We start from the raw sequence: 70840 nt of genomic DNA on the forward strand, positions 1-70840 counted from the left end.
TTTTTATGTTGTATAAATTGCGTTTGTTTATTTAACACACCTATCAGAAACGTATGGTAACCAACATAAAGTAAGTTGACAGATGTACGATTATATTAACAAATCTTTCGCTATACTCGAACCAATTTACAAATTAGTTACAAGTTGCAACATAGTAGAACGTCGGGGAGCGTAGTTTTAGTTGAGCAAACGTCATATGTTTTCAGTCAATTTACCCTGTAAGTCAACATGTTCAATTAGGGAGAACTCATCTGAAAATTGAGAGGTTTTTTATTTATTATTTAATTATTATCTTTTTCTGGAAACGTGCACCGTGTGAACATCACAAATTCGTCAACAAAGTTTTGAATTTTTTTGCATTGTTAAATGCGTATCATTTTTTAAGAGGAACTCTTCAAATTCCATGACAAAAGACCGATATAAGGGAAAATTCTTTGTCATTTCACTTGGATGAAGTAAAGTTGGTTTTAAAGTGGCACTTAAAACATAGTTCGAGTCATCGAGGGTAAAATGATGTAGAGATGTCCAGAAGGGAAGTAAAAATTACTTCGAGTTAGTGGGAGGTTCGAGTTCTCGGGAGTCAACAGTGTCTCGATTCAAAGTGAAGATTATATTTAAAGTGGACAGACTTCAAATTATAGTAGTTGCTAAAAATATTAATATCTGCGTGTTGTAACTGTTCATCAGTAGGATGCCTAAAATGTGTGCAATTGCACAATTGGTTTCGGTTCCATTAAATCTTAATACCAATTGCAGAACATTTTAGAACATTATATGTCAGGCGCCCACATATCTGGAATTGCTTCGATAACATTTTGTCAGGTTACAGACCTTAATTTCCCTTAATTGATTGCTTGCTTATTTGGCGCAGGACTTTGCACTGGGAACAATACCATCGAAATACCAGCTGAAAAGGAAGTAAAGAGATCTTAAGAGATTGCTTTTAGAGTTACGAGAACCATCTGTTTTATAGATGGCCTACTTGGCAGGCTTGTTTAATAAAGTCGATGAATCGACGACTTCTCTGTTCGCGCTATGATGATAAATTCAACAACGCGCTTAGGAAAAAATACAAGTAAAAATTATAAGCGATCAGGAATAGGTTTGTTAGATCAGTTACGCTATAATAAGAAGAAAATGCTTAGCTGCAGGGCGGGCGTTGATTTGTACTGAAAAGGTGACCATATGCAAATTTCCTATTTCTTAATTTGCAATTAAGGTGACTCGACCCAGTTATTTTGTGGGGGTACCATTCTACTTTGAAACTCTCTGGTATCCCCTCGTTTACTTTGATCCTAAGTCTAACATGTAGCATGGATAACATATAGATCAATCTACAACATAGCATAAAATTTTTGGCGATGGGAGTAAATATCACGTGGTTACAGTGCCACGCCTCTTTGGGGCCTGAGTCGAAATTCTTCCGTTGCCGGCATTTTTTCGTAAAAGTCTCTCGGCTACATATAGTGCGCATTCGTGCCTTGAGTTCAACAGAGTTTCACCAAATTCGCAGAGACCCAATGCGAGAAATTCAGCGGTTTGCAAATTTAGGTCATAATTTATGTAAAAGTATGGATGAAGTAAAGTTGGTTTACAAGTGGCACTTAAAACATAGTTCGAGACATTGAGGGTAAAATGATGTAGAAACGCCCTGAAGGGAAGAAAAAATAACTTCGAGTTAGTGGAGGTTCGAGTTATCGGGAGTCAACTGTATTCTATTCAAAGTGAAGATTATATTTAAAGTGAACAGACTGCAAATAATAGTAGTTGCTAAAAATATTAATATCTACGTGTCGTAACTGTTTATCAGTAGGATGCCTAAAATGTGTGCAATTCCACAAATGGTTTCGGCTCCATCAAATTCTATACCAATTGCAGAACATTTTAGAACATTATATGTCACACAACGATATATCTGGAATTGCTTCGATAACATTTTGTCAGGTTACAGACCTTAATTTCCCTCAATTAATTGCTTGCTTTAATTATCTGGCGCACGTCCTTGCCCTGGGAACAATATCATCGAAATCCCAGCTGAAAAGGAAGTTTTAAAGAGATCTTAAGAAATTGCTTTTAAAATTACGAGAACCATCTGTTTGATAGATGACCTTCTTGGCAGGCTTGTTTAATAAAGTCTATGAATCGCCGACTTCTCTGTTCGCGCTATGATGATAAATTCAACAACGCGCTTAGCAATAAATACACTTAAAAATTATAAGTGATCAGGAAAAGGTTTGTTAGATCAGTTACGCTATAATAAGAAGAAAATGCTTAGCTGCAGGGCGGGCGTTGATTTGTACTGAAAAGGTGACCATATGCAAATTTCCTTTTTCCTAATTTGCAATTAAGGTGACTCGACCCAGTTATTTTGTGGGGGTACCATTCTACTTTGAAACTCTCTGGTATCCCCTCGTTTACTTTGATCCTAAGTCTAACATATAGCATGGATAACGTATAGATCAATCTATGACATAGCTTAAAATTTTTGGCGATGGGAGTAAATATCACGTGGTTATAGTGCCACGTCTCTTTGGGGTCTGAGTCGAAATTCTGCTGTTGCAGGCATTTTTTCGTGAGATTCTCTCGGCTACATATAGTGCGCATTCGTGCCTTGTGTTCAACAGAGTTTCACCAAAAAAGCAAAGACCCAACGCGAGAAATTCAGCGGTTTGCAAATTTAGGTCATAATTTATGTAAAAGTATGGATGAAGTAAAGTTGCTTTACAAGTAGCACTTAAAACATAGTTCAAGACATCGAGGGTAAAATGATGTAGAAATGTTCTGAAGGGAAGTAAGAATTACTTCGAGTTAGTGGGAGGTTCGAGTTATCGGGAGTCAACTGTATTCTATTCAAGGTGAAGATTATATTCAAAGTGGACAGACCGCATTATAGTAGTTGCTAAAAATATTAATATCTACGTGTCGTAACTGTTCATCAGTAGGATACCTAAAATGTGTACGTTTCCACAATTGCTTTTGGCTCCATTAAATCCTATACCAATTGCAGAACATTTTAGAACATTATATGTCACACGCCGACATATCTGGAATTGCTTCGATAACATTTTGTCAGGTTACAGACCTTAATTTCCCTCAATTAATTGCTTGCTTTAATTATTTGGCGCACGTCCTTGCCCTGGGCACAATACCATGGAAATACCAGCTGAAAAGGAAGTTATAAAGAGATCTTAAGAAATTGCTTTTAAAATTACGAGAACCATCTGTTTGATAGATGACCTACTTGGCAGGCTTGTTTAATAAAGTCTATGAATCGTCGACTTCTCTGTTCGCGCTATGATGATAAATTCAACAACGCGCTTAGGAAAAAATAAACGTAAAAATTATGAGTGATCACAGGAGCCCATAACCCTGGTGATCAGGAATAGGTTTGTTAGATCAGTTACGCTATAATAAGAGAAAATGCTTAGCTGCAGGGCGGGCGTTGAATTGTACTGAAAAGGTGACCATATGCAAATTTCCTATTTCCTAATTTGCAATTAATTTGACTCGACCCAGTTATTTTGTGGGGGTACCATCCTACTTTGAAACTCTCTGGTATCCCCTCGTTTACTTTGATCCTAAGTCTAACATATAGCATGGATAACGTATAGATCAATCTACAACATAGCATAAAATTTTCGGCGATTGGAGTAAATGTCACGTGGTTATAGTGCCACGTCTCTTTTGGGTCTGAGTCGAAATTCTGCTCTTGCCGGCATTTTTAGGTGAAAATCTCTCGGCTACATATAGTGGGCATTAGTGCCTTGCGTTGAACAGAGTTTCACCAAAAACTCAAAGACCCAATGCGAGAAATTCAGCGGTTTGCAAATTTAGGTCATAATTTATGTAAAAATGAGAAGCCAAAAAAAGAATCACGTAGGCATTAAATTAGATACTGTATTTTTGGGCCTGTCCGGAAGTCGAACCCAGGACCTCTCGCACCCTAAGCGAGAATCATGTCACTAGACCAATAGCCAATAAGCCACCGCTAAAGACTTATCAATATTTCCTTGTTTTATTCATATTTTCCTTTACCGATGGATATTTTTCATAAATGCCCCTTGTCTGAAAGTAAAGTATCACTTCTTTTCCTTTTTATTATTCGTGGGTTGCACGTGACGTCACCAAAAATCAAACTAAGAAACTATCCATTCTTCTGAGTTTCTACTTCCACGCGGTATTATAGTACCTAGACACCTTTACATAAACACATTTTTGGTTCGAAAGGGTACTTCGTTTTGCGAGAGAGGACGCTTGAATTTCCAGGCTTTTGCGTGACGCGGCATTTAGCCAGCGGCCGGGAAAGCTCTTATGTGGGTTAAAAACATTACCAATTTTGGGAGATTTTGCAATCTAAACATTCCTTGTATATATTACTGTACTCTTTATGAGTTCCTCAAGTAAGGAATTCACGCATTAGTAGGAAAACTCGAAAACAGATGTTTCTGTTGGTATCCTGCAAACAATGGAAGCGCAGATTAAAGGGGACCAGTGAAATAAGCGGTTTAGAACGGTGCAGGTCTACTGTGTTTGTACATGTGACTAATGGAAGAAGCCGCGAATTCCTGAGTTTCAGCAGCTTTAGGTAGACTGCAGAATTTAGGGACCCATGCTATTGAGGCAGCAAAGACTAACCATCGATCGACCCTTTTTTTATAACTTAACGGATTTTGCCACAGAGATTTTGATCTTTTACTGCACATAGACTGCGAGCATCGGCCCGTAGAGCAAAAAGCGCAAGAAACGCAAATGACCACGTGCGTGACTGAAAGCGCGAGACGGGAGATGCACTCCCCTCAATAAATCTGAAGAATTTATGACTGTTTATACTGCAAATAACAAATTTTAGTATCTTCCGGATGAAGAAGTGGTGACTTCTTACATTTTCTATATCTTTGTATATGCAACGTAGTTAAGGCTAAAAATTGGGATGTTCCGGCCACTAAAAAATCCAGTGTAGCCACTTTAAACCAAAAAACCTCCGACCCAGCCTCGTACCCATACGTCTCTCTCCCGATAAAACTTTGGGCGCAAAGGGAGGCGAGGAGTAGAAATCGTGCCTCTCGTTTTTCCCCTTCCCATAGTCCCTTACATTTCGTCACCAGTCACTTGCGTGTTACTCGCCTTTCTCGCCCGCCACTTTGCGTAAAACGAAGTGCCTGAGAAGGAGGCAGTCCCCGAACCACAAAGAAAAGTTGCAGGCCCGAAAATTAAATTCACAATTCGCTTTTTTCACATAGACCATAATGCACCCAGTTTACACTCCAAAAGTTTGCATAACTGTTGTTTCCCATTTCTCCCGGGTATTACAGTCGTCCCAAGAGAAATCAAAGACAATTGTTATGCAACATATGGGGGGGGGGGGGGGGGGGCGTGGGGGTAAACAAGGGTGCATTGTGGTCTATGTAAAAATGGTGAATAGTTTGGGGCATGTCCGGGAGTCGAACCCGGGACCTCTCGCATGCCACTACTGACTAACGGGCCAACCTTATCACATCCGGATAAATTCTAAATTTTTATTTGATTTATTTTCCTTTTTCGATCGATGTTTATCATAAAATGCCACCTATCTTATAGTCAAGTACCACTTTCTGGAAAAAATTCTTTCCTAAGTTTGGGGCAGGTTATAAATCCATCGTCATTTTAAGTGAGAGGTAAGGGTGGCGCAGTGGTGAGAGCACTCGCCGCCTCCCGCCGATGTGGCCTGGGTTCAAATCCTGGCGTCGTCGCCACGTGATTCGCCATGTGTGGGTTGGTTGGGTTTGTTGTTTGTTCTCTCCTTTGCTCCCAGAGGTTTTCCTTCGGGTTCTTTGGTTTTCCCCTCTCCTTTAAATTCCAATTCGACAAGGAATCAGGTTAGCAAAGAACCAGTAAGTACGCGTTATCGAATTGAATACTTTCAATTACACATTGGTTTGTTTCCCTCCTTGAATTTTTTCGAGTCTATTATCCAGTCCAGATAATTTTAAGGAAAAGTGGTTGAGTTTGGTGGTCATAGCTTGAACGCGAAGGTATTCAACTTTTTAGCGAAGGGGGTGGGGGATGGGAGAGGTGCCGGTCTGAATAGGGTTAATAAAATAACATAAATTTCAGACTAACGTTGAGCAGTGGAGAAACCAAAAGTTTGGTAAACACCACCTTTGATAAAATGGGCACAATATTCTTAATAAGAGGAATATGGTGATAGTAGCTAAAACATGGTGAAAAGTTTCTTTTAATTTATTAGCTTTTATTATCCTTTTTTCTCAAATATCGATAAACCTTTAAAGAATGATTGTTTTTATTGATTTTTATCCATCTTTCAAATTATTAGCCTCAGTTGTTAGGTTTTGAGACTACTATTACCAAGAGAGAATAAGCTGCTGTTATACATTCAATATTTTTACTGATTCGTAGATAGAGTCGATGATCCTCAACTTAGGCATGTGCAAAACCTTCTGATTGTGGCTTTCACTGCTTGTCGCATTTCTTTGATCCTCCAGCAGTACAGAAACGGGTTTAAAGACGAGTTAAGGAAAACGAGAGTGGAAGTATGAAAATACGAAAGTGAATAAAGGACAGGGTGAATACCCTTCAGATGATTCACAATACGGAGAATAAGAAATGGAAAATAGCATATAACTAACGCCAGTTGCACTAAAGCTATGCTTACAACAGTCCTCTTATATCGATCTAAGTTCAATGGATTTCCTCCTGTGTTCGTTCTTCTTTGCTGGACATTGTCTCGTACGCTGGATTGATATTGGCGAAGTCTAAGGACGATCTTCGTGTAAGAGAACAGCGAGATAATGAGACAAACTGTCAAGCAAATTGTAATTATAATCCTGGCGGTTTTTGCCCTAAAATTCCAAACCAACATAGTCAATAGAAGGGCTAAACAACCACAGGCAAGAACTGTACGAATTCGCTTCAGTGTTACAACGTGTCTGTACCTCAACCCCAAAAACAGGGCGAGAAGTCTGTCCACACTCAAGGCAGTTGATGCAAAAACCGATACTCCACACAAAGTAATGGATAAAGACGACTGCAGTTGGAAACATATGTTGAAAATTTTGATGTCAGCCAGGAGCATCAGGGTGGCTGTGAGTGGCTGGGAAATGAGACCAACGCCAAGATCAGTGATCGCCAAGCATTGAAACAACAGTTTTGTCGGCGGATGAATAGAAGTCACTTTGCGAAGAGCAATCAGGATCAGAGTGTTGCCCAGAGATGCCGTGATGGAAAAAAGAATATTAGCAGCTGTTATCGCAATGATATGTACACGTATGTTTGCAGAAAGCAGTGTCTTCATCACAGTGACGTTTCCGCCTTCCGTCAAGTTCATCATTCTTCTTGCTGTGGAGACGAGATGCCTTACTTCGACTGCTTCAGAAAAAGTGTTCTTTTCCGCTATGACACACAAGGTTTTTATGTTGTATAAATTGCGTTTGTTAATTTACCACACCTATCAGAAACGTGTGGTAACAAACATAAAGTAAGTTGGCAGGTGTACAATTATATTTAACAAATGTTTTGCTAGACTCCAACCAATAAAAACTATAAATTAGTTACGAGTTGCAACATATTACCATGTCGGGGAGCGTAGTTTTAGTTGAGCAAACGTCATATGTTTTCAGTCAGTTACCCCATAAGTCAACATGTTCAATTAGGAAGAACTCATCTGAAAATAGAGAGTTTTTTTAATTTATTATTTATTTATTGTTTTTTCTGAAAACGTGCACCCTGAGAACATCACAAATTCGTGAACAAAATTTTGAATTTTTTTGCATTGTTAAATGCGTATCATTTGTTAAGAGGAACTCTTTAACTTCCATGACAAAACACCGATAAGTGAAAATTCTTTGTCGTTTCACTTGGATGAAGTAAAGTTGGTTTTAAATTGGCACTTAAAACATAGTTCGAGTCATCTAGGGTAAAATGATGTAGAGATGTCCAGAAGGGAAGTAAAAATTACTTCGAGTTAGTGGGAGGTTCGAGTTGTCGGGAGTCAACAGTGTCTCGATTCAAAGTAAATATTATATTCAAAGTGGACAGACTGCAAATTATCTAGTAGTTGCTAAAAATATTAATATCTACGTGTCGTAACTGTTCATCGATAGGATGCCTAAAATGTGTGCAATTCCACAATTGGTTTCGGTTCCATTAAATCTTTATACCAATTGCAGAACATTTTAGAACATTATATGTCAGGCACCGACATATCTGGAATTGCTTCGATAACATTAGGGCCATTTATACGAGGAAAAATAAGACGCGTCTTACATAAGACGCGTCTTAAATAAGACGCGAACTTTCCGTATAAACGGCACATTTCGTCTAAAATAAGGCGCGGCTTAACTAAGACGCGTCTTATTAGATAAGATATGCTCGTATAAATGGTACAGTTCGCGTCTTATTTAAGACACGTCTTATTTTTCCTCGTATAAATGGCCCTATTTTGTCAGATTACAGACCTTAATTTCCCTCAATTGATTGCTTGCTTATTTGGCGCAGGACTTTGCACTGGGAACAATAACATAGAAATACCAGCTGAAAAGGAAGTAACGAGATCTTAAGAAATTGCTTTTAGAATTACGAGAACCATCTGTTTTATAGGTGGCCTACATGGCAGGCTTGTTTAATAAAGTCTATGAATCCTCGACTTCTCTGTTCGCACTATGATGATAAATTCAAGAAAGCGCTTAGGAAAAAATACGCGTAAAAATTATAAATGACCAGGAATAGGTTTTTTAGATCAGTTACGCTATAATAAGAAGAAAATGCTTAGCTGCAGGGCGGGCGTTGATTTGTACTGAAAAGATGACCATATGCAAATTTCCTTTTTCCTAATTTGCAATTAAGGTGACTCGACCCAGTTATTTTGTGGGGCTACCTTCGTACTTTGAAGCTGTCTGGTATCCCCACGTTTACTTTGATCGTAAGTCTAACATATAGCATGGATAACGTATAGATCAATCTACAATAGAGCATAAAATTTTTGGCCATTGGAGTAAATGTCACATGGTTATAGTGCCACGTCTCTTTGGGGTCTGAGTCGAAATTCTGCTCTTGCCGGCATTTCAAGGTGAAAATCTCTCGGCTACATATAGCGGGCATTACGTAGTACCTTGCGTTGAACAGAGTTTCACCAAAAAATCAAAGACCCAACGCGAAAAATTCAGCGGTTTGCAAATTTAGGACATAATTTGTGTAAAAATGATAAGCCAAAAAAAAAGTCACGTAGGCATTAAATTAGATAGTGTTTTTTAGGGCCTGTCTGGAAGTCGAACCCAGGACCTCTCGCACCCTAAGCGAGAATCATGTCACTAGACCAATAGCCAATAGGCCACCGCTAAAGATTTATCAATATTTCCTTATTTTATTCATATTTTTCTTTACCGATGGATATTTACCATAAATGCCCTTTGTCTGAAAGTAAAGTACCACTTTTTTTCTTTTTATTATTGGTTTTACCCGGCGTGACAACGGACAGCTATGCTGGACAAAATATATTTATTTAGTTAGTTACATTTTAATTCGCAGTGCCTAGTTCCCAGAGGAGGAAAACGTTTCTGTTCTTGTCCAACAGCTTGGCCGCCATAACGTCAGCGGAAAAAAAGTGCCCAAATTAAATCTCACTCTGTCTTGGCCGTGGGAGATCTGGGCACCGGATTAGTATTCTCTGCTGCTTGAAGACTTTGTGTGCCGGTGCATTACTGTTTAAGAAAAATAAGTTCGCTTCCTAAGTATTTTTTCATGGACACTCGAATGACCGAATTTTAGAATACAATTATTCTTAAGGTGCATTTCATTTGACTTAGAAAGTTTGGTCCGTTAGCTTAGTCGGCAGAGCGTGGTGCTGATAACGCCAAGGTCCGTTAGCTCAGTCGGCAGACTCGACGCGCTGGCTGTCGACACAAATTTCGCCAAAAAAGCTGAGGGGTGGGTCTCTTCGTGTAGTGACGTCACGTTTTGGCTCGAACTGATGGCGCCCAAACGCCAAGGTCGTGAGTTCGACCCTCACACGGACCAACCCTCCATTTTGTTCTGCTATTTTTTCTTCTTTTTCTTTTTTTTTTTTTTTTTTTTTTTTTTTTTTTTTTTTTGTATTTTATTTATTTATTTTCTTTTTACAGGTATAGTACAAACAACATACAGATCGAAACATACAAACACTACAAAATTTACAACAACTACCTTAATTACAAAAAACAAAAAAAGAAAATAGAATAAATAAATAAAAAAAATAAATAAAAAAAATAAATAAAAAAATAAATAAAAAAAAAGCTACGCTGCACTACACTACAAGGCTTACATAACTTATTCGACTTGAACTTAAAATACAGAGTAATACAGGGAGTATTAGAAAAACGAAGTTTGGATAACAGCTACTGTTGTATTAATGGGAGTAACGGCTTCCATTTTTTATCATGGAAATGGATTTTGTTGTTTCTTTTCGCGATAAAACGTTCGGTTTGAAAAGTTTTTTTAAATTTATCGACTAGCAGACTTACACATAAACAGCCCTTATTTAACTTACAGCGGTAAATAAAATATTTGCTTTCAAGAATGATGTAATTGACTAGAATGCTTATATTATCTGTATCTAAGATCCCAAAAAGGACATTCATGATATCAAACCTAATAGTTATATTAAAAGAATCAAGTACAGACTTTAAATCATTCCAAAACATGCTTACTTTTGTACAATGGAAAAAGAGATGTTCTATGGTCTCCAACTCCTTTTCACAAAAATCGCACAAGGGAGAATCTACTTTTTTGAACTTAAACAGCATCTTGTTCGTGTATAAGATCCTGTTTAATATCTTATATTGGAATTCTCTTAATTTAGTATCCAATGTTGTTTTGAAGGGCAGTAGATATATCTTTTCCCAGTCCAACTGAAATGTGTGTGTGCTGAAAGCTTCGTTATATTTCTTTTGCGCTGTTGGTATACTGGATATCTTAGAAACAAAACTGTCATATAATGACTTTGATTTAAGATTTTGGAAATTGACTTTTTTCCCTTCAATACGTAACTTGAAATCAGTTTGGATTAGATCATGAGTTTTTGAAGAGATAGAGTTTTTATTTGTTTTTAATATTTTGCGCCATTCTTCAGGAAAAGCATTGAAGAGACTGAAAAGTAGAAAATGTTCAACTGGTGAGAGAGTTGAATATAATGGTTCCTTGTTCGACTTGAAACCTCCCCACGTGTCGTAGAGGTCTCCAATTTTTACAATTCCAAGATCAATCAGCCTACTGTTATAGACTGACTTTGATTCAATGCAAATGAACTGGTTGTTCCATATGACCTGATTTGCTATTTCAGAGGATGAGGAGGGGTTGTCTTCATTTAAAAGGGTCCACGCCACAATGCATTCTTTGTAAAATTCTGGAAGAGTTACCGGTAGTTTAGTGTAGTTAAAATTGCAATGAAACAAGAATTTTCCCCCTACTTTCTTAAGATAAAAATCCAGAAAAAACTTCCAGCCAGCGGGGTCAATGGAGAGATATCTCTTAATACAAATTATTCTTTGGGCAGAGATCATTGACTCAATGTTGGGCATTTTCAAGCCTCCTTTATCAATAGGGTTAATAAAAGCTCTGCGCTTTACTTTATCTTTTCCCTTCCAAACAAAGGAATATAGCAAAGTATTTATTTTTTTGATAAACTCTTCTTTATTTGAAATGAGAACAACCCTGTATAAAATCTTTGGTATGGCGAAAGACTTGATCACTTGAATTTTTCCAAGTAGTGTAAGACCTCTCCAGCTCCAGCCCTTCAGCAATCCCCTCAGAGATTTCTCGATTGATTCAAAGTTAAGCTTATAAAACAGTGCGTGATTAAAGGTGAAATGAACCCCTAGGATCTTTATGGCCTTACTTATTTCATTAACACCTAGTTCTGAGCTGTTTACTTCCATATTTCCTAGTAGAAGAATTTCCGTTTTGTCGTGATTGACCTTCAATCCGGAGTATGTACTAAACAGATCGATAGTATCAAAAAGGGTGCGATGCGAAAATTTGTCCCTAACAAATGATGTCATATCATCAGCGAATGTAACTAATTTGATTTCGGAACCACCCACCTCAATACCCTTAATTTGATCGTTATTACGTATGGATAATGCCAATAATTCAAGTACTATTATGAAAAGAGATGGCGAGAGTGGGTCGCCCTGGCGAACACCCCGTTTAACATTGAAAGAGGGGGTGGAAAAACCATTATTAAAAACACAACTTGATATATTATTATAAAACGTCTTGATCCACCCCAAGAAGGATTCTCCAAAGCCAAAGAACTCTAGCGATTTGTGGAGGAAGTTCCAATTTAGAGAATCGAAGGCTTTCTCAAAATCAATTGCGGTCATTATACCTTGGTAGTCTCGCATTTTAGTAAATTCCAACACATCGGTTATCGTACGAGTTGCATCAAAAATTGTTCGTCCTTTTACAAAGGCATTCTGGTCATAATGGATAATATGTGGTAGGACATTTTCTAGCCTTTTAGCGATAGCTTTTGAGCCAATTTTAACATCAACATTTACCAGAGAAATCGGTCTCCAGTTTTTTATCCATCTTCTATCTTTGTCCTTTTTCTCAATTAAAGTTATTACGGCTTGCTTTTGCGAATGTGATAATTCACCATGAAAATACGCATAATTTAATGAGTCCACTAGAAATATTCCGATTTCTGACCAGAAGAACTTGTAAAATTCTATAGTGAGCCCATCGTTTCCAGGAGTTTTATCGTTACTAAAGGTAGACAGAACCTTGAAACATTCGGAATATGTTAATTGACCCTCGCACGTTTCCCGCATTGAGTCGGTTAACTTAGGAGATGAGAGGGTATCTTCCAGAAAAGGACAAATCGAATAGTCAGTTTGTATTCCCGACTTTTCGTCATAAAGCTCAGAATAAAAACTGTGAATTTCGGTCATAATAGTGTCCGGAACAGTAGTCTCTTCTCCATTTGCTCGAATAAGTTTCCGTATGCAGCTTTTTTTCTTATTTCTGTTTTCCAGATTTAGAAAATACTTGTTGTTTCTTTCCCCTTGTTCAAACCATGTAGCGCGGGAACGAATGATTGAGCCTCTTACAATGTAATCATACTCTTGTTCGTATTCTGTTTTGACCGATTCGAGGTTGGTAAGGTTTTCTTGCGTCGGTGATTCTGCTATTTTTTCCTCACATATTTTAAGCCTGTTTTCAATTGTTTGAATTCTATTTCTCCTTTCTTTAGCTTTCAGTTTGCTATACGATATACTTTCCCCGCGAATTTTGTATTTCATCCAGTCCCATTTAATTCTCGAATCATCGCAAAAATTAATTTCGTCTATCCACTTAGGAAAGTTCTCGCGTAAACGCTCAACGAAAAAAGCGTCATCCAAGAGACTGTTATTGAACTTCCAAAAAGATGGGCCACGCTGCTGATCATTTAGACTGTCAATTTCTAAAGTTATTGCATGGTGATCCGTTCTTATAGCTGTCACTATGTCGACTTTAGCTACGTCATCTTGTAATAGGTCACTAATGAGCCAATAATCAAGGCGTCTTTGAATAATTGGGCTTTTTTGTCTCCAAGAAAATTTCTTGCTATTAGGATTACGGATTCTCCAGATGTCAACTAAATCATAATTCAGCATAATGTCCTCCACACACTTAACTGAGTCTTTTAACACAGGGTTTCCACCCGAACAATCTAGGTCTGGGTCCATAGTTACGTTCCAATCCCCTCCTAATATAATTTTGTAGTCAAAATCATTGTATCCCTCATCATAGATAAGCTCAGACAATGTTTGGAAGAACAACGATTGCTTAGTGGTGGTATTGGGAGCGTAAATATTTATCAGAAGGAATGGAACATCTTGAATAGTTGTCTCTAAAATGAGGTACCTCCCATCCTCATCCGATCGAATTGATTTCAATTTGAAGTCAAAGGATTTACGTATAAGGATTGCGACCCCACGACTATGGTTAGAGCCATGAGCAAAGTAAATGTCCCCGGACCACTGCTTTTTCCATTGATTTTCAATCTCTTCAGTGCTGTAAGTTTCCTGCAGAAAGCAGATGTCTGAATTTTGCTTGTATAGCCAGTTGAAAATGGACTTACGTTTTTCAAAAGAACGGATACCCCGAACGTTCAGCGAAAGAGTTTTAAACTTTAAGTTGTTGAAATCCATTGAAATTTGCATACGTGTAGTGAAAAAAAGACAACAACAGTAGCTGTTATTCCCAGAAGGGTCACTGTTACTCGAACAATTAACGCATTCCTGATTTTGTCAAGTGTAAACTGAATAAATATAGAATAACATACATAACAAAACAAAAGAAACGAGATGAAAAACGTAGCCAGTGTAAAGAATTAAACTGTTGAAGCTACGCCTGGACGAGATCAAGTGTTATACTTTTGTTTAAATCGAACTTCAGAAGAGAACTAAGGAATATGCTAATCGATAGCTCCCAATAGAAACGAAAAAAATAAGAAGTGAACTACTTCCTGCGAATTCTAAAAATAAATAACCTGGAACCTATTTATTTATGATTTTACCTCCACACCGTCAATAAAGAGTTTATAGGGTTCCGTTCTACTGAAGGCTGCCCGTTTTCCATCTTTTCTTGCTTGTACCATCTTCGGAATAAGCCTCTTCCTCATATCAATCACCTGCTTAGGTAGATCTGGGCCAATACCGAAATTCGACTGGCTATCGATGTTGCGTCGGCAAGAAAAGAGGTTTTCTCGATCTTTAAAGCGAAGACAGCGTGCTATGATGGCCCTGGGTTTTCTTGTGTTTCGGTCCTTTTTACCGACTGTTCAAGAGTGGTATTCAAAAAAAAATTTTCACTTATGAAAAAAAAATTCGACTATTCGTTATCTAGTACTAAGAATCTGATTTGTATGCAAACTTGTCGTTTTACTTAGTGTTGTTTATAGGACGATCCCACACCCATTTGAAAGATTGTTTTTGATTAGTTGGGAAAACAATAGGGATTGTCACATAACAATGCCCCTATGTCTGCAAACAATGGAAGCGCAGATTAAAAGGGACCAGTGAAATAAGCGGTTTAGAACGGTGCAGGTCTACTGTGTTTGTACATGTAACTAATGGAAGAAGCCGTGAATTCCTGAGTTTCAGCAGCTTTAGGTAGACTGCAGAAGTTAGGGACCCATGCTATTGAGGCAGCAAAGACTAACCATTTATCGACCTTTCTTTTATAACCTATCGGATTTTGCCACAGAGATTTTGATCTTTTACTGCATATAGACTGCGAGCATCGGCCCGTAGAGCAAAAAGCGCAATAAACGCAAATGACCACGTGCGTGACTGAAAGCGCGAGACGGGAGAGGCACTCCCCTCGATAAATCTGAAGAATTTATGATTGCTCGCAGTCTATACTGCAAATAACAAATTTTAGTATCTTCTAGATGAAGCTGTGGTGACTTATTATATTTTCTATATCTTTGTATTGGCACGTAGTTAAGGCTAAAAATTGGGAGGTTCCGGCCACTAAAAAATCCAGTGTAGCCACTTTAAACTAAAAAACCTCCGACCCAGCCTCGTACCCATACGTCTCTCTCTCGATAAAATTTTGGGCGTAAAGGAAGGCGGGGAGTAGAAATCGTGCCTCTCGTTTTTCTCCTTCCCATGGTCCCTTACATTTTGTCACCAGTCACTCGCGTGTTACTCGACTTTCTCGCTCTTAAGTTTTGGGTAGGTTATAAATCTATCGCCATTTTAAGGGAGGGTAAGGGTGGCGCAGTGGTGAAAGCACTCGTCACCTCCCTATGATGTGGCCCGGGTTCAAATCCTGGCGTCGACGCCATGTGAGGGTTGGTTGAGTTTGTTGTTGGTTCTCTCCTTTGCTCCCAGAGGTTTTTTTTCGGTTACTCCGGTTTTCCCCTCTCCTTAAAAAAAAACAAGATTTTTAAATTCCAATTCGACTAGGAATCAAAGTAGACGTTATCGAATTGAATACTTTAAAATTTATGCATTGGCTTGTTTCCCTCCTTATCTTATTAATTTCGAGTCTATTATCCAGTCCAGATAAATTTTAGGAAAAGTTGCTGGGTTTGGTGGTCATAGATTGAACGGTTTTGAAGTTATTCAACTTTTTAGGGGGGGGGGACTCAAAAGCAACCCTCCCCCCCGCTCACCCCACGCATGCTGAATCAGGGGTAAAAATGAAAAAAAATCCAGACTAACGTTAAGCAGTAAAGAAACTAAAAGTTTGGAAATTACCACTTTTGATAAAATGCGCACGTATTATTCTTAATACGAAGAATATGGTGCTGGTAGCTGAAACATGGTGAAAATTTGCTATTTATTTATTATCATTTTTTCTGAAATATCGATAAACCTTTAAAGCATGATTGTTTTTATTGGTCTCTTTCAAGTTATTAGCTTCAGTTATTGGTTTTCAGTTGACACTACTATTACCAAGAGAGAATGAGCTGCTGTTACACAATAATTTTTACTGATTCGTAGATAGAGTGGATGTTCCTTGACTTAAACAGGTGCAAAACCTTTTGATTGTGGCTTTCACTACTTGTCGTATTTCTTTGATTCTCCAGCAGTACAGAAACGGGTTTAAAGACGAGTTTAAGAAAAGGAGAGTTGTAGTAAAATAATAAAGAAAATAAATATTAGGGTGAATACCCTTTAGATGAATCAAAGTATTGAAAATATTAAATGGAAGATAGCATATTACTAATGCCAGCTGCACCAAAGCTACGCTTACAACAGTCCTCTTACATCGTTCTAAGTTCAATGGACTTCATCCTGTGTTCGCTTGTCCTTGCTGGGCATTGTCTCGTACACTGGACTGATGTTACCGAAGTCTAAGGACGATCTTCCTGTAACAAAACAGCGAGATAATCAGACAGAGTGTCAAGAAAATTGTAATCATAATCCTGGCGGATTTTGTACTAAAATTCCTAACCAACACAGTCAACAGGAGGGCTAAACAACCACAGGCAAGAACTGCACGAATTCGCTTCAGTGTTACAACATGTCTGTACCTCAACTCCAAAAACAGGGCGAGAAGTCTGTCCACACTCAAGGCAGTTGATGCAAAAACCGATACTCCACAAAAAGTAATGGATAAAGACGAGAATAGATGGGCAAACATGATATTCACAATTTTGATGTCAATATTATCAACCAGGAGCATCACGGTGGCCATGAGTGGCTGGGAAATGAGACCAACGCCAAGATCAGTGATCGCCAAGTATTGAAACAACAGTTTTGTCGGCGGATGAATAGAAGTCACTTTGCGAAGAGCAATCAGGATCAGAATGTTGCCCAGAGATGCCGTGATGGAGAAAACAATATTTACAGCTGCTATCGCAATGTATAAACCTACACGTATATTTGCAGAAAGCAGTGTGTTCATCACAGTGACGTTTTCGCCTTCCGTCAAGTTCACCATTTTTCTTGCTGTTATTGAGAGACGAGGTGCCTTACTTTGACTGCTACACAAAAGGTGTTCTTTTCCGCTATGACTCACTAGGTTTTTATGTCGAATAAATGACGTTTGACAGGTCTGCATTATTAACAAATGTTTCGCAACTCCGTGACAAGTGAAAAATAAACTTCCCTTGTTAGACTCCAACAAATTTATAAATTTGTTATTTGCAACATATTATGCACGTCGAGGAGCGTGAGTTTAGTTGCGCAAACGTCGTCATATTTTCCTACCAGTCAATTTATCCACTGTAAGTCAACATGTTCAATTAGGGAGAACGCTGCTCAAAACTAGGGTCTTTTTTTGCTGAGAACGAGCACCGTAAGAACATTACAAATTCGTGAACAAAGTTCTGAAGTTTTTACATTTTTAAATGCATATCTTAGGAACTCTTCAAATTTTATGACAAAGTCTTCTTAGAAGAATCAAACACTAAGGAGGTAAAACTCCCGGTTGTCATCTCTCTTGGATGATGAAACATGAGTTTAAAATTTCTTGAGAAACGGATGTTCGCTAATGAAACATAAAACAAAAATCAATAAACCAAACAAAAGGTTAATTTCGATTCACAACTAGCTCCAACATATATTAAAACTTAAACTAATCGTCCGAGTCTTGGATTTGTACGTTCGTGCGTCTTCGCATATTTTGATAAAATCTGCTCATATAATGGTAATTTCTCTTTAAGCAAACCTGACTGAAAAGGATTTACCGTATACAGGGATATACACCCCTCTTAACGGAAAGTAACTGGCTGAGACACTTGTTAATTCATTGTACCACCAAAAGAGTAAAACGATGAAACGAGAAACAATTTGCGAAAGTTTTGCGTTTAACTCTTAGTGATGTGATATTTGAATTTTTTTACCATATTTTTAGTTCTCCCTTATGGAAAATTTTGATCCTTAACCCGTTAACTATGATCATCCGACCACAGGAAAGATCTTCACCCAGCTTAAAATTTACCATCTTTCTTTATTTAACTAATTTGCAGTAGACAGTATGAGAACAACAGCATCAATAACTGATTTTACGGAGACCCATAAAGATGAACTTTTAGCATTTTAGAGTCTTGATTTACGTACCGTAATAATTTATCAGATTTAAGAATTTTATTTATTATTATTGTTATAATTTATTTATTTATCTATTTCTATTAGCTTAATGGAACAACTTTAATAACTCGAGTTAAAATAAAGTGTAAATGTGTATGTTCAGCCTTTATTGTTCAATAGGCAGAAATGACATTCAGATTAATTCAGGGACTAAAAATGATTTTTTTGTTTTGTTTTATTCCACTCGGTGTTGGGGCCAATAACGGATTTTAATCATTTAAAACTACAGTCGACTCCCGATAACTCGAACCGTCTAGGGAAGTCGCAAAAAGTTCGAGTTATCTAGACTACGAAACAAATAACCGGAAATAAGGAAATAAGAAAATGGATGGGGAAGGAATGCAAGTATCATGCATACTTCACTTCAAAGGCAGGAAGAAATAAAGGTTGATATTGTATTGGAGTCAACTGTATTCTATTCAAAGTGAAGATTATATGTCAGACGCCGACATATTCCTAGCCTCCCACGCAAGCGTTCTTAGGGGAGCTCGTTTTTCATCCCTTGTGGGGAGGGATGAAAAACGCGCTCCCTTAAAAACGCCTGCGTGGGAGGCTAACATATTCCTGGAATTAATATTGCTTCGATAACATATTGTCAGGTTACAGACCTTAATTTCCCTCAATTAATTGCTTGCTTATGTGGCACCGGACGACCTTAATCAACATTCTAATTTGAGAACAATGCCAGCTGAAAAGGAAGTTATTAAGAGATCTTAAGAAAAAGCTTTTAAAATTACAACAACAGTATATTTGATAGTTAGATGACCGAAGTGGCAGACTTGTTTAATAAAGTCTGTGAGACTACAACTTCTTTGTTGGCGCTATGATGATAAATTCAACTACGCGCTTAGGAAAAAATAAACGTAAAACTTATAAGTGATCGGGAATAAGTTCGTTAGATCAGGTACGCTATAACAAGAAAAATTGCTCAACTGCAGGGCGGGCGTTGATTTGCACCGAAAAGGTGACCATAGGCAAATTTCCGGCTATTTCCTAGTTTACAATTAAGGCGCACGCGTTAGCCATGTTTCCCTTTGTACCAAAGTGTATTAATTCGTGTCGTAAGTCTCGCTGTTGAGAAATTAAAAGCCTTAAAATCGATAGGCCGATTACATTTTCAGTTCTCTTTCCATCTACACTTTTTTAAAAGTTGTGTCCATAAATTTTGGCATGAGATAGGTCACGTGAACTCAGAAGCAAAAGCTCTACCAGCTTAGCTCTCTCTCTACATCTCTTTAGCCTGCGGACACAGACGTATTTCCGGTCGTCGCTTCGGGTGGAAAACCAATTAAATTTTCTTTTTTATTATTTCTCGTCAAGAGTCGTTCTTTTTAGAAAATTGCCTATTCGACTAGGAATCAAAGAAGACGTTATCGAATTGAATACTTTCAAATTTACGCATTGGCTTGTTTCCTTAATTTCGAGTCTATTATACACTCCAGATAAATTTTAGGAAAAGTCGCTAAGTTTGGTGGTCATAGATTGAACGGTTTTGAAGCTATTCAATTTTTTAGGGTGGGAATCAAAAGCACCCCCCCTCCTCACCCCACGGTCTGAATCAGGGGTAAAAATATTTTTAAAAAAAGCAGACTAACGTTAAGAACAAGTAAGGAAACCAAAGGTTTGGAAATTACCACTTTTGATAAAATGCGCACATATTATTCTTAATACGAGGAATATGGTGCTGGAACATGGTGAAAATGTACTATTGATTTATTATTATTTTTTCTCAAATGTCGATAAACCTTTAAAGCATGATTGTTTTTATTGATTTCTTTCAAGTTATTAGCTTCAGTTATTGGTTTTCAGTTGACACTACTATTACCAAGAGTGAATGAGCTGCTAAAACACAATAATTTTTACTGATTCGTTGATAGAGTCGATGTTCCTTGACTTAAACACGCGCAAAACCTTCTGATTGTGGCTTTCACTGCTTGTCGTATTTCTTTGATCCTCCAGCAGTACAGAAACGGGTTTAAAGACGAGTTTAGGAAAACCAGAGTTCCAGTAAAATTCAAAATAAAAGAAAGACGGGGGTAAATACCCTTCAGATGAACAAAAGTAAGGAAAAAATTAAATGGAAAATAGCATATAACTAATGCCAGCTGCACTAAAGCTACGCTTACAACAGTTTTTTTTATATCGTTCTAAGTTAAATGGCATTTTTTCTGTGTTCGCTTGTCCTTGCTGAACATTGTCTCGTACACTGGACTGATGTTGCCGAAGTCTGATGACGATCTTCGTGTACGAGAACAACGAGATAATTAGAGAAAGTGTAGAGAAAATTATCATCATACTCCTGGCGCTTTCTGCCCGAAAATACCAAACCAACACAGTCAAAAGAGCGGTTAAACAACAACTGGCAAGAACTGCACGAATTCGCTTCAGTGTTACAACGTGTCTGTACCTCAACATCAAAAACAGGGCGAGAAGTCTGTCCACACTCAGGGCAGTTGATGCAAAACTCGATACTCCACTAAAAATGATAGAGGAAGACCAGAGTAGAGGGTACAAGGAAATATTCCAAATTTTGAAGTCAAGATTTTTAATATAAACAGCCAAGAACTTGGCGGCCATGAGTGGCTGGGAAATGAGACCAACTCCAAGATCTGTGATGGCCAAGCATTGAAACAACAGTTTTGTCGGCGGATGAATAGAAGTCACTTTGCGAAGAGCAATCAGGATCAGAATGTTGCCCAGAGATGCCGTGATGGAGAGAACAATATTTACAGCTGTTAACGCAATGTAGAAACCTACAGGTAGGTTTGCAGAAAGCAGTGTCTTCATCACAGTGACGTTTCTGCCTTCCGTCGAGTTCACCATTTTTCTTGCTGTGGAGACGAGGTGCCTTACTTTGACTGCTTCACAAAAAGTGTTCTTTTCCGCTATGACACACAAGGTTTTTATGTTGTATAAATTGCGTTTGTTTATTTAACACACTTATCAGAAACGTGTGGTAACAAACATAAAGTAATATAAGTTGACAGGTGTACAATTATATTAACAAATGTTTCGTTAGACTCCGACCAATTTATAAATTAGTTACAAGTTGCAACATAGTACCACGTGGGGGAGCGTAGTTTTGGTTGAGCAAACGTCATATGTTTTCAGTCAATTTACTCCATAAGTCAACATGTTCAATTAGGGAGAACTCATCTGAAAATTGAGAGGTTTTTTATTTATTATTTATTTATTATCTTTTTCTGGAAACGTGCACCGTGAGAACATCACAAATTCGTCAACAAAGTTTTGAATTTTTTTGCATTGTTAAATGCGTATCATTTTTTAAGAGGAACTCTTTAAATTCCATGACAAAATACCGATAAGGGAAAATTCTTTGTCGTTTCACTTGGATGAGGTAAAGGTGGTTTTAAAGTGGCACTTAAAACATAGTTCGAGTCATCGAGGGTAAAATGATGTAGAGATGTCCAGTAAGGAAGTAAAAATCACTTCGAGTTAGTGGGAGGTTCGAGTTCTCGGGAGTCAACAGTGTCTCGATTCAAAGGGAAGATTATATTTACTTGTGGACAGACTTCAAATTATAGTAGTTGCTAAAAATATTAATATCTACATGTCGTAACTTTTCATCAGTAGGATGCCTAAAATGTGTGCAATTCCACAATTGGTTTCAGTTCCATTAAATCTTAATACCAATTGCAGAACATTTTAGAACATTATATGTCAGGCGCCGACATATCTGGAATTGCTTCGATAACATTTTGTCAGGTTACAGACCTTAATTTCCCTCAATTGATTGCTTGCTTATTTGGCGCAAGACTTTGCACTGGGAACAATACCATCGAAATACCAGCTGAAAAGGAAGTAAAGAGATCTTAAGAAATTGCTTTTAGAGTTACGAGAACCATGTGTTTTATAGATGACCTACTTGGCAGGCTTGTTTAATAAAGTCTATGAATCGACGACTTCTCTGTTCGCGCTATAATGATAAATTCAACAACGCGCTTAGGAAAAAATACACGTAAAAATTATAAGTGATCAGGAATAGGTTTGTTAGATCAGTTACGCTATAATAAGAAGAAAATGCTTAGCTGCAGGACGGGCGTTGATTTGTTCTGAAAAGGTGACCATATGCAAATTTCCTATTTCCTAATTTGAAATTAAGGTGACTCGACCCAGTTATTTTGTGGGGGTACCATCCTACTTTGAAACTCTCTGGTATCCCCTCGTTTACTTTGATCCTAAGTCTAACATGTAGCATGGATAACATACAGATCAATCTACAACATAGCATAAAATTTTTGGCGATGGGAGTAAATATCACGTGGTTACAGTGCCACTCCTCTTTGGAACCTGAGTCGAAATTCTTCTGTCGCCGGCATTTTTTCGTAAAAATCTCTCGGCTACATATAGTGCGCATTCGTGCCTTGTGTTCAACAGAGTTTCACAAAAATCGCAAAGACCCAATGCGAGAAATTCAGCGGTTTGCAAATTTAGGTCATAATTTATGTAAAAGTATGGATGAAGTAAAGTTGCTTTACAAGTGGCACTTAAAACATAGTTCGAGACATTGAGGGTAAAATGATGTAGAAATGCCCTGAAGGGAAGTAAAAATTACTTCGAGTTAGTGGGAGGTTCGAGTTATCGGGAGTCAACTGTATTCTATTCAAAGTGAAGATTATATTCAAAGTGGACAGACCGCATTATAGTAGTTGCTAAAAATATTAATATCTACGTGTCGTAACAGTTCATCAGTAGGATACCTAAAATGTGTACGTTTCCACAATTGGTTTCGGCTCCATTAAATCCTATACCAATTGCAGAACATTTTAGAACATTATATGTCACACGCCGACATATCTGGAATTGCTTCGATAACATTTTGTCAGGTTACAGACCTTAATTTCCCTCAATTAATTGCTTGCTTTAATTATTTGGCGCACGTCCTTACCCTGGGAACAATATCATCGAAATCCCAGCCGAAAAGGAAGTTATAAAGAGATCTTAAGAAATTGCTTTTAGAATTACGAGAACCATCTGTTTGATAGATGACCTACTTGGCAGGCTTGTTTAATAAAGGCTATGAATCGTCGACTTCTCTGTTCGCGCTATGATGATAAATTCAACAACGCGCTTAGGAAAAAATAAACGTAAAAATTATGAGTGATCACAGGAGCCCATAAACCTGGTGATGAGGAATAGGTTTGTTAGATCAGTTACGCTATAATAACAAGAAAATGCTTAGCTGCAGGGCGGGCGTTGATTTGTACTGAAAAGGTGACCATATGCAAATTTCCTATTTCCTAATTTGCAATTAAGGTGACTCGACCCAGTTATTTTGTGGGGTACCATCCTACTTTGAAACTCTGTGGTATCCCCTCGTTTACTTTGATCCTAAGTCTAACATGTAGCATAGATAACGTATAGATCAATCTACAACATAGCATAAAATTTTTGGCGATTGGAGTAAATGTCACGTGGTTATAGTGCCACGTCTCTTTGAGGTCTGAGTCGAAATTCTGCTCTTGCCGGTATTTTTAGGTGAAAATCTCTCGGCTACATATAGTGGGCATTAGTACCTTGCGTTGAACAGAGTTTCACCAAAAACTCAAAGACCCAATGCGAGAAATTCAGCGGTTTGCAAATTTAGGTCATAATTTATGTAAAAATGGTAAGCCAAAAAAAAAATTACGTAGGGACACGCGTGAAAAACGCAGTGCGCATGCGTGCCTTCCCTGCTTCCGGCGCGAATTTGCATGTGCCTCCCACAATCGAAATTATACGCGATACCAAAACAAACTAGATTCCGGCCGCGAAATTCAAAAAAGTAAGCTCCACACACAAAAGATAAGGTTAGAATTTCACGAACACAAAGTTTATTAATTGCTTTAGTTTCTCTCTTTTGTACCACATACTTTCCTCCTTGCACCAAAGGCGAAAATCATGTTTGAAAGTCCACGCTCGCTCTGGCAGCACTTCGCCGTAGCCATTGTTGCTGTTTTGGTCATCATGTCGCTGAGCTCGGTCAATGCGAACAACGAAAACGACCAATGCATGCTAAGAGGAAAAACAAGGACGGAAAAACCTTGTACTGGACGACTTTACCAGTTAGTTAAGTTAGTTTAAGTAATTTTTTGTTGTGCTTAATACTAGAACCGGCTGCAAACCATTAAACATATCAAACATTCCTAAGTGTTTTTCAATTTAAATGGGGAAGATTTTGCAAATTTTAATTATTGAAAATAGAGACCTTGCGCATGCGCAGACGTTTTGCACGCGTATCTTACGTTGTCTTACGTAGGCATTAAATTAGATACTGTATTTTTGGGCCTGTCCGGAAGTCGAACCCAGGACCTCTCGCACCCTAAGCGAGAATCATGTCACTAGACCAATAGCCAATAGGCCACCGCTAAAGACTTATCAATATTTCCTTATTTTATTCATATTTTCCTTTACCGATGGATATTTTTCATAAATGCCCCTTGTCTGAAAGTAAAGTATCACTTCTTTCTTTTTTGGTTTTACCCGGCGTGACAACGGACAGCTATGCTGGACAAAATATATTCATTTATTTATTTACATTTTTTTCGCAGTGCCTAGTTCCCAGAGGAGGAAAACGTTTCTGGTCTTGTCCAACAGCTTGGCCGCCATAACGTCAGCGGAAAAAAAGTGCCCAAATTAAATCTCACTCTGTCTTGGCCGTGGGAGATCTGGGCACCGGATTAGTATTCTCTGCTGGTTGAAGACTTTGTGTGCCGGTGCATTACTGTTTAAGAAAAATAAGTTCGCTTCCTAAGTATTTTTTCATGGACACTCGAAAGACCGAATTTTAGAATACAATTATTCTTAAGGTGCATTTCATTTGAATTTCAATCAGTGGATTAGAAAGTTACTGGTCAAAATTTCTAATCGGCGTGTGCTTGGTCCGTGAGCTCAGTCGACAGAGCGTGGTGCTGATAACGCCAAGGTCCGTTAGCTCAGTCGGCAGACTCGACGCGCTGGCTGTCGACACAAATTTCGCCAAAAAAGCTGAGGGGTGGGTCTCTTCGTGTGGTGACGTCACGTTTTGGCTCGAACTGATGGCGCCCAAACGCCAAGGTCGTGAGTTCGACCCTCACAAGGACCAACCCTCCATTTTGTTCTGCTATTTTTTCTTCTTTTTCTGTTCAAGAGTGGTATTCAAAAAAAAATTTTCACTTATGAAAAAAAAATTCGACTATTCGTTATCTAGTACTAAGAATCTGATTTGTATGCAAACTTGTCGTTTTACTTAGTGTTGTTTATAGGACGATCCCACACCCATTTGAAAGATTGTTTTTGATTAGTTGGGAAAACAATAGGGATTGTCACATAACAATGCCCCAATGTCTGCAAACAATGGAAGCGCAGATTAAAAGGGACCAGTGAAATAAGCGGTTTAGAACGGTGCAGGTCTACTGTGTTTGTACATGTAACTAATGGAAGAAGCCGTGAATTCCTGAGTTTCAGCAGCTTTAGGTAGACTGCAGAATTTAGGGACCCATGCTATTGAGGCAGCAAAGACTAACCATTTATCGACCTTTCTTTTATAACCTATCGGATTTTGCCACAGAGATTTTGATCTTTTACTGCATATAGACTGCGAGCATCGGCCCGTAGAGCAAAAAGCGTGAGAAACGCAAATGACCACGTGCGTGACTGAAAGCGCGAGACGGGAGAGGCACTCCCCCCGTTAAATCTGAAGAACTTATGATTGCTCGCAGTCTATACTGCAAATAACAAATTTTAGTATCTTCTAGATGAAGCTGTGGTGACTTCTTATATTTTCTATATCTTTGTATAGGCAACGTAGTTAAGGCTAAAAATTGGGAGGTTCCGGCCACTAAAAAATCCAGTTTAGCCACTTTAAACTAAAAAACCTCCGACGCAGCCTCATACCCATACGTCTCTCTCTCGATAAAATTTTGGGCGTAAAGGAAGGCGGGGAGTGGAAATCGTGCCTCTCGTTTTTCTCCTTCCCATGGTCCCTTACATTTCGTCACCAGTCACTCGCGTGTTACTCGACTTTCTCGCTCTTAAGTTTTGGGCAGGTTATAAATCTATCGCCATTTTAAGGGAGGGTAAGGGTGGCGCAGTGGTGAAAGCACTCGTCACCTCCCTCTGATGTGGCCCGGGTTCAAATCCTGGCGTCGACGCCATGTGAGGGTTGGTTGAGTTTGTTGTTGGTTCTCTCCTTTGCTCCCAGAGGTTTTTTTTCGGTTACTCCGGTTTTCCCCTCTCCTTAAAAAAAACAACATTTTCAAATTCCAATTCGACTAGGAATCAAAGTAGACGTTATCGAATTGAATACTTTAAAATTTATGCATTGGCTTGTTTCCCTCCTTATCTTATTAATTTCGAGTCTATTATCCAGTCCAGATAAATTTTAAGAAAAGTTGCTGGGTTTGGTGGTCATAGATTGAACGGTTTTGAAGTTATTCAACTTTTTAGGGGGGGGGGACTCAAAAGCAACCCTCCCCCCCCGCTCACCCCACGCATGCTGAATCAGGGGTAAAAATGAAAAAACATCCAGACTAACGTTAAGCAGTAAAGAAACTAAAAGTTTGGAAATTACCACTTTTGATAAAATGCGCACATATTATTCTTAATACGAAGAATATGGTGCTGGTAGCTGAAACATTTACTATTTATTTATTATCATTTTTTCTCAAATATCGATAAACCTTTAAAGCATGATTGTTTTTATCGATTTCTTTCAAGTTATTAGCTTCAGTTATTGGTTTTCAGTTGACACTACTATTACCAAGAGTGAATGAGCTGCTGTTAAACAATAATTTTTACTGATTCGTAGATAGAGTGGATATTCCTTGACTTAAACAGGCGCAAAACCTTCTGATTGTGGCTTTCACTGCTTGTCGTATTTCTTTGATCCTCCAGCAGTACAGAAACGGGTTTAAAGACGAGTTTAGGAAAACCAGAGTTCCAGTAAAATTCAAAATAAAAGAAAGACGGGGGTAAATACCCTTCAGATGAACAAAAGTAAGGAAAATATTAAATGGAAAATAGCATATAACTAATGCCAGCTGCACTAAAGCTACGCTTACAACAGTTTTTTTATATCGTTCTAAGTTAAATGGCATTTTTTCTGTGTTCGCTTGTCCTTGCTGAACATTGTCTCGTACACTGGACTGATGTTGCCGAAGTCTAATGACGATCTTCGTGTACGAGAACAACGAGATAATTAGAGAAAGTGTAGAGAAAATTATCATCATACTCCTGGCGCTTTCTGCCCGAAAATACCAAACCAACACAGTCAAAAGAGCGGTTAAACAACAACTGGCAAGAACTGCACGAATTCGCTTCAGTGTTACAACGTGTCTGTACCTCAACCCCAAAAACAGGGCGAGAAGTCTGTCCACACTCAGGGCAGTTGATGCAAAACTCGATACTCCACTAAAAATGATAGAGGAAGACCAGAGTAGAGGGTACAAGGAAATATTCCAAATTTTGAAGTCAAGATTTTTAATATAAACAGCCAAGAACTTGGCGGCCATGAGTGGCTGGGAAATGAGACCAACTCCAAGGTCTGTGATGGCCAAGCATTGAAACAACAGTTTTGTCGGCGGATGAATAGAAGTCACTTTGCGAAGAGCAATCAGGATCAGAATGTTGCTCAGAGATGCCGTGATGGAGAAAACAATATTTACAGCTGCTCACGCAATGTAGAAACCTACAGGTATGTTTGCAGAAAGCAGTGTCTTCATCACAGTGACGTTTCTGCCTTCCGTCGAGTTCACCATTTTTCTTGCTGTGGAGACGAGATGCCTTAGTTTGACTGCTTCACAAAAAGTGTTCTTTTCCGCTATGACACACAAGGTTTTCATGTTGTATAAATTGCGTTTGTTTATTTACCACACGTATCAGAAACGTGTGGTAACAAACATAAAGTAATATAAGTTGACAGGTGTACAATTATATTAACAAATGTTTCGTTAGACTCCGACCAATTTATAAATTAGTTACAAGTTGCAACATAGTACCACGTCGGGGAGCGTAGTTTTAGTTGAGCAAACGTCATATGTTTTCAGTCAATTTACCCCATAAGTCAACATGTTCAATTAGGGAGAACTCATCTGAAAATTAAGAGGTTTTTTATTTATTATTTATTTATTATCTTTTTCTGGAAACGTGCACCGTGAGAACATCACAAATTCGTCAACAAAGTTTTGAATTTTTTTGCATTGTTAAATGCGTATCATTTTTTAAGAGGAACTCTTTAAATTCCATGACAAAATACCGATAAGGGAAAATTCTTTGTCGTTTCACTTGGATGAGGTAAAGGTGGTTTTAAAGTGGCACTTAAAACATAGTTCGAGTCATCGAGGGTAAAATGATGTAGAGATGTCCAGTAAGGAAGTAAAAATCACTTCGAGTTAGTGGGAGGTTCGAGTTCTCGGGAGTCAACAGTGTCTCGATTCAAAGGGAAGATTATATTTACTTGTGGACAGACTTCAAATTATAGTAGTTGCTAAAAATATTGATATCTACGTGTCGTAACTGTTCATCAGTAGGATGCCTAAAATGTGTGCAATTCCACAATTGGTTTCGGTTCCATTAAATCTTAATACCAATTGCAGAACATTTTAGAACATTATATGTCAGGCGCCGACATATCTGGAATTGCTTCGATAACATTTTGTCAGGTTACAGACCTTAATTTCCCTCAATTATTGCTTGCTTATTTGGCGCAGGACTTTGCACTAGGAACAATACCATCGAAATACCAGCTGAAAAGGAAATTATAAAGAGATCTTAAGAAATTGCTTTTAGAGTAACGAGAACCATCTGTTTTATAGATGGCCTACTTGGCAGGCTTGTTTAATAAAGTCTATGAATCGACGATTTCTCTGTTCGCGCTATAATGATAAATTCAACAACGCGCGTAGGAAAAAATACACTTAAAAATTATAAATGATCAGGAATAGGTTTGTTAGATCAGTTACGCTATAATAAGAAGAAAATGCTTAGCTGCAGGGCGGGCGTTGATTTGTACTGAAAAGGTGACCATATGCAAATTTCCTATTTCCTAATTTGCAATTAAGGTGACTCGACCCAGTTATTTTGTGGGGGTACCATCCTACTTTGAAACTCTGTGGTATCCCCTCGTTTACTTTGATCCTAAGTCTAACATACAGCATGGATAACGTATAGATCAATCTACAACATAGCATAAAATATTCGGCGATGGGAGTAAATATCACGTGGTTATAGTGCCACGCCTCTTTGGGGTCTGAGTCGAAATTCTGCTGTTGCCGGCATTTTTTCGTAAAAATCTCTCGGCTACATATAGTGCGCATTCGTGCCTTGTGTTCAACAGAGTTTCACCAAAATCGCAAAGACCCAATGCGAGAAATTCAGCGGTTTGCAAATTTAGGTCATAATTTATGTAAAAATGATAAGGAAAAAAATCACGCAGGCATTAAACTAGATTATTTTGGGCCTGTCCAGAAGTCGAACCCAGGACCTCTCTCACCCTAAGCGAGAATCATGCCACTAGACCAACAGGCCACCGCTAAAGATTTAGCAATATTTCCTTATTTTATTCATATTTTCCTTTACCGATGGATATTTACCATAAATGCCCCTTTTCTGAAAGTTAAGTACCACTTTTTTTCTTTTTTATTATTCAACCTCGTCCCCAGGGCTTTCCCCTTAAAAAATACCCTTTTTTAAGGGAAAAGCCCTGGGGACGAGGTTGTTTATTATTGGTTTTACCCGGCGTGACAACGGACAGCTATGCTGGACAAAATATATTTATTTATTTATTTATTTATTTATTTATTTATTTATTTATTTACATTTTTTTCGCAGTGCCTAGTTCCCAGAGGAGGAAAACGTTTCTGTTCTTGTCCAACAGCTTGGCCGCCATAACGTCAGCGGAAAAAAAGTGCCCAAATTAAATCTCATTCTGTCTTGGCCGTGGGAGATCTGGGTACCGGATTAGTATTCTCTGCTGCTTGAAGACTTTGTGTGCAGGTGCATTACTGTTTAAGAAAAATAAGTTCGCTTCCTAAGTATTTTTTCATGGACACTCGAAAGATCGAATTTTAGAATACAATTATTCTTAAGGTGCATTTCATTTGAATTTCAATCAGTGGATTAGAAAGTTACTGATCAAAATTTCGTAACAGCGCGTACTTGGTCCGTTAGCTCAGTCGGCAGGGCGTGGTGCTGATAACGCCAAGGTCCGTTAGCTCAGTCGGCAGACTCGACGCGCTGGCTGTCGACACAAATTTCGCCAAAAAAGCTGAGGGGTGGGTCTCTTCGTGTGGTGACGTCACGTTTTGGCTCGAACTGATGGCGCCCAAACGGCAAGGTCGTGAGTTCGACTCTCACACGGACCAACCCTTCATTTTCTTCTGCTATTTTTTCTTCTTTTTCTGTTTAAGAGTGGTAATCGAAAAAATTGTTTCACTTGTGAAAAAAAAATTCGCTTTCAAGCTAACAAATTTATTTATTACCGGGATCTTTTTTTATCATTTTCATGTTTTTATTAATGAATAAATTATAGTATTAGTCCTTTATTTGCAGGTCGTAATCAGTAAGTATACATCATATATAAAAACAAAAATTGTCGAAAAGTCACAGTAACTATAAACAAAGATATTTAAAAATAATATATATTTTCAGTTTCAATTAAACGAACTAAAACCCAAGGGACTGGGAAAGAGCTCTAAAAAAGAAGGAGTAGGGCAGCAAAAGACTGTCAGCCAGTAAAGTTTCACTTCATCGTGATTGGTCGATAAGGATCGAAAGCACTTATGGTGCGTGCACGCGGTGTTAAAAGTGTTTTCAAAATCGCGGAAGCTCACGGATGGGATGAATCCGATTGATAAATTGTGAAGGACAAAATGTACCCGCAAACCGAAACTTTCACGCCAAAGCTCAATGGCAACAGAGACTTGCTGTTAGCACTTTCTAGGTAAGTAATTATCAGAAGTCTAAATCAACAAACATCTTTAGTTGACGTACAATCTCAGCAAAGTACTTTACATTTCTCTACCGCAAATGGTATACGTAGAGTTCTTGGACTGAAAGTTCTCTGGTCTGTTTTGCTTCGCTTTTAAGACACAAATTCAAACGAATTTTTAACAACTTCAAGTTACTGGTACTTTCTGGTTGTATTTGACTCTCTCGTTATCTAATACTAAGAATCTGATTTGTATGCAAACTTGTCGTTTTACTTAGCGTTGTTTATAGGACGATCCCGCACCCATTTGAAAGATTGTTTTTGATTAGCTCGGAAAACAATAGAGATTGTCACAAAACAATGCCCCTATGTCTGAAAACATCGGAAGTGCAGATTAAAGGGGACCAGTGAAATAAGCGGTTTAGAACGGTGCAGATCTATTGTGTTTGTACATGTAACTATTGGAAGAAGCCGTGAATTCTTGAGTTTCAGCAGCTTTAGGTAGACCGCAGAATTTAGGGATCAATGTCATTGAGGCGGCGTTTTTGCCACAGAGATTTTGATCTTTTACTGCCCGTAGAGCAAAGAGCGAAAGAGACGCAAATGACCACGCGCGTGACTGAAGGCGCGAGACGGGAGAGGCACTCCCCTCAATAAATCTGAAAAATTTATAGCTGCTCACAGTCTATACTGCAAATAACAAATTTTAATATCTTTTTTCGGATGAAGCTGTGGTGACTTGTTATGTTTTCTATATCTTTGTATAGGCAAAGTAGTTAAGGCTAAAAATCTGAAGGTTCCGGCCATTATAAATGCAGTGTAGCCACTTTAAACCAAAAGACCTTCGACCCAGCCTCGTACCCATACGTCTCTCTCTCTCGATAAAATTTTGGGCGTAAAGGAAGGCGGGGAGTAGAAATCGTACCTCTCGTTTTTCTCCCTTCCATGGTCCCTTACATTTCGTCTCCACTCACTCGCGTGTTACTCGCGTTTCTCGCTCGCCACTTTTACGTAAAACGAAATGCCTGAGGAGGAGGGCAGTCCCCGAGCCACAAGAAAAAGTTTCAGGCCTGAAAATTAAATTCACATTTCGCTATTTTCACATCGTCCTTAATGCACTCAGTTCACGCCCCAAATTTTTGCATAACTGTTGTTTCCATTTCTCCTGGGTATTACAGTCGTCCCAAGGGAGATCGAAGACAATGGTTATGCAACATTTTTTTTTGGGGGGGGGGGGGTAAACAAGGTGCATTATGGTCTATAGGAAAATAATGAATAGGTTGGGGCTTGTATGAGAGTCGAACCCAGGACCTCTCGCACCCTAAGCGAGAATCATGCTACCAGACCAACAGGCCACCCTTATCACTTCCATAAATTCTTATTTGATTTAATTTGATTTATTTTCCTTTTCCGATCGATGTTTACCACAAAATGCCTCCTATCTTATATTCAAGTACCACTTTCTGGAAAAATTTATTTCTTAAGTTTTGGGCAGGTTATAAATCTATGGCCATTTTAGGGGAGGGGTAAGGGTGGCGCAGTGGTGAAAGCACTCGCCGCCTCTCTCTGATGTGGCCCGGGTTCAAATCCTGGCGTCGACGCCATGTGAGGGTTGGTTGAGTTTGTTGTTAGTTCTCTTCTTCTCTTCACCCCCCCCCCCCCCCCCCCCCCCGCCCTTCTTACCCCACGGTCTGGATCAGGGGTAAAAATAGACAAAAAATCCAGACTAATGTTAAGCAGTAAAGAAACCAAAAGTTTGAATTTTACCTCTTTTGATAAAATGCGCACGAATCATCAGGGAGGAATATGGTGCTGGTAGCTGAAACATGGTGAAAATTTACTATTATTTATTATCATTTTTTCTCAAATATCGATAATCCTTTAAAGAAAGGTGGTTTTTATTGATTTCTTACAAGTTATTAGCTTCAGTTATTGGTTTTCAGTTGACACTACTATTACCAAGAGAGAATGAGTTGTAGTTACACAATAATTTTTACTGATTCGTAGATAGAGTGGATGTTCATTGACTTAAACAGGTGCAAAACCTTCTGATTGTGGCTTTCACTGCTTTTCGTATTTCTTTGATTCTCCAGCAGTACAGAAACGGATTTAAAGACGAGTTTAGGAAAACCAGAGTTGCACAATAACCATGTAATATAAAATCAATACTAGGGTGCATACCCTTCAGATGAATCAAAATAAAGACAATACTAGAAGGAAAATAGCATATAACTAATGCCAGCTGCACTAAAGCTATGCTTACAACAGTTTTTTTATATCGTTCTAAGTTCAATGGAATTCGTCCTGTGTTCGCTTGTCCTTGCTGGACGTTGTCTTGTACACTGAACTGATGTTGACGAAGTCTAAGGACAATCTTCGTGTACGAGAACAGCGAGATAATGAGACAAAGTGTCCAGAAAATTGGCATTGTAATCTTGCAGGTTTTTGCGTGAAAATACCAAACCAACATAATCAATAGAAGGGCTAAACAACCACAGGCAAGAACTGCACGAACTCGCTTCAGTGTTACAACGTGTCTGTACCTCAACCCCAAAAACAGCGCGAGAAGTCTGTCCACACTTAAGGCAGTTGATGCAAAAACTGATACTCCACAAAAAATGATAGATAAAGACCCCCATAGAGGGTAAAAGAAAATATTCCAATATTTAAAGTCAAAATTTTTAATGTCAACAATCAGGAACATGGTGGCCATGAGTGGCTGCGAAAGGAAACCAACTCCAAGATCAGTGATGGCCAAGCATTGAAACAACAGTTTTGTCGGCGGATGAATAGAAGTCACTTTGCGAAGAGCAATCAGGATCAGAACGTTGCCCAGAGATGCCGTGATGGAGAAAACAATATTTACAGCTGCTAACGCAATGCATAAACCTACACGTATGTTTGCAGAAAGCAGTGTCTTCATCACAGTGACGTTTCCGCCTTCCGTAGAGTTCACCATTTTTCTTGCTGTGGAGACGAGATGCCTTACTTTGACTGCTTCAGAAAAAGTGTTCTTTTCCGCTATGACACACAAGGTTTTTATGTTGTATAAATTGCGCTTGTTTATTTAACACAACCTATCAGAAACGTGTGGTAACAAACATAAGGTAACTTGACAGGTGTACAATGATATTAACAAATACTTCGCTAGACTCCAACCAATAAAACTTATAAATTAGTTACGAATTGCAACATATTACCACGTCGGGGAGCGTAGTTTTAGTTGAGCAAACGTGATATGTTTTCGGTCAATTTACCCCATAACTCAAAATGTTCAATTAGGGGAAACTCACCTGAAAATTGAGAGGTTTTTTTTATTTATTATTTATTTATTATTTTTTCTGAAAACGTGCACCGTGAGAACATCACAAATTCGTCAATAAAGTTTTGAATTTTTTTGCATTGTTAAATGCATATCATTTTTTAAGAGGAACTCTTTAAATTCCATGACAAAACACCGATAAGGAAAAATTCTTTCACTTGGATGAAGGAAAGATGGTTTTAAAGTGGCACTTAAAACATAGTTCGAGTGATCGAGGATAAAATGATGTAGAGAAGTCCAGAAAGGAAGTAAAAATTACTTCGAGTTAGTGGGAGGTTCGAGTTCTCGGGAGTCAACAGTGTCTCGATTCAAAGTGAAGATTATATTTAAAGTGGACAGACTTCAAATTATAGTAGTTGCTAAAAATATTAATATCTACGTGTCGTAACTGTTCATCAGTAGGATGCCTAAAATGTTTGCAATTCCACAATTGGTTTCGGTTCCATTAAATCTTAATACCAATTGCAGAACATTTTAGAACATTATATGTCAGGCGCCGACGTATCTGGAATTGCTTCGATAACATTTTGTCAGGTTACAGACCTTAATTTCCCTCAATTGATTGCTTGCTTATTTGGCGCAGGACTTTGCACTGGGAACAATACCATCGAAATACCAGCTGAAAAGGAAGTTATAAAGAGATCTTAAGAAAATGCTTTTAGAATTACGAGAACCATCTGTTTGATAGATGACCTACTTGGCAGGCTTCTTTAATAAAGTCTATGAATCGTCGACTTCTCTGTTCGCGCTATGATGATAAATTCAACAACGCGCGTAGGAAAAAATACACTTAAAAATTATAAGTGATCAGGAATAGGTTTGTTAGATCAGTTATGCTATAATAAGAAGAAAATGCTTAGCTGCAGGGCGGGCGTTGATTTGTACTGAAAAGGTGACCATATGCAAATTTCCTATTTCCTAATTTGCAATTAAGGTGACTCGACCCAGTTATTTTGTGGGGGTACTATCCGACTTTGAAACTCTCTGGTATCCCCTCGCTTACTTTGATCCTAAGTCTAACATATAGCATGGATAACGTATAGATCAATCTACAACATAGCATAAAATTTTTGGCGATGGGAGTAAATATCACGTGGTTATAGTGCCACGCCTTTTTGGGGTCTGAGTCGAAATTCTTCTGTTGCCGGCATTTTTTCGTAAAAATCTCTCGGCTACTGCCCAGAAGTTGAACCCAGTACCTCTCGCACCCTAAGCGAGAATCATGCCACTAGACCAACAGGCCACCGCTAAAGATGTTGAGGAACCTTTCCGGGGAACTAGCTGGTTCTCACAACAAACAGACGAGTACTTGTTTAATTGACTCTCTTTAATTCTTCAGTCAGGTGACACGAAGTTAGCGCAACTCGTACTTTACAATTCTCTGCTAGATCAGTGTTACACGCATTTTTATATCAGCCAGGAAACCAGCTGCTTAGCACAAACCGAATGCTGACGCAAGTCTAATCCGATTGGTTAAAACAGTTTCATTAGCAGGAAACCTTCGAGATAATTGCTTTGTCGAAATGACTCTTCAACCGAAGTTTTCACTGCTAAGCTTAAGTCAACTGGCCAATATAAACTAGGAGAACAACATAAAAACTACAAGGTATATACCAGTAAACAGACTTTTCATACTAACAGATAGGAAAGTACTAAAATTACAGTTTGAAAATCTAAGGTTGTTGTCAATTTACAGAAGGTGTCAGTAAGCTTCTTCATCGAAGATGATTGGCTACAATTTTTCCATAATTTAACCACGAACGTGATCGCAAACTTAAAGGGTAAATTAAAAATGCAGTTCAAAGTACAAAGCAGAATTTAAAACAATAGTTGTTTGATTACAAAAACACCTCTAATTAAACATATCTCATGAACAGAAGAGTTACCGCGGAGATGCACCAAATTAGTACATCTCCTTGCACCGAATTCATGTCAGGAGAAACTTTCTATCGATCATCAATTAACTCAGAAACCAAACCTACTAGTAGTGAAATAGCTTACTCAAATCAATCAACAAGAACGCTTACAACAACTCCACTATGTACATATATTGTAGCAATTGTCACAAGTGGCTAACGTAACTCTTCAATCAACATTTTCCTTCAACAAGACCAAGGAGAATGAATCAACAGAAATCATTTTCTCATTTCGGGAGAGGATGTCGTTTGATCAGTGCTGATGCGTAGGAGTTAACACCAAGTAAAATGAGTCAAATTGCTTTTTATGATATTTGCCCTTAATCTATAGATATTTCCCGAAACGAATGAATTTTGCAATAAATCCCAAACACCGAATAAAATTCCTTTAATAATTTTAAGTCAAAAACGTGCGTACTACGAACATTTTCCATTGTTTGACAAAGATTTATCAATATTTCCTTATTTTATTCATATTTTCCTTTACCGATGCATATTTACCATAAATGCCTCTTGTCTGAAAGTAAAGTACCACTTTTTTCTTTTTATTATTGGTTTTACCCGACGTGACAACGGACAGCTATGCTGGACAAAATATATATATATATTTATTTATTTATTTATTTATTTACATTTTTTCGCAGTGCCTAGTTCCCAGAGGAGGAAAACTTTTCTGTTCTTGTCCAACAGCTTAGCCGCCATAACGTCAGCGGAAAAAAAGTGCACAAATTAAATCTCACTCTGTCTTGGCCGTGGGAGATCTGGGTACCGGATTAGTATTCTCTGCTGCTTGAAGACTTTGTATGCCGGTGCATTACTGTTCAACAAAAATAAGTTCGCTCCCTAAGTATTTTTTCATGGGCACTTGAAAGACCGAATTTTAGGATACAATTATTCTCAAGGTGAATTTCAGTCAGTGGATTATAAAGTTCTAATCGGCGTGAGCTTGGTCCGTTAGCTCCAGGGCGGATAAAGGTTGGGCGGAGGTTGGGCGGTGAAACGAGCGCTCCGCTCTTTATTTAATGTGTGATGCGGAGTAGGACTGGCACGAGCGCTCTTTCCGCGCTTCCGGTGCCCTTGAAGGGCGGCGAAATTTTCCTTTTAGCAAACCGGAAATCCTATTTTCTTTCTGTAATTTCAGGCTACAATGTTAAATAGATAAATTCGTTTCATAACAATATCAATAAACAGTTTCATATGTTTGTGTCTGTATGCCTATAAGTCAAACTTGTTGGTCGTATAATGCCAAAATTTGAGTTTAATTTGAAAGTGTTGAATACCTCCTTCTTCCACTAAATATCACCTAATCGTCTTTCGCCGTTTCGTTTGTAAAAGCTTAACACTTCTTAACCTCAATTTTTACATATGTTAAAGGGGGATAAATTTTATATAACATAACAAAAAATTAGATTGATATATTTTGATATAGTGGCGTTGTACTGCTTCAAACTTTACTTCTCGGGTGCAACGCGCCATGGCGATTCGCGCAATGCGTCGCAAATCCGACAACCGCATGTAAACAAAATTTATTGAGGTTAGTTGTGAGGTTTTTTCTCCGTTCTTCTCTCTAAAACAAAACAAGGTAAAAAGTAAAAACTGCGGGGAAACTAATTTTGAAGTATTGAAGTTTTGAAGACGTATGAGATGTTTTTTCAAAATTAAAAAGAAGGATGATGGTGATTGAAATTTGCATAATTTCACGTTGCACGAGCTGCACGCATTTATAAAATACACGTCATCTAGTTATGTTTTTAGTTTTGCCATGGACGACATTTTCCTTCGTGTTTTAGACAGCACTTAGTTGTTTTTGTCAGTGGAATAACATCGACATTGGCGAGTAGTAGAACGAAAATATAATTCAGTGGTAGAGTCATGGAAGTAATCAGAGAAACCCTTTGAAAAAGATGTTTGTTTACTCCAACTAAATCTCCCGCAAAAAATAGCAACATTTGCCTCTCGGAGACAGCGTACCAGCACAAAGGAACCTTCCTTTGTGCTAGTACCCTGTCTCCAAGAGACAAATGTTGCAATTTTTTGCGGGAGGTTTAGTTGGAGTAGAAGAACATCTCTTTCAAAGGGTTTCTCTTATTACTTCCATGACTCTACTACATTTGTACTGAATTATATTTTCGTTCTACTACTCGCCAATGTCGATGTTATTCCAAACCAAAAACAACTAAGTACTGTCTAAAACACGAAGGAAATCTCATCCATGGCAAAACTAAAAGACAGCAGACCGTGTTTCATATCTAGATGACGTGTATTTTATAAATGCGTGCAGCTCGTGCAAGGTGAAATTATGCTAATTTAAATCACCATTATCCTTCTTTTTAATTTTGAAAAAAAAAAGAAACATCTCATACGTCTTTCTGTTTCTTCGAAACTTCAAAATTAGTTTCCCCTCAGTTTTTACTCTTTACCTTGTTTTGTTTTCGAGAGGAAATCGGAGAAAAAACCTTACAACTAACCTCAATAAATTTTGTTTACATGCGGTTGCCGGATTTGCGACGCATTGCGCGAATCGCCATGACGCGTTGCACCCGAGAAGATTAGTTTGAAGCCGTACAACGCCACTATATCAAAATATATCAATCTAATTTTTTGTTATGTTATATAAAATTTATCCCCCTTTAACATATGTAAAAATTGAGATTAAGAAGTGTTAAGCTTTTGCAAACGAAAAGGCGAAAGACGATTAGGTGATATTTAGTGGAAGGAGGAAGTCTTCAACACTTTCAAATTAAACTCAAATTTTGGCATTATACGACCAACAAGTTTGACTTATACGCATACAGACGCAAACATATGAAACTGTTTATTGATATTGTTATGAAACGAATTTATCTATTTGACATTGTAGCCTGAAATTACAGAAAGAAAATAGGATTTCCGGTTTGCAAAAAGGAAAATTTCGCCGGCCTTCAAGCCCACCGGAAGCGCGGAAAGAGCGCTCGTGCCAGTCCTACTCCGCATCACACATTAAATAAAGAGCGGAGCGCTCGTTTCACCGCCCAACATTTATCCGCCCTGATCCGCCCTGGTTAGCTCAGTCGGCAGAGCGTGGTGCTGATAACGCCAAGGTGATGGCGCCCAAACGCGAAGGTCGTGAGTTCGACCCTCACACGGACCGAACTTCCATTTTGTTCTGCTAATTTTTCTTCTTTTTCTGTTTAAGAGTGGTAATCAAAAAAAGCGTTTCACTTGTGAAAAAAAAAAAATTCGCTTTTCAAGCTAAAAAAAAATTATTTATTACCGGGATCTTTAGTTTATTATTTTAATTTTTTTTATTAATGATTAAATTTGGGTATTAGTCATTTTTTGCAGGTCGTAATCAGTAAGTTTACATTATATATAAAAACAAAAAATTGTCGAAAAGTCAAAGTAACTATAAACAAAGATTTTTTAAGAAAGTAATATTTATTTTCAGTTTCAATTAAACGAAGTAAAACCCAAGGGACTGGGAAAGAGCTCTTAGAAAAAGGGCCAGCGCAGCAAAAGACTGTCAGCCACTAAAGTTTCACTTTATTGTGATTGGTCGATAAGGATCGGAAGCACTTATGGTGCGTGCATGCGGTGTTAAAAGTGTTTTCAAAATCACGGAAGCTCACCGGATGGGATAAATCCGATTGATAAATTGTGAAGGACAAAATGTACCCGCAAACCGAAACGGTCAAACGCTTTCACGCCAAACCTCAATGGCAACAGATACTTGCTCTTAGTACTTTTCTGGGTAAGTAATTATGAGAAGTCTAAATCAACAAACAGTTTTAGTTGACGTACAATCTCAGCATAGTACTTTACAGTTCTCTACCGCAAATGGTATACGTAGAGTTTTTGCACTGAAAGTTCTCTAGTCTGTTGTACTTCGCTTTTAAGACACAAATTCAAATGAATTTTTAATGACTTCAGACAAGTGACTGGTACTTTCTGGTTGTATTTGACTCCCTCGTTATCTAGAACAAGAATCTGATTTGTATGCAAACTTTTCGTTTTACTCAGCGTTGTTTATACATGTAACTATTGAAACAAAAACTGCAAACGATATCCAGAGCAACGGGGACGACATAAGGCGAATCCTGAGCTCCGATTGGCTCACCCGAGCGGGTAACGCTTAACCAGTCTTACCCGCTCGGGATTATTCGCTTTGTCGGGCTAGAGGAGATTATCTATAACCAAATAAGACTGAAAACCTTTATTGATAAGGAAAGTTTCATCATCCTGTCTTGACCAAGCTTGCTCAGCTCGTTCAAGATCGATGGCTGCATATCGGCTTTCCTAGTCTTTGTTGCGTAGTTATGGACCTTGACTTCGTCTCGGTCCATAAAAGCACAAAGAAAGAACCATGGCCAATATTCTGTCATCTTGTCCACACGCTTGTTCAATAATACGCTTGCTTCCTGATACGTACCTATATGTTGTTAATTTCCGCTTTGGTTAGGTTTTACCCTTGCGGTGTGGTATAACTTATGGAACAGGGATACTCGCATCCCGCTCGATGGAATCGTGTCTTCTTCGCTTGTTCATGAACAGAAAGGGGACGGTAAGTAGACAGTCTTTTTAGCATTTTTGACCCATCCCTGGAGAGTAAAATATAGTCCAAGATGCGAGAGAACGCATAGAATGTACTTTCGGGTAAAACAGTCATAACTCTCCACCTTTTGTTTGGTCTAAACAGTCATTTATCCACAGCTAGAAACTCGAGATAACCGTACTCAAACTAGAATTTAATTTGTATCTGCGTGGCCTACTTCAAGCTCAAAAACAAAATATCGGCCCCAAATTAGATGAGAATGTAAGTCTAGCTTTCTCACACACACACACACACACGTACATTTCAGTGTTTACTTTTCGGCTGTCTTGAGGGATGTTCTAACCTGTGAGATAGGCGCATGGTAAGGTAAGAAATATAGGACAAGAGATGAGCGACGTGTCGGTGTGAGCGAGGAACACGGCCGCCAGGAGAGAGAGAAGACATTCCCCACTCCCCATTCGCGTCCCCCCTACTTCACGACTAGCGCTTCTGTTGTTAGTTGCGCCCTTAGCTTTTAAAAACTCTCAAGCGCCTGCTACGTAGGCTCGACAAGCCTTATGTAGTAGGAAAGGTATTGTATTCAGAGGCACAGAATACTGTCCACCTACCCCTCCCCTAAGCCAACATTTTACCCTAAGCGAGAAGTACGTGTTATTGTGGGCTTAGGGGAGGGGTAGGTGGGCAGTTTCCCAGAAAGGTATAGGGATCCGAATTTCTTATCTCTCCTCAGGAATATACATGACATTAAAACTGAAATGCTACTACTGTGATTCCGAAAACTTTGGTGCTGCTTGGGAGTCTCTTATCAAGGACTTTGCTTGCCAAGACAGTATCTATTCAACTTGCTTTGCAAACCAGACCCTCCCCGGCCGACAAACCACAGAGGTCATAGATCTTATAAAAAGCTGTAGGAAGGGATGCGCATGCTCAGACGATGACGGCTGGTGCTTAACATCGGATTGCGGGCAGCAGTTGAAGTGTTGCTGGGGAAACGCATATTGTGAAGAGGACTAGGACTTGTCTAAACGTATTTAAACGAATATAAAACGTACGCGCCATTGTGCTTTTAAACCATGCCTAAGGTTTATTTCATCACAGCTATTGTCGGAATATTGTCTGTATATGTTTATTCAAGAGACCCAAACGGTGTCATAATGTGTTGAACAGCTTTCACACAATTTAAATCACTACAGCTCGTTTCAGGAAAATGGTTGCTTGTTTTAATCAAGTCTTTTTTAGTGGTCTGATAAAGCCGTCTGACCGACGTCCATACTGGTCTCTTTCTCGGGGTTCCATTCTAATTGTCTCAGGATCATCCCCATCCTTCTCTGAGTCACCCCCCATCCTCGGAGACCCAGGGGCTTTCTTCGCACAATATTTTTCCGCCCGGGTAGACTTTCTCTCGCCCCCACTATCTAGCTACTATCTGCCCCTGGGTCTCTGAGGATGGCCACTCCTAGGATCGGAAACTGTTCACATTTGTCAGAGAGTTGGAAAGTTCTTCTCCAAACTAATGCAAACTTGGAGATTTGCGAGTGTGAGTGTGCGACATATTTAATTTCATTAGCAAAGACTTTTTTAACAAAAAAAGTCTATGTACTTCCAGAAAGGCTTCCTGATTAAAAGGCACTAAACGGTGTAGGAAAGTTATTTCTCGCGCGAAGTATTTATCGTTTTCACTGTCACGCAATAAAAAAATAAATTGGAAACCGTCCAGTGGAAGAAGCCAAGAAAATGAAATGTTATAAAAGACTAATTTTTAAACAATTTGTTAAAGTCTCAGGTCTCTGTGGCCAACAGTTTCTGAGTTTTTTCCCGGAACGTTTCATGCACCTCTGTAGAGCTTTGTAGAGCTTTGTGCGTCACTCGTTGTGTTTAGCATTTCGAACGAAGCTTTCAGAATCAACTGGCTCGTCCCCAGGGCTTTTTCCTAAGGGAAAGGCGTCCTGCATGGGGACGAGGTTGTCTCAGAGACGAGTTGTTTATTGGGTAACCGACGTCCCTGGCCCTAAAACGGTAGCAGGCCGCAGCCTCGTACCCAGGCCAGTTCGCGCTATCTGAGTGACCAGAGGAGGCTTGGACAGGTGACGTCACATCCGAAATCGCCGAGGACGACTGGGAACGAGGCTGAGCAGGCCGTACTGGCAGGTGTTTCGTTCTGCAGGGCTCGGTTCCTCGAAAGATGGTTAAGTTCAACCCAGGATTAAGCCACATTTTTAGCAAGGTTTTCTTGTCTAAGAACATGTAACTTGAGCTTACAAAATACTGTTGTGCCTTTACCTCGGAAAAAAAGAAATGATAACACAAAATGTTACCCTAGGCAATGTATAGGAAGATAAATACAAAAAGTGGAGCAAAATTTTAATCCTGGGTCAGCGCTACGGGTCAAGTTTCTTCCAGAGAACAATTGGGTAATGAAACAAGAGAGGAATGACCCAAAACAATGTCATCAGAGTAAAAGCAATAGCAAGTGACAGCCCCAGTTGTTCAGAAGGTGGATAGCGCTATCCACCGGAAAGCCAATTGCTCTGTCCTTGGGATAGAGATTTATACAGTGGATATTGCTACCCACCTTCTGTACAACCAATAAAACAGTAAAGGAATAACCTAGACAATGCCCTTAGCCCTGTAAACAATAGCAGGTTTGTTTTCAAAGTCCAATGAAAATAAAGGTTTCTAACTGTTTCGCATCCTCGGAGACCCAGGGGAAGTTAGTCGGGTCGAGAAAATGTTCGTGGTGAAAGTTTACTGTAAGATCGAGACGAGCTCGTCTCGATCAGCACATCTTACAGTAAACTTTAGAGCCTGTTCACAGGCTAACCACGAACATTTTATCGACCCGACTAACTGCCCCTGAGTCTCCGAGGATGACTGTTTCGTGGATCCAGTATCCAGTTGTTGCTTCCGAAAACAGCCGGCCGTTCGTCTTCGTTACCCCAGCGACGGGGCCGAGGAGCGATGACAGTCGGCTTCGTCACGTGGTTTACATTGTTTTGCTTTTAACAACACAAGATCGCATACATGAAGTAGTAGTATTTTAAAGGTAAGCGTAATGGCTGGTAGGGTTCAACTGGACGACGACAACGAATCGAGCAGTGATTTAGAACTGCCGTTGTCTCAAGACCGCGGAAACGAGCAGGAAACCTTGATAAAGAGTCCTTCGAATCAAGTAACTCCACGATACGTCTATTTTCTCACCGCGTTTGCGGCGATTGGCGGATTCTTATTCGGCTATGACACTGGTGTGATTTCTGGTGCTATGATTCTCATCAAACAAGAGTTTCAGTTGTCTTATTTTTGGCAAGAGCTTGTTGTTAGTGTGACTATAGGGACAGCCATATTAGGTGCCCTGTTAGGTGGTTTTCTTAATCAATGGCTCGGTAGAAAGCCGATTTTAATAGTCTCTGCGACAGTATTCACAGTTGGAGCAATAGTGATGGGAGTCGCTCACTCCAAAGAGGTTCTTCTACTCGGAAGGTTTATTGTAGGATTTGGAATAGGTGAGCTTGGCTTGACACTCTGCTTTTTTGACTGTTGTGCGATGTGTTTGTGAGTGTTTTTATTTTATTTTTTTATTTTATTGTTTTTTTTTTTCCTCATGTAATTGACAATGTAAACCATCTTGTCCAGTGACACTACTCTGCATGCAGGGCTGTATGAGCGATTATCAGTCATGTGATTTTCTGTGTGTCATCAGCCTTCAGGGCTTCAGGGCTCATTCCAGGGGGCTTCGGATTTTCTCTTCAAAGCAAACAACGAAAATTTGGAACCTGCAGAAAATCTTTTCAAAGGTGCTGGCCAAACATTAGATTCAGATTTCATTTTTCTTGGGGTACCACCAAAAATTAAGGGTTTTGAGCCTTTTTGGAGGGAGGGATATGTGGATAAAAAGTGGAATGTTCCAGGGAGGGAAGAGGTTTAAAATTTTGATCCAACCATAGTTTTTCCATCTGGATTGTTTGTTTAAAAGGTGAAATGAAAGCTGTTAGTTCTAAAAAACAAAACAAAACAAAACAAAAACAAAAAAAAAGTAATGATAATGATTATCATGATAATTTCGTTACGTAACCCCTAAAGCCCTGCTTGGTATTAGAGCCCAATGTTAAGATTTTAGGCCTTCCTTTCATTTCTCTGAAACCTGATTTTTAAGGGCCCAATTTTTAACATTCATGGAAATGATTTTGAAAACTCTGGCCTTACATTTTATACAGAGTCCAAAATATAACCATGGAAACCTACAAAAAAAGGCTAATTTACATTAAAGCAGATTTTGTTAACCCATTCACCCTAACCATCCATAACTGCCTGTGGTATCACATCTCTTTTGCTATTTTCAGCAGATCAATAAAATTGTTGTGATGATGTGGTTTTGTAACTTGGGTGGCAGGCTCAAATGAGAATATAAAACTTGCAGTGAAAAAACAAAATCGTGTAACTTTGCTTTGAAAATACAAATTAAGGCATATATTGTTCCAACAGACATTTGGTGTTTGTGTAAAATTAAGGGATTTAATTATTCAGACAATTTAAACATTTCTGATTGATGGTAAGATACACTGCATTAGCACTTTCATTGACTTGGATAAAATAAATAATATTGTTATTGTCAGGGGGGCCAATGTCACTTTTTTTGCATAAAATATTACCTTCTGCACATGCCCATACTTAGCAAGCTCTGGTTTTGCATCAGGAACAAAATCCACTGTGGTGCTAGACTTGAAATCAACATTTTGGTTGGTTTGATTTTGCTTCATTTATTTTTTGGTCAGACGGTGACCAGAAAACAGCTTGCAACAAGGTTTCCAGGCCAGAGTGGAGGAATTTTAAAACAGATTCAGGTGTTTTAAAGTGCAGTTGGTTGGCGTTTGTAAAGTATTTGTGAATGGAATGTTAACAAAAATTATTTAGGTATCACCACCAGGAGCAATCAAAAAAAAAATTCCAAGTAATTTTTAAACAAATCAGCAATTATCCAGTTATTATTAGTTATTAATTTGGTTATTAATTTTAAAATGCTGCCCTTTGGTTTTTAAACAACAGGTGGTGCTTCGGTTACTGTCCCTGTGTATATTGCTGAAACAGCACCTTCAAATACGCGAGGGCGAATGGTCACCATCAATAACATGTTTATTACTGGTGGACAGTTCATTGCTGCCGTTATAGATGGGATTTTTAGCCCTTACAAAAGGAATGGATGGAGGTACATATGAACAATCATTTACTCAATTATTATATTGCACCAAGGCCACACACCAAGGCCTGCTAACTAATAATTATACGAACTTAAGACAAGATAACAAGGACCTCAGAAATGACAAACAGTGGTGACAGACCCTGAGTGTTTTGTCAGTTAACCTTTTTCTTAAATCAGACAGATATACCCATACATCATACCTGACACAAGTGGAAATTAAACTAATACTGCATTTTTATTTTTCTCCTTGTCTTCCTAGGTTCATGCTTGGTTTAGCTGCGTTGCCATCTCTTATCATGTTTTTTGGTTGCCTTTTTCTCCCCGAGAGCCCTCGATGGCTTCTTAGTAAAGGTTATGGTGAGCGAGCCAAGGCTGTGCTGATGAAATTAAGGGGTGCTTCAGACGTGAGTTCAGAGCTTGAGGCCATGAAAAATGTGGTCGAAGAGGAAAGCTCCTTGGATGAAAGTAAGTCCACACCTGTTAAGTGTTAAATGTGGCAAAATGAAATTTACTGTAGGCTAAGTTAAACGCAAGACATTGCTAGTCTGCTGTCTCTTGCATTGGATTAATAGGGGCACACTAACAGAGAGCTTTGCAAAGTCATTTTTGAGCAGTGCATGTCATTCGGAAGTGAGACCATTTCCCTATTAATATGCCATGTGCCATGTAATTTGTATAATATATAGATTTAGCCAGGGCTAAAAGCGAGGCTCCCATTAATAAATTTATAATTTAAATTAAACAATAAACTTGTATTCGAATTCCACAATTCAGTTAACTTTAGAGGCAATTTTATGTGACTTTTGAGGGAAAGGCTACCTGATTTTAGAGAAAAATAATTTGCAAACAGCCCAAGAGTGAACCAAATCTTACATCGAGTTGATAGCTAGCCTCATATGTACACCCAAAAACTGGTAATCATCTTCGATCACATTTAATAGCCATAATAGCTCTTGGTCACCGTAGATTAATTAGTGGGAAAAAAATCAGGCCAACTTTTTTGGGTTCGACAAGTTTACTTTGCAAAATCTTGTCAACAAATCTGGGTGCGTGTAAACCAACCTTTTATACCATTTATACATCACATCTGAGGTGAAACAGTAGTATGAGGCACTGTTTTTATCATACCGGCAGACCTCGGACAGAAAGCAGTATTTCACAATACAAATTGCACTCATTCAATATTCATAAACTGTTAAAAAAATTTCCAAAATCACCTATACGACCATCCGGTTCTCACTTTTGTAGTGCGAGCTGTGGCGAGTGTTTGAATGAACATTAACAGAGTTACGCTCCAACATTATAAAGAATTTATTCTGTTTATTTTTTATTTAATGGTTTATTAACGCGCGGCATTTTGAGTACTCCTGCAAGCGATGTTCACTAAACGACTGAAAACAATCGGCACAGCGATTAAAATTACAAGAGAGACTACTAACAATCAATAAAAGAAATATAATTCGGTGAAACATATACAGAAACAACAATTTTCATTCAGAAAGACAAGTATTAAAGTATCCCTAAAAATCCTGAGTCTTCAAGCTTAAAGTTAACTTTATGTTTTAAGCCGGCTTCCCGGTGTTTGCTTTTTTCAAAGATGAACTCGAGGCAAGAAAATCGCTCAAAGCTTTCTTTTCCGGCCAGAATTATAACTAAATATTCTTTGGAACGTTTTCTGTCTATTTGCAGTGAGAAACTGTCTTAAGGCTTTTTAAAGTTCTGTAAGCTTATATCAAACCTGATACTCGGTCAGATCATTGTCTCAAATCTTACAAACGTGCATAAACTAAATGACCGCATAAACTCTGCTTGACTTCATTAAATAAGATCTAAAAAAACAAACATCAAATACAATAATTTCTCTGGCTTACCATTCGAGATGCAGCTCCTGAAAGGTATCAAGAAAAGCCAATATCGCTTCAGACTTTGCAATCCTCTTACGCATCAAGCAAGGTGAAAACGAAAACGATGCCATCCGAAATCGGATTTCCGACTTTGAGAAGCGACGTATTCCTCAACCAAAAACCCAATAAACAAACTAGCCATGAATAACAGAGGACTCCTGATAGCAGCTGAATTTCATTTTGCACATCCAGTGGAAAAAGACACTTAAAAACATCACAAGTTGACACAAAACTCTGTCAGCTTCAGCTGTCAAAGTAAACAAGATTCAAGATGCTGCAGAAATTTTCCGCATGAACTCACCTGTCAAATTTTGACCAATCAGAGCATAAAAATTGGACGCAGAGCGTGACCAACACGTGACCATGGTGAGAAAAGTCAAAAGCAACTGTCTTCCCTGCCTGTAACAGCTGGCTGAATTTTCGCGTCCGAGGTCAGTTTGCAATCAAAATTTTAATTGTGTAGCACATAAACACAACATATTTCATATGAATTTAGAACAAACTTGAACTTGAGCCTGCGATCACTTGAAAACTAGTAACTTGTCAGCGGATAACTTCAAAAAAATACTTGACATCGAAGGGTCGACACCTGAGCCCGCGATACAGCCAAGTGATACTGGTCAGCGGGTACCCTGTTTTGACAGCTGTCAATTGATCAAATCATTGATGTCCAATATGTGTGCATTATCAGTTTAACTAGTAAAAGTATGAGATTGAAGATTGTTCGCGATCTAGTAAAACAATTAACTGGTCAGCAGACAGCTTCCAAACAAATCACGTCACCTCGATGAGTTGACACATGAGCCCGCGATATGGTCATGGGATACTGGTCAGTGGCTATCCTGTTTTGACAGCTGTCATTGACCATATTGTGAATGTCTTAAAATCCTATATTAAAGATGTGGACTTGCCAAGACACGCCTGAGACACCCCTCCCTTCCTTTTGATAGTCTCCCCTACCCTACCCGTACAATCTGTAGACGCGTACGTACGTATGTATGTACGTACGTATGTACGTACGTATGTACGCTCGGTCAATCACGTGACAACCAAACGAAAAGAGGTTGACCATATTCCATGAGTATGGGGCTCTGTCCCACGCGCGCTTCGCGCGCGGGAGCCCCGCTATCACTAAGTGTTTTTGCTCTTATAGAGAAAATCTGCCCAAAAATTGGGTAATGCCACCACCATAATGGTGCCTGTGTGGATTTCACTCACGGGGTTGTCATGGTGATGCATTGTACATTTACACCCCACCCCTCCCTTAAGCCTCTGTGTTGAGAAACCAATCAATTTGTCATGGAGGGCTGATAAGGTTCCTGGTTTTGACCACCTTAACTAACTGACTGATTGACCTTAGTTGGCAAACTGTCACATACCATATTAGAGACCTTAGGATTCCAAGGCAAGGGCGGCTACGAGGATGAGATTTTTCTAATACTTAGTAGTGCAAGTTCTTGAAGCAGCATCATTTTGGTGGGAAAATTCAATAGGCATGGTCATTCCTTTATGGGTTTTATAGAGACTGACACAGTAGCAGAAACAAGTTATCAAATACTAAGAATTTTATCATTTTGCAATTGGGAGAGGGCTCAAAATCCTTTAATAAACATAAATGTGCTAACTTTTCTGGTGAAAAAAGGGACAGTGAAGCTTTCTGGGATGTATATTTTTTTGAGAATATTATACACAAAAAAAAAACTTTGAGTCAAATCTCATCCTTGAATCGAAAAATCTCTCTTTACTTGAAAGAGTGCCATGTTGAAATTAAGTACTGTCCATAAAATAGCACCAGTCCTAATTAAGGCACCAAAATAAATAAGTGAGATGGGAAAGTAAAATTGCTGCAGATCCTCTAAGCAACCTACACTGTACAGTGGTGCTTGTTGTATTTATGGCGTGATGGTACAGAAAGAGACAGAAAACCCTTTGTTTGAGAATTCCTCTTTTAGAGATAATTTTTCTTTTGACCATCATCTTTTTTCTTCATATATTAGTCTTACAGAAGAATCCTGATTTTTTGAACCACCCTGGGAAAAGCAAATTGGTTCGAATTATTGGTAGGTTTTAAAAAATTGGGGGTAAAATGACAGTTTTTGACAGGTGATGGGAGTGTTCGCCTTTTGAAATTATGAATTGATATTGTTTGGAGAACCATGATGTTCATAACTTGTGGAACTTTTAACAATAACTTAGATGATTATTGTGGAGAACCTTTTCTTTTTTTCTAGACTCTGGTTCATTCACTCAGAGTGGAGTGTACAAGATTTTAGCTTCCTCATCAATGAGGAAAGCAGTTCTGGTGGGATGTATGCTGCAGGCGATACAACAGCTGTCAGGGATAAATACTGTCATGTAAGTGTAGATTTTATTCTGTCCATAGTATTCTAATAGGGAGCTTAAAGGAGCTGTGTCACGAAATTCAGCCAAATTAGGAAATTACAAAATGCCCGTTAAATTAAGAGAAACATAAAAATAACCACCTAAAATTTAAGGAGGGTTAAAATAACATAACAGAAACAACAGATGCCACGGATGGGCAAAACTGAAGAAGATTGAAACGGATTGAAATTAGGGCTTTTGAAAACTGTTCAGCCCAACCGTTTTTCAAAGTTGATCCCTGCTGCTTGCAACTTCAAAAATAATGCCCAGGAGACCATTTGTTTGTCTCAGATCTCTGATTTTGTCATTTACCTGTAATTTCTTTGCTTACTTTAAGTTCCATAGCGATTGAGGGCAAGTAATTGGCAAAATTAAACAAAATGAACTGGACTGCCGTGACACAGCCCCCTTAAAGGAGCTTTGTCATAAGGATAATATTCCTGTTTTAGGTCAATTCTGTGCTGAAGTCATTACTTAGTATAGTGTCTTTGCCCATACAGAAAACAGCTCCTTTAGAGAGATAGATAAGATTCAAACAAATTTCATTAGCCAGGGTGCACTTAAACCAAAATAATTTTTGGTGATTTTTCAAGGCATAGCATTAAACTAATCCATGTCAATTCCTTGCCATTCATTGCCACAGATGACAGGAAATAGCTTCAATGCCTAATTATAGTGTAATTATAGTTGACATTCAATTGATGCAAAGACAAGTTAAGCTTTAAAAAAATATAGCAAATAGCATGATGTAACCCCTTTAAACAACAAGATGGTGAAAGCAACATTAGATGGACAGGGAGACAGAAAGATTCCCCAAGTCTTTCCCAACTGCACCTTGTGCACAAGTTGCATCCAAGAGCTTCCAGAATGTTGTGCACCACACAAAAATTGAGCATTAATTCCTATTGTTTTTACAACAGGTACTATAGTGCCACTATCATACAGATGTCAGGAGTTCAAGGTGAACAGCTCGCCATCTGGTTGGCAGCAGTCGTAGCCTTTGGTAACTTCTTATTCACTTTGGTAGGTGTCTGTCTTGTAGAGAAGATGGGCCGCCGGAAACTGCTCCTTGTAAGCCTTGCCGGTGTCATATTTAGCTTGTCTCTTCTGGGAGGTGCTTTTTACATTGCTGAGCAATATGATGCACCAATAGCTTTCCAAGAGGAGAGACCCTCTTACATCACGAACAACTGCCCTGTCACTGGTAGGCACTGTTTAGACTGTTTAGATGCCAAATGTGGATTTTGTTTTGACACAGACACTGCAAACAACCCCATTAATGGATCTTGCGTTCCAGTCAATACATCTAGTTCCAGCACTGCTGCTTATGGACGGTGCAGTACAGCAGGTCATTCGGCCACATGGTCATACCTGGCCTGCCCTTTCAAATATGCCTGGATCGCTATTGTGGCCTTAATTCTTTACATTGCAACATTTGCTCCAGGTATGGGACCCATGCCATGGACAATCAATTCTGAGATCTACCCCCTATGGGCACGAAGCACTGGAAATGCGCTTTCTACTGCTACAAACTGGACTTTCAACCTGATAATTTCCATGACTTTTCTTTCGCTTACGGAATGGATCACTCGCTATGGAGCGTTTTGGCTGTATGGCGGAATTGCATTTTGTGGATGGCTATTTTTCTTTTTCACTGTCCCAGAAACCAAAGGAAAATCTTTAGAAGAGCTTGAACATTTATTTCGATAATCAAGTAGTGCAAAATTCTAATGGACCTGAATATGTTATAATATTGGATAGCCTGCGAGCAAGCTATCCATTGAGCGAAGCAAGCCACAGTCTACCCTATGTAAGGAAATCCAAGACAGTTCAGGGGCGTAGCTAGGGGGAGGTCCTGGGGTGCCCGTGACCCCCCCTTGGTAGTTCTTCTTTTGAGCAAACAACCTACAATATTCAGGTGGCGAAAAGGCCATGACAATATCTTGGCCGTAAAAGCTATTGTTGAAAAGCACTCTTTTTTAAAATTTGTTTTTTTGTTAAGTATTTTCGTCAACGGCTCTTGTCTTTAGTTAATATGGGTCTTCATGCCGCGATAATACGACTGAGCCCGCTGATACACGAGGGAGAGCAGCGGTATAAACCATCTATAGTCTGGTGAGTAGCCTTTGTGACCCCCCCTTTGAAAAATCCTGGCTACGCCCCTGCAGTTTTGGATTCCAGAGTCCAGGTACTGGATACCGCGTTCTTTGTCAGTGGAACTTGGATTCTGGATTCCAATCATTAGTGGGATTCAAGATTCCTTGAGCTAAGTTTGGGATTCAAACCCCAAGATTCCAGATTCCACAAGCAAAACTTTTTTGGATAACAGAATCTGGAGGATTCCCTTTCATAGGGTGATGCGGGATTTCAAGCGATAAAGCCGCAAGAGGCGTTTCCTTTCACTTGCTGCCCACCTGTGACTTCTTATTATGTCTCTCAAATGGGGCGCTTGCTTATTAGGCTAACTGTTGGGGGATTTACCTCTTGGTCAGGGGTGGTGAAACAAACAAGACACTAAGGCCTGGGCCAAGCACCACGTGTCACATGACTCCTTGGTAAAGCTGCTGGGCGGAGGAACTAGTTCTGCATTTTTTATAAGAATCGATTTAGAAATACATTTTAAAACAAAAATTAATGATGTAAAGGAAACAAAGGACGTTTCGATGGCTTCTTGTCACCATTTCTTATCTTTTAATAATGATCGAAACGTCAAGTTTCTTTTATATTGTTGATTTCTGCATTTTTACTTTTTTTGTTGAAAATTTCGACTAAATTGGCTGTTTGACTCAACAGGCAAACTTAATAATTTAAGTCGACGCAAACTGAAATTAATTTCGGCCCATGTGAATTACCGCGTTTGACCCCAGCCCAAGTAATTAGTCTTGTCGTGCATGAAATTCAACAGAGGCTTCTATTGACGGTTATGTGTATTATTCTTAGTTATTTTTTGCAGTACTTTACCAAAATTAAAGTGAATACTTTTTATGAATGTTACTTTGGTCCTTTTTTTAAATCTATAGGTTAAATAAAGACGAAACGAAGACTTGATCTTGTACATTTAGCGTAAAATCGTTTATTTATCATCACACTCGAGGGATTGTTAAGTGATTGTTTGAAATCAGGGACCGACTCAACCAAACTCACTGTGGCTTAGAAAAAAAGCCCCCTCTCCCCCCCCCCCCCCCTCCCCCTCATACTCCATAAAGAAGAAAAGAAAGAGGAAGGAAAGAAAAGAAAAAAGAAACAAACTGACAAGATCACATTGACAACTGATAAAAAACAGAGCACTGGAGAATTGAACATCCATGAATCCTACAACAGCAGGAGCCCATCATTTGATGGGCTCCTGACAACAGGGAAAAGCGCCCTTGGGAAGAGCACCGGAGATCCATGAATCCTACAACAGGGAAAAGTGCCCTGGGGACGAGGTTGATCGTACAAAGGTTTTAAAAGAACTCTATTAACGATTTCCACCGCTTTGTCGGGTCCGGGAGTGGCGCGGGCTCATTTCCTGAACAGCGGGTGCCTACCGATAACGAAAACCGTCGCGAAATGGCTTTAGCCCCCCTTTCACAGCCTGCGCCACAGACAAAACTGGTTTAAATCACGCTTCCGACGCAGGCTACCCTTTTAAAGCCAATTTTTAAGAAAAATTTTCATGTGTAGGATCTAGGAACCTGGACTTGGACGTTATAAGATTTTGCTGAGTCTTTACTTCACTACTTTACTACTTTATTGTGATAACCCCAATTGATACTCAAGGCCATCAACAGGAAAGTAAATACAATAGTGGATTAAAATTTTATTAGCGCTGGTAGGAGCGGAGTTATCTATACACCAGTACGCATGTATACCTGAAAAATGTCGCCCTAGCCTGAAAAACGCGAATAAAATAACGCCTGTTAAGCAGGCTAATGTCGCTCCTGCTAATAGGCTTTTCATGGAAGAATAGACCATTCCACGGTGGCCTGCGTGCGTAACAGGCGTCGAAAATTAAAAGGGAAAAGGGAGAGGATTGGGGAGAGAGGTTCCCCTGCGTTTTTCAAGTCCCCATTCCTCTTTCCTTTTTGCGCCTGCTACGCAGGTTATTCCACGGTTTTTTTCAACTTTTGACTGAAACCAGGGGGAAATCCGTCAACACCGTTGGAAAGAACCGTCTTAAAATTAGCAGACAAGCCAGTTTCGAACGTGATTTGTTGAAAAATATAAGGGGGAAGATTCATGTATGGTTCCACAAAACGCCGAATTTTATTTTTGGCGTTTGTATACTGTGGGCAAGCTCGTACCCACGCTATAGAACTTCATACAAAGGTATGTAAAATGTTGCGACTCCTCGCTTGCTTTGAAATTGTCAGCTTTAAGGGAAGGTACGTTTATTATTGGGGGGGGGGGTGGGCCGGGGCTTCGGAGGGGAGGGTCATCAGTAATTTTTTTACAAATTGGGGAGGGTCAAACCTGTTTTATTCTCAACCGGGGGAGGGTCACAGTTTTTTTGGCAAGGAAAAAAATACTCCATGTCGCTTCTATTTTGTATATACAAGCAAAGCTACCAGTCAAGATTAATCTAAATTATTTATCGAAAAATTTATATATCAAAAAACTATCTTTTCCCAACTAACATAATTGTCTCTCTCGACCCGTTTCCGCTTTCGCCCATATTTTGATGTTTCTGCGCGGGGTTCTGGTGTAAAATCAGTCTCCGGTGAGGATTCTTCACTTAAGCTTGATCCAACAACTCGATCTACTACATCACTTTGCGAGTCAGTTTTGACCTCGGAAAGTGATGAGGTCACTTGTTGCCTCACATTTCTAAGCGGGGGCTGCCGAGGTTGTTGACGCTCCATTGAATTGTACAGCAAGCTGCCAATGTGCGCTTTGATCATTGCGACCTTTGCAGCTTTCTTCCCTTTGAAGGTGATCTTGTGATGGGAAAAGTACAAGGATAGCTCGTCCACTCTCAAGGACGACAGCGTATCGGAGTTGTACAGTCCAGCTTAGTCAATGCCATTGTACTGCCGGTTCAGCCGTTCCATTCGCTCCCTTTCAGTCTCCTCTTTCTTCTTCTCCTTGCGCATTTTTATCTGGGCAAGGTGTTCAACATACTCTGCCACAAGTTTTTCGGGGACAATGTATTTATCTGAAAACTTTCTAATAGCGTCACTGTCCCCACTGACTAGTTCACTTTCCTCAAACAATCTCTTAATCTGAGCTCGAGGCTGGAAGTCGTCCGGCTCACGGCCATTGGTGGGGGTTGCACTCCAAGAGAGATAATGGAAGGTTGGCAGCTTACCATAGTCGGGATATGGTCATCAAGTTGGAAGTGGAGCGCTGGTAGTCTCATCCTTCTCGCAAAATTCACATAGTTGGCCATTTCGCTCTTGACACAACATTTGCCTATACTCCATATAAAGCTCTCCTTTCTCACAATGAAGGCTCTCAAATTGTTCTAGCTTGGAAAAATACCCAAGTGTGGCGAAAGCGTTCCTTGTAGGGACAAGTGGTCCAAAAGGACAGGTAGAATTTTGGCAAAGTACTATTTGAGAATTTAGTATATTCGCCCTTTGGGTTCGGGAACCTTCATCTTTCCACTTCTCGCTTTCACTTGTTCCCGCAGCCGATGTTCCACCAACAGAGTGAGAGGAGTAGTGGGCATCCTTTTTAGAATGGCGAGTCGGCAAACAGCCACAGTAACCACAAGTTGTTCCATCTGACCTCATGAAATCCTCGCATTCACCACAAGCACATTTCCCTCTTTCTATTCCTCGTACATCCTTGCCCATTTTCAAGTTTTCACCGTACAATCACACGCCACGCAATTAACTACTTTGTGCGCAGATGAACGCGGTTATATGAGTAACACTTCCAGTTTGTTATTTTCATTTCCGGTTATTTTTGCCTTGGATAGGTAGGGGGGAGGGTCAGATGTTTTTGTTTGGGTATTTCTGAAGGGTCATGCATTAATCCATTCCAGGAAATGGGAGGGCCACGACTTTTTCCGCCAAAAAATTCTAAAATACCCCGGCCCACCCTCCCCCCCCCCTCAATAAAAAACGTACCTTCCCTAAACACCACCAACAAAAAAAACAATGTCTGGTCAAACCAAAGTTTGCGAGCACACCATTTAAGACATTAGTTGATATTTTTATTAAACAGGCTTCTGTGCAAGTAAAGGAATGTTTAACAAAAACACTAGTAATAAACAAAAGTGCCGTCTTGTGGTATTAGTTCCTCGCAAAACGTTTCGGATCTGGCCTTTCATTACTTTAGAATAGTTGCAAGGTTTGCATACGCCGAAATCAAAGAAAAAGTAAAAAAGATGAAAACTTTGTTTGTAGTTCGCGCGCGGCTCTGCCACGCAGCTTATCACAATTTTTTCCGTTTTTTGTTTCATCTCTGCAGGTATCCAGTCAGTGCATGCCGTAGCATGGGGAGGGCCGGGGGCCTGGGCCCCCAATAATTTTGACAGGCACGTTTAATTTGGTCAGCGGCCACGCTCTTCACGCTGCTCTTCGGTTCAGTGTGTTTATTTCGGTTCGACAAAGCGTGAAAATTATTTATTTATGGCTTCAACAGTTAAAACTTGCTGGAAATTAATGCTCTCGGAAGGCTGGAAATGCTATTTCAGAGACCCTATATTTCAAAATCTTCCAAGGGAGCATGCCTCCGGACGGACCCCCCTAGCATCTCAAGCCTTCGGCGCTCGTGATTGCCCTTCCCCCCCCCCCCGCCCTTCCAATAAATCTAACCTTGCTACGGCACTTTGATCTGGAAGAAGTTTATTGAGAACAGAACAGTAAAAAGGAAGAAGGAGATGTATTTCCCAAGCTGTCTCAAATCAGCTGATCTGTGGCGCCTCGTTTTCACGAGAAGGGGAAAAAACGCGGGAAAATTTGCGTCACGTGAACAGTTCAGCCGAAGAAGACAGCATGGCGGTGAGTTGTTGAAAATCTTTAAAGAAATTTCCTTTACTTTCTTGATCTTAAACCCTTTCTTGTTTCTATAACGATTAGTCTTCAGATCGATCTCATTTTGGTTGCAGTGTATTTCCGGTTTTTGCTTTTCGATCGCTTTTATGGCTACAAATTCAGTCGGCATGGCTTGGTGTAGCTTTGTGTTGTGCAGAAACATTGTTCGATCGAGTGTACAGCAACGTTTCTATTGATTTCATCTCTCATTCTGTTCGATTGATTCAAGCTTAGAATAAGCTTGGTAATGTATTCATAGTCGTTATTTGACGAACTTTGTAGATTCCATGCATGTGTGCTGGAGTTGTCGGTCGTTAATGAAGCTCAAAGCGAACTTTTAATCCGGAAATGTACGCTTTTGATTGCAAAGCGTTTCCTGGCTTGTACAACTGTTGGAATCGCTAAATATCCAAAAATCTTATGGTTCATTTCATCTAGCTGCAAGTAGATCGTGATTTGTTAAAATTTGATCGTTGTTATCATGAAAGCTGGCTGAATTCTTCTGGAAAAAAATATGGTAAATATGCCACATATCACGAGAACCTCAGCACTGGCCTTGTGTCTCGCAGAGATCACATATTTATGATGGAGTCTGCCATTTTTAACAATGAGGTTTCTTGAATTTTTCTCAACTTATTTAACTTAATTTTTCCTAATTTTAAAATTTTCCACATTAAAACAAAAAAATATACATGTAAATTTTTTTTCATCAAAATCCACTAGGATTACATTCTAGGGAGATCAGTGCTGAACCCAAGGGATTTTTTTATTATGCAACTTTGTTAAGCCCAGTTCAGATACTGTGCTTCATATTTGCCCAATCAAATTCAGTGAATTGAGTTCATGAGAAGTATGGCTTCTTAATCAACTGGAAACGGTGAAGATTGGAAAGAGCTATTTTTCAATAATATAGATACAATATTATACATGATATAATAATTTAGGTGAATGAATGTAATGAAGATCAGTGTTGTAAACTGATTAAAAAATTTTGTGTCTGACAAATTTTTCAGATTGCTTCGATATCGTAAATTCCACTGGCGCAATTTTTTCAATTCAATTTACATTTCGACAGGCATCATGCAATGCAAACAACAATATTTATTTCAGTGAGCAATGGCTGGACAGCTACATTAGCAAGATCGCCAGGTCCCTTTGTACCTGGATCAAAGAACACTACTGTCCACAATGGCCACCTCTCCACTACGGCCACCCCTCTACAACAGCCATTTTTTGGCGGACAGTCCATACATTCACTCTTGTTTAAACCTCTCTACAATGGTCACTTTCTTCTGTCCCCAAGGTGGCCGTTGTTGTTTCCTCATGTAGTTTCTGCTTCCAGCATGAAGAAATATCCTGACAAGACAACTTTTTGATGAGCAAAGTTTATTCAGCTTCGACGTCCTAATGGTTTTCACTACAAAGTTACACTGCACAATGAATAACAATAATTTTTAGCATGATCTACAGCTAATCAAATATGAACAAAGAATGGTCCATATTGGGAATAATGATCTAAACAATCGTCGGCTAATTGAATATGCAATAACGTATTGCAACAGTCGTAGAGAGGTCCAACTGTAATTCCCTGATCAAACAAGACCAATCCCCTGATACTCCTGACTGCAGGGCAACAGGTCACAACATCAACTCATACAGTTTAAAAGCACTATCCAGGGTTCTCAATAGGATTTGAAATAGGTGTCTGCCTAACCTTAAGTAGGCGGCTGTGACAAATGGAGGGGCCGTAAACTAGAGAGAGAAAAGTAGCAATTAGAATGCAAAGAAAGCGGCTGCAAATTCCAAAGTAGGCGGAGATCAATCGCTGGGTGTTGGCTTCTATTGAGAACCCTTACTATTCAACAAAAAGAACAACACCAACGGCCACATCAAGGAAGTCATAGCCATCAAACTAAGAAAACCCACTGGTCTGGACTTACCAGCAATTTACAATCCACTGCTGAGGATATGCAGCAACTTTTCTGTTGCACAACCTGACACTTCACAACGCTGATGAAGTTGAAGCGATTTGGACCAAATATTCATTTTCTGTCTCAAGTTTTGCTCCGAGTTTTGTGTTTTTTTTTTCTATTCTAACTATTTGTTTCTTTTCAGGAATCCTCAAGCAGCATCGGTGTACCAAGTAGTCCTCAGAGGACAGATGGTCTAACGTCCAGTCCTGGTAGAGACTTACCTCCTTTTGAAGATGAAACTGACGCAGTTCTGGGAAATGAAAATGTGGTTGATGAGGAAGATGGAGAAGAGTTGTTTGGTGATAGGATGGAACAGTAAGTTGAAACAGTCACTTTATTGGCATTTAGGGTTGTTTTCGTCCTTGGCCACTGTCTAGATAAAAATTTTGTGGATTATTGGAAAATAATTTTGTTTTACGATAATGAAAGACGGAAAGAGCTTGATTGTTAAAAATAAAGCTTTAGAGCTATTGTTTATTATGATGCTTGTACGGGTGTGCATGTATGATTTCATTGTGTTACTTAGAGGTTGTTCATTGCCTTCAGTAGTAGTTGGCATATAGTTTTCACTTTGGCAATAGTTTTCACTCTAGTTTTTTGGCAATAGTTTTCACTCTGGCAAACACATGAAAGGTCACCATAGTTCTTTTCTAGGGTAATGTGGGTGGTCCAGGGACTTGACGTAGATGGTTTAAAATAATTATTTACAGCACCACCCAAAAGTAAGTTACCAGTCACATCTCATTTCCTGCGCGACGAGATGTACATGTTTGTTATGTTTTGTTTAAAACTATAGGAACTTTTTTGTATTTGTAGGGATTACCGTCCAATTCCAGCCCTTGATGTGTACGAGGCTGGTGCTTTAGATGAAGAGGAGTATGATGAGATGGCTCCTGACGCTCGGCAAGAAGCTGAGCGGCTGATGAGAAAGAGGGACCGTGAGGAGGCAGCAGCCATGGGGCGACTTCATCGAGGGCTACTTTATGGTAAAGACAAATTCTTGTGACATGATTTGACCTGAAAAGTCACTTTTTCCATGCAGCCTTAAAAAGACTGTTTTGAATTATTTTTTGTACAGTTTTAATGTAAAAGTTTATTGATTTCTTGCTTTTTAAGATGAAACAGATGAAGAGGATGAAGAACAACCTAGAAGAAGGCGTCGGCTTGCAGAAAGAGCGGCAGATGGAGATTTGCAAGATGAGGATGAGGTATTGAAATCTTAAAAAGAAACTTCAACTTACAAAATGTATTTTTATGTTTATGTTAAGAACATTGGAACATTTCATCCACATTCAAAAGTGACATATGAGTGAATGGCCTGAACAGATTGTCACCTTACACTAGGTTAATCCAGTATTTCTCCTCTCTCTTCAGCTTATTGAAAGTATTGAAAACCTTGAAGACATGAAAGGGCATTCTGTACGGGAATGGGTTTCCATGCAGGCTCCCAGACTTGAAATCAAGAACAGATTTAAACAGTTTCTTCGGTCATTTGTTGATGATCAAGGGCATAGTGTTTACAGGGAGAAGATATCACAGATGTGTGAAGGTAGATCAGATGCTATTTATTTTTCTTCTCAGCATAATTTTTATGGGATAAGCCATCTCCAAAGAACAGCAACAGCAAAATCCAACAGAAGAGACTTACAAAGGCAAAATCGTTACATTTCTTTGACTGCTCTTTCTTCTTCTTCAATGATTGTGAATAAGTGTGATTACGTGTTTGATAACAACTTACATACTCTTGTGAGCTACAACTGTATGTGTTTGATTTGATTTGATTCTAGGTTACACTGATAAGTCTGAACCACAATATTGTCCGAAAATTTATTTTTGGGTGACTACAGGAATTAAAACAAAGGGCTGTCACTAAGATTTCGAGTTAGTAGGTGGGAGAATTTGAGCAGCTAGGAAGTTCTCTTGGTTCGATTTTCCTCTTGTTTTCATGACAGTAGCTGGGGAGGGGGGTCATTCTCATCCTAATCATGGGAAATTCCTGCTCCCTGGCCTTTTGTGACAGCCCTGCAACATGTGTCAAAGTCATTAATGCCTTTTTTGTGTTTGTTCTGTTTTCTTAGCAAACAGACAAAGTCTTGTTGTTGATTATAACATCCTGGCAAATGAGCAACAGGTCTTAGCATATTTTCTTCCTGAGGCACCATCAGAAGTCTTGCAAATTTTTGATGAGGTAATTAACAAGTTAGACTTATCAGATGGAAGTGTTACTCTGTCACTCTTGTTAGTGACCAACTGAAAAGAACCAAGAAAGTATTCACAATCATTGTCAAAAGTGTTGATGAGGCTTTTATTTTTTACCTCTTTTTCCCTTCTTTCCCTGCTTCCTGGTCCCCTGTTCTATTATATCCCAACATTGAGTAAATTGGTGGTGGGGGGGGGGGGGGTATTTATCAAAAGGGAAAACCGTCTTTTTGGACATTAAAGTGAACTGTTGTCAAGTTGTACAACCCACTTTTGTGCAGGATTATGTAAATAAACAGTTCCATAGTGAACTGAAAGTAGTATTATAGAGGTGCTACTTAAATGGGCACACAAGGTTTTTGTTGACAGACTTACAGTTACAACTATGGTAAATTAAGAAAGGTAAAGGCACACTTTCCTTAGCATGAACCATGCCTAGTACTATTACTACTCCCCCCTGGACGGGATGCTAGTCCATCGAATGGTTACCCCCCAGCAGTATGTCTCCGGTACCCATTTATACACCTAAGTGGAGAGAGACAAAGTGGAGTAACATTCCTTGTCTAACGAAACAACGCGACGGGCGAGGGTTGAAACATGGACCTCCAGATCGGAGTTTGAGGTGATAACCGCTTGGCTACACACGCCTCCATGTGGCATGATTAGCAATGTCTCTTTCACCTAGACAATATCATTTCTCAATAGAAGACTGCTAAATTTTTACTGCAAATCAATTCTTCAAGCCTAGTTAAATATTTTCACTGATATGAGACAAAGTAAACTAAAAATTAAACTGGTTTGAATGTCTTAAAGCAGGGGCCTTTTGAACAGCAACATTAATTTTAGTTGGACTTCTTTCCAGGGTGCAAAGGAGGTAGTGCTTGCCATGTTTCCAAACTATGACCGCATTGCAAGTGATATCCATGTACGCATTGCAGACCTACCTCTTATGGAGGAGCTAAGATCATTAAGGTATGGCAGTTGGTTACAATCCTCATACTTGTTGTTTTGACTTCTCACGTAGGTTCAAAGCTTAACACTAGATCAATGCTTGCAGGGATTTTGTTGGATCCATAAAAATCAATGATAACTATCATCAATAAGAATATTTAATTGCACATAACAATGTTTAAAAGCTCAAGCTATCAGTACAAACAAAAGTTTATTTTCAGACATCTAGTTTAGGTTACAGCACCAAACATTTGGAAACCAGTAAAGAAAATTTGCTTAGTGTGACATTCCAAAAAATATCCATACTCCCCATGGAAAGGAATTCTTCTATGACTGCATCCCCTGTGGAATTTCTAATTTCTGAAAGAGCTAGGGAGGGGTGGGGGGAGGGGTTGTCTGGGTATGGATACTCTCTGGGAGTACACAGTGTTGCTTATTTATTTTGTTTGTTTATTTATTTTTGCAGACAGCTGCATGTGAACCAGTTGATTCGAACTTGTGGTGTCGTGACAAGTAGCACAGGCATTCTTCCACAGCTCAGTATGGTGAAATACGACTGTCAGAAGTGCTCTTTTATCCTAGGGCCATTTTTCCAATCACCCAATCAAGAGGTCAAGCCAGGCTCTTGCCCAGAATGTCAATCACGAGGACCTTTTGAAATAAACATGGATCAGGTTAGATTGTGAATGTTTTAAACGGGAGTTGATTTCGTGGCCAACAGATAAGTGTCGACTGTCGACTGCTTGAATATCTCTAGACCTGGCCGGTTTCGGGCTATCAATATTCTAAGAGACTTGCACACACTCAAGTCCTGATCACATTCACATTCATCGTTTATTGCTAAATCAAGGTACTTTTATACATATTGGTAGCTAAATCATACGTGGGAAAATATAGTAGGGAATGCATGTGGTTTCCTTTCTAGTAAACACCCTAATTTGATTGAAAGCTTAAAACACTATTACTCCTACATTACTTACGTAAATCCTGAGCGGCTAGGTTTGAGTAATCATTCCATCCTACACAAAATCTTATCAGTTTAAAGGGTGTAGCTTGTAGCTTTTACGCTATTCCGATCGGAAGGCACATCTAACTATCTACTTTACACGATGCACATTTTTGCACGCTTGCTTACACAATAGGGATCATATTTCCGGTTCCTATCAAGCTAGTAATTGATCTATTGTTCACTCAAGATTAACAAGTCACGAATTCTTTAACTTTACTACACTATCCCCCCCTTAGAAAAGGGCATGTCCCCATGCCATGCAACAAAGGAAAGGAAAACTACTGGATTCTTAAGCAAAATAGAAATCACTGGGTGTACAGCCACTATAACAAAACAAATATTAACTCTGATCGCAGCTATATTAAGAAAATTAATCAAAGTTCATTCAGAAATTAAGAAACAAAGTCTCTCATCCAAGCAGGAGCATGAACTTCTCTTCTTGGTCTGTCTACAACAGGGGGAGGCACTACTTCAGCTACTGGTTCTGGAGCTGGCACTTCTGCCTCTGTGGAGTCCTCTTCCTCAGCTCTTGCTAATGTCTCATTCCCGTCAGTTGCAGTACCGTCTGCATACATGAGGTCAGTCTCATCCGGAACATAGCGAGGGGGAAGATGAGGTCTCCGCACTGGCAAACTGGAAGGCTGGCCCGTAGGCTGATCAGGTTGCTGGGCCCTTGGTCGTGGCTCGCCACACAGCTTTAGTCGATTGAAGTGGACTACTCGCCGTTTTCTGGGGTTGTCCACTTCCTCTATCCGGTACGTTACATCGCTGATCTTCTTTACAACCACGTGTGGACCATGCCATGGCGAATGCAACTTCTTTGTCCGTCCTGACTTGATTACAGGAACATGAAGGTACACATGATCTCCAACCTTTATCTCGTCTCCAGCGACGCGGCGATCATAGTAGTCCTTCTGTCTTCTCTGGGCAGTCTTCAGGTGTTCTCTAGCTCTCTCATGGGCTTCTTCCAGGGTGGATCTGAGGTTCCTTGCGTACTCAGAGGCTGCTTCCGGCTGATGAGGTTCACGACCATACATAACGTCTAAGGGCAACTGTACCTCATGTCCAAACAACAGGTAGTGGGGTGTGTACTGGGTAGTGGAATGAACGCTGGACCGGTATGCCATCATAATCATGGGTAGGTGAACATCCCAGTCACGCTGGTGCTCAGCGACATATTTTGCCAGCATGTCCTGTATCGTACGGTTCATGCGCTCAACCATGCCATCACTCTGTGGGTGGTATGGCGTTGTTCTCGTTTTCTCGATACTGAAGAGGTTACACATTTCCTTAAACAGCTGGGCTTCGAAGTTCCGGCCCTGGTCAGTGTGGATACGCTCGGGTGCCCCGAACCTGGAAATAACCTCGTTCACCAGCTTTTCTGCGACCGTCTTTGCCTCTTGATTCGGGAGTGGGAATGCCTCGGCCCACTTTGTGAAGTAATCTCCGACAACCAGGATGTACTTCTGACCAGATTCTGTAGTTGGTAGGGGACCCATGATGTCCAAAGCAATCCTCTCAAACGGATAACCTGGACAGCTGCTGACAAGAGGTGCTCTTCCTGGCTGCTGTGGGGACTTCCTCCTGGAGCACTTCTCGCACTGTTGGCACCAATCTTCGATGTCATGCTGCTGACCATACCAGTAGAAGCGTTCTCTCACTCGCTCCAAGGTCTTAGTTACTCCCAGGTGGCCAGCTGAGGGTGCATCGTGAAGGGCGGAAAGGACTTCGGATACCATGGACCTGGGAAGTACTAACTGCAGCCGCGTACCATGACCATCATCTGTTTCCCACCGGCGGTAAAGGACACCATTCTCCGACTGCAACCTGTTCCATTGTGCCCACAAGCTCCTGGTTGCCTTACTGGTTCCTTCTATCTCCTGGAAAGCCGGCTGGCTGGTCTGGTTCTGCTTCCAAGCCAATATTTTCTTCAAGTCAGGATCCGCCGCTTGACTGGATCGCAGGTTGGTCACTGTCCAACTGGGTACCCAGGTACTGGTGCTACTGCCTACTGCATTGGTCTGGGTTATCTGGTCAGTGTCCTCAGCAACCACCAGGGGGTTTCTCGAAAGCGCGTCAGCATTCTGGTGTTTTCGTCCTGGTCGGTGTTCAATTTTGTAATCGTACTGGGCCAACAACTCGAGCCACCTGGCCACCTGACCCTCGGGTTCCTTAAAGCTCTGAAGCCACTTCAGTGCGTTATGGTCTGTTCTGACAGTAAACGGTCTTCCATACAGGTAATGGCGGAAGTGTCTGATTGCATAAACCATAGCAAGCATCTCTTTCTTGGTAGTGCTGTATCGGCGTTCACGATTGTCCAGCACACGACTTGCATACGCGATCACTCTCTCACTCCCGTCCTGCTCCTGGGAAATAACTGCTCCGAGGCCATAGTCACTCGCATCACAGTCCACAATGAACTTTGCGTCACTTCGGGGAAAGGCCAGTACAAGAGCTGTCACCAATTTCTCTTTCAGGCTACAGAAGGCTCTGTCGCACTCTGAAGACCACTGGAATCTTTCAATGGATTTTGCTGTCAGGCGATGCAAAGGGGATGCAATCTCTGCAAAGTCCTCGATGAACCTGCGGTAGTACGAGGCCAGACCCAGGAAACTTCTTACATCGGACACATTGGAAGGGGTAGGCCACTGCTCCACCGCTCTTATCTTGTCTGGATCAGTACTCACACCATCTGCTGAGATCACATGGCCAAGAAAAGGGACTTTCGGTCGCAACAGGAAGCACTTTGAGGGTTTCAGCTTCAGCCCTGCCTGGCGGAATCGCTCGAAAACTTCTCGTAGCCGCACCAGGTGTTCCTCAAAGTCTCGACCAAACACAATAACATCGTCCAGGTAGACCAGGCACGTCTGCCACTGCAGTCCAGCTAGAACAAATTCCATAAGCCTCTGGAACATACTTGGCGCATTACAGAGACCAAAGGCCATTACCTGGAATTCAAAGAGGCCATGACGGGTCGTGAATGCTGTCTTCTCACGGTCAGCACCCTCCATCTCGACCTGCCAGTAACCGCTGGCCAGATCCCACGTACTGAACAGTTTCGCACCTGCCAGGGCGTCTAAGGTCTCATCTATTCGCGGAAGTGGGTAGGCGTCCTTCCTGGTCACATCATTCAGCTTGCGGTAGTCCACACAGAAACGAGTACCACCATCTTTCTTCTTGACCAGAACTATTGGGGAGGCCCACGGGCTAGTAGACGGACGTACCACCCCATTCTGCAACATGTCTTCCACGTGCTGGCGCACAACCTCCTGCTGGTGCAATGGTACCTGCCTTGGCGCTTGCTTTATAGGAGGGGAGTCACCTGTATCGATTTGGTGCTTTACCACGCCGGTTCTACCTAGGTCTGCTGGTCCGGATGAAAAGATGTCTGCATACTCGTCTAAGAGTGTTTTCAGTGCCGTCCTCTGCCCGCCAGTCAGGTCTAGAGAGTCAAGGTCAAATTTACTGGACACCTTTGGCTGCGTTGTACTACGGGGTGCTGCAGACGTAAGGTGATTACACTCAGGGGGGTCAGGGCTGCTTTCCTCCAACTCACTGAAGGTACCAACTGAGGTGTTCTTGTACAGGGTAACAGGCATTGGTGACGGGTTGACCAGGCGGATAGGTACTGTGTTGTTCTTAGGGTGGGCTACCACACGAGCAAGCAAAAGATCGTGTTGTTTGGCAAAACTTGGAGATGGTTCCACTAGACCTAACAAACCATCACCACAACCAGCCCCCTTAACCTTAGCATGCAACACTATTTCATGACGTCCAGGAACAACCACAGTCTCCGCTAAACTTATCCTATAAACTTTGTTGCCACCACTCTTAGCCTGAAGGTTAACAATTTTGCTCCCAATACTTAGTGACTTAGCCTCAAAATCGATTTTGCAACCATGTTTACCTAAGAAATCTATGCCTAGTAAACAATCCTGGGTAACATCTGCAGCAACTAAAACTGAATGAACCATGTTCACCCCATCAACGCAAATTTCCAGGTCACACTTGCCCCTAATATCCAAAGGTTGGCCATTCGCTGAAACCACTGGTTCACCAACCACACTTAACTTAAAATTTTGGGGGGACCTGTTAAGCACCCGCTGATGCACAAGAGTCACTGCCGACCCAGTGTCGACCAACATGTCAATCGGTTGCCCTGCCACTAGCCCCGCTACATACACAGCAGTGTCACTAGAAACACTATGAATACTTGAAAACGAGTTTGCTACAACTTTAGTCTCTACTTTCTTACTTAAATTATTCTCCGATACATTTCGGGTCTTTCCGATTTCCCCGACCGACGCTTGACCCGCGGCGCCGATCACTTGGAGTTTCCCTGCTGATCCCGTGCTGGTTGAGGACAATCGGCAATGTAATGGCCCCGTTTGTGGCACCTAAAACAACGGCGTTGTATTCGATCTTTTGTATTCGGCCCCAGTCCCCGACCGTTTTGTTTACGTTCGCTCTCGCCCGAAGTTGAAGGCGGCTGCCGCTGTTGCTGGACGAAGTGAACCATCTGATTTATGGCGGCTGTGTTCTGTTTGAGGAGTTCTGCAAATGCACTGCGCTCATCCTGGGCTGGTTCTTGTATTACTCGGACCGACCGACCCTTAGTCCGACGAGACTCCGCTTCGTACATTGCCTCGATTTGCAAGGCTCGACTGACCGATTCGTCGAGCGTTTTTGGACCCGATTCTCGGATCTTCATCCGTATTTCCCGGTCCTCCAACGCGTCGATAAATTGATCCTTCGCAAGGCTGTCTTGCAAATCAGGAATTGCCTCGGGATACGCTTTACCGACGAGTCGTCGCAGCGAACTAGCGAGATCCGGTAGTTTCTCGTCCCGTTCCCGGCGTCTTGCACGAAACTCAGCCTTGTGTAGCTCGATCCGTTCTTTCGGCACAAATTTTTCGCGAAGTGCTCTTTTTAAACCCGTATAATCTCCCCGCACGTCCGGTGATAAACTCTGTAGTTGGAGCAACGCGGCTCCACGCATACGAACAGCGAGAAACTGAGCTTTACGCGCGTCGTTCCACTCGTTTATCACGGCGCAATCTTCGAAATGTGAAAGCCACGAGTCCCATTCTTCGTTCCCGGCCGCCGAAAATGCCTCCGGCATAACTATTGGCCTATTACTACTAGTTACCGCTTGTGCAGTAGCGCCTGAGCTAGGGGCAGGAGTTTCTCCCTCGTTATTAACCATAATAAATTTAATCAATTACGTACACAAGAATAGCGATAACCCAAAACACAACCAAGCCAGTACAAGTCCCGCAAACCCAATTGCGACAAACAGCTTCCCGACAACTTATCAACTACAAACAAGCTCTACTTATCTCCAAGAATCGCCAAACTCCTCGATCCTTGTAGAACTGATCCACGAAGACTTGAATTCGATCCCGCCGCTTGCCACCAGTGTTGTAAACGGGAGTTGATTTCGTGGCCAACAGATAAGTGTCGACTGTCGACTGCTTGAATATCTCTAGACCTGGCCGGTTTCGGGCTATCAATATTCTAAGAGACTTGCACACACTCAAGTCCTGATCACATTCACATTCATCGTTTATTGCTAAATCAAGGTACTTTTATACATATTGGTAGCTAAATCATACGTGGGAAAATATAGTAGGGAATGCATGTGGTTTCCTTTCTAGTAAACACCCTAATTTGATTGAAAGCTTAAAACACTATTACTCCTACATTACTTATGTAAATCCTGAGCGGCTAGGTTTGAGTAATCATTCCATCCTACACAAAATCTTATCAGTTTAAAGGGTGTAGCTTGTAGCTTTTACGCTATTCCGATCGGAAGGCACATCTAACTATCTACTTTACACGATGCACATTTTTGCACGCTTGCTTACACAATAGGGATCATATTTCCGGTTCCTATCAAGCTAGTAATTGATCTATTGTTCACTCAAGATTAACAAGTCACGAATTCTTTAACTTTACTACACTAAAATGGAGTTTGTAGTGGATCAGATTGGGTTCTCAGGTCCTGAAGAGTCTTTATGGCAAATTTATACATTGAAGGACATTTGGGCGAGGGTATGGTGAAGGAAGGGCTTAAGTGACTCAGTTGTGTAAAGAAGTGTGACGTCACAAAAATTTGAATTTGCAAAAGTATGGGATTGATTGGGATATTGAGAACAACATCACTTAAATCTCACCAACAATTTGCACTAACCCAACGATTTTTGTCAAGTCGTCTTTTTCATCATGTTCTTTCCAACTATCCTGCCCAATCCCATAATTTCTTTAATTTAGATTTTGTCATACCATTGCTTCTCTACTCTATTAGTTGTCAAATTCTCCCTTTGTTTTGCAAGTAAAGAAAAGGGCGAGTTTAATCCAGGATTTAATTTTTTACCAATTGGGTCAATTAAAACCTGGCGTTTGATCAAATGAACCCTGAATGTCTACTGCAGATTTCCTCTAGTAACAAATAAGTGAGAAAATATTACAACTTTTCTTTTTTTTTTACTTGTAGACTATTTATCAAAACTTTCAAAAGATAAAGATTCAGGAAAGTCCCAGCAAAGTGGCAGCAGGCAGGCTTCCCCGATACAAAGATGTCATTCTGACTGGTGATCTTGTAGACAGCTGCAAACCAGGAGATGACATTGTAAGTGATAACTGTACTGCTGGCTTGTCAAGCTTGTTGAGTCTTCTTGTATGTGTTTTTCCCTGGAAAAGTGGAGTGTTCAGGGGTCTAGTCACATGGTTGGTTGTAATGTACCAGTTTTCTTGTTGTCATTCGCCACTGCCTGACCATCTTCCCCCAACCACCATTCAAGCCGGGTAGTTTTAAGTGATTTCCTCCTGTGGTCATTTAGTGTCTCTTTGGAACCTCTGTTAGCCAGGTCTTTTCATTACAGTAATTAGAATAGTTTCTTGATGTTTTGTTTGTAAGTTTTGCTGTGGCATGTAATCTTGGGAGCCTTTTCTCTGTTTGTTCCTCTGTTGTACTTTTGTGATGTTTTGTAGTAAAGGTCCGATTAAATGGTTCAGCTTGCCT

At 39.9% G+C, this 70840-nt stretch overlaps 5 protein-coding genes and 2 non-coding genes across 7 annotated transcripts in view; 5 read left to right on the forward strand and 2 right to left on the reverse strand.

The window, feature by feature from the left end:
* The first annotated feature begins 9807 nt into the window (after nt 1–9807).
* Trnai-gau (transfer RNA isoleucine (anticodon GAU)) lies at nt 9808–10011 on the forward strand. The gene is made up of 2 exons: nt 9808–9844; nt 9976–10011. It is a non-coding gene; the product is annotated as a tRNA-Ile (tRNA).
* Nucleotides 10012–16748: 6737 nt separating this feature from the next.
* Nucleotides 16749–17412, reverse strand: LOC140923607 (adenosine receptor A3-like). Its single transcript, XM_073373680.1, has 2 exons — nt 16953–17412; nt 16749–16837 (listed from the first exon to the last, which is right to left on the reverse strand). Exons 1-2 carry the CDS (start codon nt 17410–17412, stop codon nt 16749–16751), a joined length of 549 nt encoding a protein of 182 aa, XP_073229781.1.
* A 3010-nt stretch (nt 17413–20422) lies between these two features.
* LOC140923608 (melanocyte-stimulating hormone receptor-like) lies at nt 20423–21491 on the reverse strand. The gene is made up of 2 exons (XM_073373681.1): nt 20892–21491; nt 20423–20608 (listed from the first exon to the last, which is right to left on the reverse strand). The coding sequence occupies exons 1-2, from the start codon at nt 21384–21386 to the stop codon at nt 20423–20425; spliced, it is 681 nt and encodes a 226-aa protein (XP_073229782.1). The 5' UTR covers nt 21387–21491.
* A 9209-nt stretch (nt 21492–30700) lies between these two features.
* Trnai-gau (transfer RNA isoleucine (anticodon GAU)) lies at nt 30701–30904 on the forward strand. The gene is made up of 2 exons: nt 30701–30737; nt 30869–30904. It is a non-coding gene; the product is annotated as a tRNA-Ile (tRNA).
* A 9324-nt stretch (nt 30905–40228) lies between these two features.
* On the forward strand, nt 40229–42423 carry LOC140923685 (uncharacterized). Its single transcript, XM_073373759.1, has 3 exons — nt 40229–40438; nt 41147–41248; nt 41970–42423. Exons 1-3 carry the CDS (start codon nt 40357–40359, stop codon nt 42251–42253), a joined length of 468 nt encoding a protein of 155 aa, XP_073229860.1. The 5' UTR covers nt 40229–40356; the 3' UTR covers nt 42254–42423.
* A 1868-nt stretch (nt 42424–44291) lies between these two features.
* LOC140923296 (proton myo-inositol cotransporter-like) lies at nt 44292–53708 on the forward strand. Its single transcript, XM_073373390.1, has 5 exons — nt 44292–44739; nt 46280–46439; nt 46693–46898; nt 50569–50692; nt 51640–53708. Exons 1-5 carry the CDS (start codon nt 44292–44294, stop codon nt 52427–52429), a joined length of 1728 nt encoding a protein of 575 aa, XP_073229491.1. The 3' UTR covers nt 52430–53708.
* Nucleotides 53709–57573: 3865 nt separating this feature from the next.
* LOC140923090 (DNA replication licensing factor mcm2-like) overlaps nt 57574–70840 on the forward strand; it is a 21397-nt gene continuing 8130 nt past the window's right edge. The window contains exons 1-9 of the mRNA XM_073373154.1: nt 57574–57651; nt 59800–59972; nt 60474–60643; nt 60774–60865; nt 61032–61206; nt 61736–61845; nt 62719–62828; nt 63274–63481; nt 70313–70447. Of these exons, the coding sequence (XP_073229255.1) occupies nt 57646–57651; nt 59800–59972; nt 60474–60643; nt 60774–60865; nt 61032–61206; nt 61736–61845; nt 62719–62828; nt 63274–63481; nt 70313–70447 (1179 nt within the window). The 5' untranslated portion in view covers nt 57574–57645. The remainder of the gene's footprint in view (nt 57652–59799; nt 59973–60473; nt 60644–60773; nt 60866–61031; nt 61207–61735; nt 61846–62718; nt 62829–63273; nt 63482–70312; nt 70448–70840) is intronic.

This window comes from Porites lutea, chromosome 13 (genome assembly GCF_958299795.1).
Source record: "Porites lutea chromosome 13, jaPorLute2.1, whole genome shotgun sequence".
Classification (NCBI taxonomy): Eukaryota; Metazoa; Cnidaria; class Anthozoa; order Scleractinia; family Poritidae; genus Porites; species Porites lutea.

Coding starts and splice junctions, on each gene's coding strand:
- LOC140923607 (XM_073373680.1), bottom strand. CDS start 17,412: ATGGTGAACTTGACGGAAGGCGAAAACGTCACTGTGATGAACACACTG. Junction 16,838..16,952: donor TCGTGCAGTTCTTGCCTGTG/GTTGTTTAGCCC, acceptor GTTTTGTTACAG/GAAGATCGTCCTTAGACTTC.
- LOC140923608 (XM_073373681.1), bottom strand. CDS start 21,386: ATGGTGAACTCGACGGAAGGCAGAAACGTCACTGTGATGAAGACACTG. Junction 20,609..20,891: donor CCGCTCTTTTGACTGTGTTG/GTTTGGTATTTT, acceptor GTTCATCTGAAG/GGTATTTACCCCCGTCTTTC.
- LOC140923685 (XM_073373759.1), top strand. CDS start 40,357: ATGTACCCGCAAACCGAAACGGTCAAACGCTTTCACGCCAAACCTCAA. Junction 40,439..41,146: donor TGCTCTTAGTACTTTTCTGG/GTAAGTAATTAT, acceptor CGCTTTGGTTAG/GTTTTACCCTTGCGGTGTGG. Junction 41,249..41,969: donor TCATGAACAGAAAGGGGACG/GTAAGTAGACAG, acceptor ATCTCTCCTCAG/GAATATACATGACATTAAAA.
- LOC140923296 (XM_073373390.1), top strand. CDS start 44,292: ATGGCTGGTAGGGTTCAACTGGACGACGACAACGAATCGAGCAGTGAT. Junction 46,440..46,692: donor TACAAAAGGAATGGATGGAG/GTACATATGAAC, acceptor TTGTCTTCCTAG/GTTCATGCTTGGTTTAGCTG. Junction 50,693..51,639: donor TCAGGGATAAATACTGTCAT/GTAAGTGTAGAT, acceptor TTTTTACAACAG/GTACTATAGTGCCACTATCA.